Raw genomic sequence first — 62270 nt, 5'->3', positions numbered from 1 at the left:
ATCTATCAACATACAACTCAGTGTTTTACCTTTTAGCCACTAGAGGGGGTCACAGATCCACCCATCCGGTTTTTTTTTTTTTTTTTTTTTTTTTAAACTAAAAAGCCAGTACTAGGGTTGAACTCCAGGGTGATTTATATTTTTCCATGGAAGCGTCTGTGTGACTTAAATCTCATAATTGGATTTAAAGGAAAGCTTCTCGTTCTTACATTCCGGTTATACCTTTACACGTCAGTGGCTTCTAGAGTTTAGACCTACCTTTTAGGAGTCATATAGGGTCTCTGTTGGTCACAATTTCAACAGCAAATGTGTTTCCTATTGGATGCTAGATTTTTATTTTGTTACCAAAATAATTTTTTTTGTTTTTATTTTTACATTGTTAAAAATAAAAATAGTGTACAGACAGTGTTAAGCATGCGCCTTAGAAAGTTAATTTTGCAAACTATTGTTGCAACTTGTGCCCTCAAAAGCACCATTTTATCCTTCAGACAATAGACATTGCTAAACCCCAGTGCAAAACCAGGCTTAAATTACAGTTCAGTGATCTAAATGAGCAGGAGTCAGTTTATAACACTGACAGAATGACTTGCATGACTGCGTTTAGGTCTAGCCTGGATCTCTGCCATAAACTTGAAGTACCAGTTCAGCAGCTATTCACTCAAACAGAAAGAGAATGTGACATTCTTTTTAACCTAGCATAACGTATAATATAATCATAATATAAACCTAATAATCTCATACTTTTACTCAAATTTAAGATGTTTTTAACACCGTGTAACTTTATGTGCCTCAAGGAAATTATGGCAAGTAGATTATTTTATCTAAATTTGCAGGAACAAATATTATTTAGATTACACAGTTTTACTTACACACCAACGTGCACTTAATGCATAATTATGTTGATGATAATATCATACTAGTGTAAAATACAGGTGATAAATTTAATTGCAAAATCAAATCAAATAAACTATCCATTTAACAGAACAAGATGGATATAATTAACTTTTAAGGAATCATTTCTTTAGCATTTTCAATGCTGTTTAAAATCATTTAGAGATAAAGATCAATAATATTAGTTATGCTACATATAAACAGTGATATAATTATTTTAGGATCAGGGTCACAGCGGTTCCAAAGTCCATTACAACGTTCCATGCCAGAGGTCAGAGGAACCCAAAGGAGGAAACCAGAGCACCCAAAAGACACTCAAGCAGGGGATATGGGGAAAACATCTGAAACTTAGTATAGACAGTAGTTCTTTATATGCATTTAACCAGAGAGCCTGAATCTTTGAGCTAATAATGAAAACATCAATTTACTAATTAAAAAAAAGTAAATATAGATTACATTTTCTGTTTCCTCCAATGGGTGTCAGGCTGCTTCCATTGTGTTGGACTTTTTATTGTCTGTATACTGCCTGAGTTTTTACTATCATCTGGAAATATTACTTATGGATGGATCATAAACTGTGATGGTGTTAATGGAACAAAAATGCAAGTGTCTGACAGTCACTAAAAATGGAGGTTTTAAACAGTTTAAATAGTATAGGCTAATCTAATAATTTACTCTAATCTGATGTCTTAGAGTACACTGATATAAACCACAAACCATCAGCTTGCTGATACCCATGAGGCAGCCATTAAACAGAAAGCCTGTCTAATCGCCATCTCAGAGCATTCCGCAGAAGTGTGGTACGTTAGTCACGTGGTGTAACTGGAGTTTAAAGCTGTGAGTGATGCGGTGGAAACCACAAGGTTCTATAAATGGTACAGCATAGGGAGACACACCCTTGGCACACTTCTTCTCCAAATCTCCACTGGAAAGGCACAAGGCTGTAATCCTCTTTCATGCTCCCACAGTGGAGCATAACTTTATTTTTCTCTAATTCGTAAACCATCTCGGGGCTAAATAGGTTCAGCAGAGCTGGGTGTTTTCTCCAGGAGTGCTCTTTTTCAAAAATGTAAACATACCATAAAGTTAAAAATGATAGCCTGAAATGGTTCGAATTGTATTCCAAGACTCTAATGGCGTTTCTGACTTCATGAACCACATAGCAGATGTAAATGTAAATCAAGACATCTTTTTATATATAATATATATTCAAGCATTTTAAAAACAAGCAATATTTATTTTACATGTACATTTTACATAGAATAAAAAAAGAACATAAATATCACAAATAAACAACGTTTCTTTCATATCAATAATGCTGATGTAACACTGTTCCTCTGGCACTGAGAAAAAAATACTAATAAATGAATCACATAATGCTCATTAATGTCTGCTGTGAAACAGACAAGACTGGTTCTTGGAAAAGGGATCCATGGCTTTAAGCAAATTCAATAGAAATACTTTGCTCTGACCAGAACAATTTAAAAGCAGCACTTGGTACAAGCCAGACTTTGGCTTACATATACTAAACATAACATTCTTTTTCATTGATTTCATTATCATTTCATTACTATAATATTGTGTATATTTGTCTGCATAGGTAGGATACGTGTTTTGGTAACTGATATTAAAATTTTTTTTAAAAAAAGCATGCAAACATCAGGATAAAATCTCAGCATACAGAACCATTTCCAGGCCAAACTGAAACTTGCTGCATTTAATGGAGAAACTCACTACACTGGTTTTAAATTATTTGGTATACAGATGCATCTACACAAATCAGGCATAACATGTGGCCACCTGCCTAATATTGTGTTGGACCATTTTTGCTGCCAAAACAGTCCTGACCCATCAAGCATTAACAACCTTAACATTTTGAACAATGTGAGCTACAGGAGCTCGTCTGTTGGATCTGACCCACACTGGCCAGCCTTCACTCCCCACGTGCATTGGCCGCCCATGACCATGTCACCGGTTCACCACTGTTCCTTCCTCTGACCACTTTTTAAAGATTTTGACCACTGCAGCCCGGGAACACAGCACAACTCCTTACGCTTGCCCATTTTCCTTGCTTCTAACACATCATCTTTGAGGACAAAATGACTAATGATGAAGAGATGATCAGCATTATTCACTTCACCTGTCAGTGGTCATAAAGTTATGCCTGATTGGTGTAAATAGAAATGGTCAAAAATACAAATGACGTCCAAATAAAAAAACTGTCTTATAAATATTGTACTTACTATGCCTGTATTTACTATGACTGTATTACCATACTCCCAGTAAAACTGGTTTAAAAACAAAAGCAGCTTGGAAAAAAAATTGTGTGTGATTTTGGTGCTAGAAGAAACAAAAGTCCAAGAATTTGTTCTGAAAACCATCAGTGGAAACAGGATTTTCTCCCACTGATTTAGCATCTGGTGCTGGCAATTCTGCCACTGCTGCTGACTTCACTTTTGGCTACTAGCAACCGGAGAGAATCTCCTGAATTTCTGATGATCTCCCTGCCACTAGGGGAAAAAAAAACAGATACAGAGGATGAGTGTTATTTTACTGCATGGAAACTAGGCATTAGGAACTGCTTCATAAAATGGTGAAACCTCAAACTGAAATCTTTGTAGCTTCTTTTTTTGATTCATTTTAATTTGACAAGAATGGCTGAAATTCTTGCTTGTTATATTGATATTATTATGGAATTTTTTTAATCACTTTTGGTGACCTGCTTTCTGCAACTTACTTTGTGTTTCCTGTCTATTACCTGGTGTCTTGCTTTCCAGGCTTATTATCTTCCTGATTAAACATACCAATGCAAAAATGACATTCGATGTAACAACTTTTGTGAAGATGCTTCCAATAAACAGTGTTGGCTGCGTAAGTAAGTGCGAGAAAATACTTACACCCGGTAGTCCATGCCTACAAGACTGACTCCGTTCACAGCCAGGATACGATCACCAAGCCTGAGCTTCTGGCACTGATCAGCTGGCGAGCCTGGCACCACTGACTTTATGTAGATCCCATTTATTCCCAGTGGAGATTTCTAAAGTTAGATGACACACAACATAGGCGCAAACAAATTAAACAAGAGTCATCAGCAGGTCATATCGTTGTCTCCAATATATTGCATGTGTCACCAAATGACTAGACATTCTGCGAACAGCAGGGGACCCCCTCACTAAATCAAGATCGAACATTAGTAATTTCAAAAGATTCTTGGCAAGGCCGAAACAAAGCCATTTACCTTCTGTTGAGCAATTTCCTCTAAAGCCTGGGCCCCACCACACACCTCTAAGCAATACTCCTGCATGAGCTATTTCAAACAGAGTGAGTAACCTAAACAATGTATCCCTATAGATTCATTCATATGAGACCATTATAGCAACCGAATGGAGACAGCAATGAATTTTAAGCAAAACACCTGCTGAACAGCCAAGATTTACACAGAGTTGCACAGAGTTCAAAGACTCAGATATTTAATTATTGTGAAAAAGTGTGTTGCCAGGGGGTCTCCATCATCAAATTACTTATCCTTTATTTAAAAAAAATAAAAAATAAAAACAAAAACATAACTTAGGTGATCAAAGCTCAGCAAAGTTAGTTATAAAGTATTAATGACATGAACGTAATTAGATAATAGGATAATTATGTTTTCAGGGCTCCACATGGTAGCAAGCCATAAAAAGATCTTATTACAGTAAGATTATGCTGCTAGGATATCAAATCTGTTTTTGAAAAATGAATAAAAGTTTCAGCTATAAGCAATGATTTATAACCACATTCCCAATGCCAAAATTTTAAATTATAAAAGGAAATCAGACAATTTAGATTAAGACAAACCAGAATCCAGACTTCAGCATACAGAAGGTAGGCTTCAGTGCAGGAAAATTCAGTAGAAATCTGTAATGCAGTCATTTTCATGCACATTTTTAAGGATTTCTTTTTTATTTTAGTTGTCCCTATTGTGTCTTTGCTCCTTCTCATAGCAACCGAACTTATAGAGTAAAAGATATAACAATTGCCAAATAGGATGGGTTTTAAGAAGACAGAACAGGGAAATGTTTTTTTTTCCTCACCAGTCCATCCACCATTGCTAGGCCAAGGCCACGAGGTCCTCTTGACACTTCTACTGTGAACACTTCATCTCGGTTGTCCTCGTCCTCTTCTATTTCTTTCATTCCATCTCCATTTCTTCTAAGAACATCCTCTACAAAATAGCACAATCACAAATAGGTACATTACAGGTCTTTCATGTGTTTTAATGTTTAACTAGCAATGCATCAGCTGTAATTTGTTTCAGCTGTCTTGATGTAAACCCTTTGATTAAAAAAAGACGGCCTTTAATTTTCTGTCAAGAGACTGGAATGAGTTGACGTCAGTACATTAAGCTCATAGCTTCATTTTCATTTTATTGGAAGTATTCTTTGTTAAATTTGTTAATTTGTGTTAAAAGTTGCTAATATACAAAATGTTAGATTGGTTCAAAAGTCATAAAAAAATTCAGATCAATGATCACATGCTCACAACATAAGAGCATGAAACTGCTCCTTCTCTGGATGCTCTCCTGTGCATCTGACGTACCTCCCCCATCACAGCACAACCACAGCAGCAACAGTAACACCCCACCTCCTAAAACCTTTCAGACCCCGGACCAGGACCCCAAACAATGGCTGTCCCGATTAAGATTCCACCCAGCAACTCGACTGTAAATTCCCATGACGCTTCATCCACTGCTCTTTTCTCTCCTGACATCACCACCTCTCTGTAGATCTTACTTCAGATTATAAGATTAACCCAACTACCAAAATAGCTTTAACGTGTTAAGAAATCACTGGTGCTAAACAGGTACCTATGTTTAGTTTAAGGAATCCAGAGTCAGTCTACAAAGATAAGACAAAAGATGAAGTAAATAGATGATTAACTTGTTTATTCATATCTATATATTTGAGGTAACTAGCACAATAAATAATAAACCTAATTAGTGCTGATAAAGTCTGAACAATAATTATTTTTGAAAGTTTACAGACACATACTTCCTCCATCAGACTTTAGAGCTTAAACATCAGAGCTTAAACTGCTCATGAGAATGCACCACAGACATGAAATGCTTAAATGTGTGTTGTGGAAATGGCCTATAATTTTCAGGTTTTTATGACATACTGAAAAAACCTGAGTTTTACTGAAACGCCAAGCACACAGAAAGGAACAATTCTGACTTATCTATTAAATATATCACCTCTTTTAAAAAATTTTATTACAAGAACACCTGTGCCACATGTACCGATTCCATATGCCAATGCTTGTTGTGCACACTATTGGTCCTAATGTGATGGAATGCACTAAATCAAAGAGGTGGAGAAGCCCAACCCATGATGACAGGAGCTAATTAGGCTCATTCCTCATGCCTTCCTCTTTGCCTTTTCAAAAATAACACCAATCAGAGCCAGTTCATACAAAACTCCACATTTGCATCCACCCCCACATCTCTGCGTGACCTCACCACTCTGGCTGCCAAAATCAATAGACCTAGGGAGGAGATGGCCCATCCTTTGAACTTGAAGCACACCCCACAGAGAGAACATGCCTCACGCATTCTCTTTCCAGTCCAGCTAGTTATCCATAGAGAAGTGTGCCGAGAGGAATGTTGAAGAAACCATTCCTTAAGTCGTTTATATAAATTGTTCACCCAGCAGAGGGCTGAGGTCAAGTGCTTGCTCATGGTTTCTTGCAATAGTATTCCTATCCTCATTCTGTAGATCATAGATTTGAGAAATTGCTATAACTACTTGTCTTCTAACACACATTAAATTTTTCAGAGCTCTATGTATTGTATAAGTTGTGTACAGTTGCTATGAAATTGGTTACCTTTGGCATAGTTTGTTGCTTCTTCTTGTAGACTCGCCTCAAGTTCAGAGAGCTCCAGTGCTTGGGGTGTGTTGGGTGGGGTAAGTAAGCAGGACGGGTCCAAGGCCAGACTCTTGTGTGAGCGCAGGTCTGTTTCCCCAGGCAGGCTGTTCTGGAGCTCCAGGCTCTTTAGCTTTTGAGATAAGTGTGCTTCATAAGAACCTAGAGCATTGTGTAAGCCCCTGAGCTGAGAAGGCGAGGCAGACTCTGATATAAAACCACATTGAGTAATTGGACTGGTGGATTTGGTAGACCCGTGGCACTCCACTTCTGAGCTAGATGGGGAATTTATCTGTGTAGCTTTCATTGGGTCATTGCTGTTGTCCTAGTTTAATGGAGTAAATGTAAAAAGCACATTAATTACAGGCCACATCCCAGCGTGAAATTTATAAAAAGCTTGAAGAGTAGGCGGTACCTGCACTGAATGTAGTTCATTTGGTGTTTGGTTAATAGATTGGCTGTGGATAAACTCCTGCAGGCTATTAAGATGAGACAAGAAAGCAAGCTCTTTGATAGTCTTCCCCAGTTCCAAGTGAAAGTTGCTGTTGGGCAGGATGAGTGGAGGATGATTGTCAAAGCACTCCAGAATTTCAGCTAGAAATGAAGATTATAAATAATAAAGGATCAGGATAAGTGCTAACAATAATCAATTATGTATTAACTTATAATGATTGCATTACACAATAAAATATGTAATTGGCATAAGCTATTGAGTCTTAGCTAAACTGGAGTTTTTGTTGCTTCCTAGGCTTTTATGACATTTTTCTGAAGATGATTACATGTTCGTACACAAGGGACAAGAAAAACAAATATGGAAAATGAGCAGTTTCTATAATATACATAAATACCAGTGGAGTACTGCTCTGAGAGGTACTCTGGGACATCAGCAATGTGCCACCCCAAAAGACAATGACAGAGTTAGCTTATCAGGCACCCAATTGAAAAAAAAATCACATAGTACAAATAGTGACTGAGTAAAACACAAGAGAAACAGGACCTTGTCCGTTGGCACTTAGCATTCTAGACCACATTGGCACAGGTGTGTGTGTTTGCATGTGCCAAGTCAATAAACTTTTATTGTCATTTCAACCATATAGCTGACGCAGCAACGTTTCTCCAGAACCCTGGTGCTACATAAAACAGCATAGAGCTACATCACACAACACAGAGCTGCATAACAGAACACAGAGCTAAGGACTAAAATAAGTTGTCCTAGCCAAATAAAGTGCATCATATGCAACCTAGTGCAAACATTGCAAGACAAAAGGCAGTGCAAACAGACAATACGAGACAGTGTAGGACAGATACACTAAACACAAAACATATGTTATACAGTACAATGGACAAAAAGAGAACTATAAACGTATAAAACGTATAAAAGTGTGTACTTGTAAACCTAAGCACAATATTGTGCAAAACAGCAAGAGCAGCAATCGAGGGGTGTGAAAAATAGCATGTAAACAGATATAATATAATTGTATGATAATATGGGTGGTGCTGTAGACATTAATGTGTATGAATTGAAATGAGTATTGAGTGTGTGTTGGAGACTGTGTGTTGTAACAGTTCAGTAACACACAGTTAAGTGAGTTTGTATGAGTTTCAGTTCAGTTTAGTTCTTTGTGTGTGTGTGTGTGTGTGTGTGTGTGTGTGTGTGTGTGTGTGTGTTGTTGGACTCACAGGTTTGGAGTGCAGATTCTGCTTCCTCTGGGGAGGGGGACCAGCTTAAGGGGCAGGCCTTGCTGGAGTTGTACTCTCTCAGCATATGGTGAAGTTGCGCTGGATTAAGGTGAGGGAACTCAGTTCTAAGAGACACCCAAGAGGTCTACATACAGACATACATGAAGATGAAGAATGTTAAATTAAAAGCAATGCTTAAGAAAGCATTCAACCCATTTTATTTACCACCCTCTCCTTCTACCAATGTTCTATTGCTTATCTGCAATCACCCAAACATTTTTCTTTGCCATATACAACTCGCACAAAGACACAAAACAAATTGAGGTCACAATGTTTTAGGGAGTGTTCAAAGGTCTGTGCTGAATAAAAACAGACAGGGTGATGACTGGGGCACAATTCTGTGAGGAGAAGTTGCCTCAACATGCCAACTCATCAGAGGTCTCTTGAGGAAAAAAACTCCCTTTCACTAATGCCAGTCAGCAGACAGAAGGGAGACTGTTGTGAAGAAGCTTTAATCATGTGCTCTAATTGTAGATAAATAATTGAGTACCTACATTTTCAGATGAATGTAAATGGTAAGTACTTATACCTGACAGCCTAAGTAACTAATAAATGCATAGATAGTATTTTCCTTTGTCTGTTTTAGGAGCAACTATGTGTTTACTTTTATATGCTGTTTAGGGTCCGTTTAGGACTGAGATTTGTGTAGAGAATGTTGTACTTTCTAATATATAAAACATTATTAAACAGCAAAAGAACGGAGAGGAGCTTTGTCTAAATCTCAGCAAATCATTGCTAAAGAGTGGCAACGGATGGCAGGTTTAAAAAAGCAGATGGGAAAATGGTGAAGTGTAAGTGGTTGAGCAGATTGCTGGATTATAGGCAAACCACAAAATGCCCAAGCTACATGGGTGGAACACTTAAAGTCAGCCTCCTAGCAACTGACCCACTCAACTGTTTTCTTTTTCTGAGCTCAGCAAGTCAGCTTCTGCTGATATGCAATACTGGGTTATGTTCAGTGACATGTGAGATGGCATAGATCAACCTGCAAATGTAGTCTTGCGCTAAACATTAACAGGTTATGTCAGGTGTTAAATGAGTACAAAAGGTTCAGGCCAGCATCATTCATGAATTTGTAACATAATTGTTTTTTAGACATTCCACCTAGATTCATGCCCTAAGGCCGTAAAACAAAATCTAAAGAGCTTAAATGTCAGGACACGATTAGTCATTTGTTTTTTTTACATACAGTACACAAGAGTCGAGGTCAATCACATTATGAGCTCATTTCTTTCCCCACCCTGGCACCTCAATGCCATCACTTCCTTATAGAAAATAAAGCAATCTGACAACCCCTGTAAATCTGTTATAGCACGGATGTGTCCTGGTGACACACTGTAACTTTTGTGTGGTCCTTTAAAACATGATCACTTCCTATAATTCTTGAACACACTTACAAAGGAAACAGGTTTAAACTAAATCATGTCACTGTTACATGTTAGTGTCTGTAAAGTATTTAATTCAGGTGTTGTTCCACCACGTCAGTGTTCTTTCCGATCTGTTTTCACAACAGAGAAACGAATTAATTAGCTGCATGAGCAATATTTAATTGCATCACTCGCATCAAATTTTCCCAAGCCTTTATGAGAAACTACACAAACAACATGCCACGGCACGCCTTCTAGAGTATCAGTCAGATGACATCAATACATTCTCGTCTTAGCTTTGCCATTTTTATTGTCATATGAGTAGTGTTCAGAGTGTGTTTAGTCATAAGAAAATAAGTATGTATAAACTTTGTTATCAGATTTAACCACACCATTATGTCATACTATGACTCAAACCATAAATAAGTCACTTCGTTGGTGCTACATGGTCAGTGAAGCATGTGACTATCTTTGTATATACAAGACACAAGTCTCAAGAGGTTTGTACAAGTGATTATAAAGTCTACTTGAAGTAGGGTTCCTAAAATATGATTAGTGGCCAACTACTAACAAGCAGACATTTTAAGTAAATTTTCATATTATTTATAAATTTAAATCACATGGACTAGAGCATTTATGGTTTATTTAGGTGAAACAATATTTTTACCCAAAGTGCATGAGTTCTGACCTGTAGTAAATTCTCCTTAGGGGTGGCCAGCAGGTTAACTGCTGAGGACAGCTTTTGGAAGAACTCTGCTGCCAGGTCGCCCAATCCAATACTTTGGGTCCAGTCCAACAACAAATCTAGGTTGGCTCGGATCTGTACTCCTCTGGACCACTGGTAAAATCCACCTCCTGAACCTTTAAAAATATCCAAATTCACATATAAATACTTTTTACTTTATCACTGTTCATTTTGACACTAGTCAGTTGGTTACATCTCTTCATTCACTTCCACTTTTCAACTATTATCATTTTACTTTGTCATTACTTATTGTTTTTTCTTATTAATTTCTCTAATTATTTACATGTTGTATGATTATATGTGTCCTTGTAAATGCATGTGCCTGATACTGCTATGAAAAGAATTGTCACCTCAGGGATCAGTAAAGCATGCTTGCACAAACACTCACACTAGCATTAATAAACCCTAAAATACACAGTCAAAACTAAAAATGTATCATTTGCCTCAATGTTGTACCTAAAATCTTAAAATACCTAGCTATTACCGATTAGTCTTGTGACAGTCTATAACAGACTATAACAATGTTGTGCACTAGACAGAGCTCACCTCTTTCCATTAAAATGTTGAAGAGTGAGGCATTGGTGAAGAAGAACAGATAGGCCATGAGTTGTGAGGATATCTCTGAGTGCACCTCAAAGGTGTTGAGCAGCTGTAAAGCCTCCTTAAGGACATCCAGGACATTGCTGACACCGACAGGCATGTGCAACTGTGCATTCTCAGAGAAAGGGTTACTGTCGAGCAATCCAGGTAACACTGAATACAATCTCTGCAAAAATACAAGAGAACAGAGGATACAGTTTCATGCTGTATAACATCTGGTATATTATCTAGTAATGTGGAGCATCGGCCATGTAAGTCCCTGTGTACATTGTAACTAAAGAAATGAATTTATTTGCCCTGTACCTGACATTCAGTCAGAGCTGCTGCCAGAGAAAATGAAAGGATTGGGAATTTAACTAAAGAACTCCAATGTTACAGTCAAACAACAGCATACAAACAATCGAAAAAAATAACTGTACTAAAACTGAATGTACCAGATAATTCTATATCACAATTCTCAGCGGTGCAATATGATGCAAAATCTACTCCAGGCATTGTATATTCTATCTTAGCCCACAGGAAACACGGCACAAGCAAGCTTCCTTTCAGAGTACAGATTGGGGCGGCTCAGGGAAATGTCTCAGCCACGACAGCCCATTGTTAGCACCACTAAAAGTCTTGGGAGTTGACAAGATAAGATGCTACTCCCAGACTCTTGTACATACCCCACTGACCTAATGATTACATTCACAGATAAAAGATAACAGTCATTGTAGCAAACAAAGCATACAAAGTTAATGGCAGACAAACAAATGAAACCCTAGAGGTATTTTGTTCATGCAGCAGCAAAAGTGATTGAAACTAAGTAGAATTCATATAGTTCCCATGGGAGGAAAATCTCAAAGTATACAGGAAACATGAAGGGAAGTTCTGTGTTTAAACACAGGGGGTATCGCACATAGTGGTTTGGCTTGGCCTATAACAAAACCCTTGAGTAAAAGTCTGTTTTTGAGACTTTTTTTAACTCTGATCCCATTAATTTCTGAAAGTAGTGTTTTGACCTGCTGCAAAGAACACTGAAGATAGAGAGGGAAACTTAGCCTGTCTGTGACAATAACGCAATAAAGCATAGTTGACAGTGTCCTAATTATCCTTTTTTTTATTTTTTTTTTATACATGGCTCTGTATAAACCATCACTTCCATTTTGATGGCAAATTTCTTTGTCTTTGTCTAAGAGCACTACAAGAGCACAACCAGTGTCTGGTTGAACGCTATCAAAATCACAATGACTCTAGATTCCTCCTGTCCCTTGAGGTATCATCCATCATAAAGCTAGACTTGACACACTACTTACATTTAATTCAAAAGAGAAGTGGCTACATTTAGGTAAATCAGCAAAAAAAAAAAAAAAAATACAAGCATGTGATATATGATGTTTTTCAACTTTTTGTAACCACTGTTACTGGTGTTATCACCAAGATGAACATCTCTGACAGAAATTACTAACACTATAATATCCTGGCAGCTGGTTTATACAATATGGCCTAAGCCCAGTTTTACTCAAATTGTCTGTACACATTAAAATTACATTGAAGCAGGCCTAATTTTCCTTAGCTATATCACTTACATTTTGTCACATTGAGGAGACCATTAACCACAGAGCACTGTAATTGTTTCCAGTTTTCTATACTGACTGTAACTCTTTTTGAGCAGGAAACAGACTCAAGCCACTGCTTTGCTTTATGTTCACAGGCCACAGCTGCTTCCCCATTAACTGAAAAGCACACGACTGATGAGCCACTCTGTCCTTCCTGTTCACTTTCACCACGTTACATGTCTCACCACTCTGGAGAGAACAGGCAGCATAGAAAAAAATGTTGCAGCCACATTTGTACTAGAGAAGGGTGCTCATGTTTTCAGCAATAAATAAAATCTTTTCCAGGAAGCATCTGTTCAGGATTGGTATTTGTGTGGCTGTATAGGCAGAACCAGACTCCATTGTCCTGTTAAAGCAAGTGTTTCTCACTACAGTGCAGGTGTGGCTGGAACATTGAACATCATGGAACTGGAGTTTGTTGTACTTTTTGTTTAGCCTGTAGGTACTGCTAAGTATGTTTAACTTTTAAACATTATAACAATATTCATTCAATACTGACAAAAGTAACCTGAGTATGAATTAATCTAATTTCTGTTTGAAATAGAATGTAATATGAAAGTGAAAGCAGAATATAGGAAATATTGTGCAATGAATTATAACCTTGAAAGTATTAAAGACAATATGCATTTGTTTTTCATTTAAAAAGAGAAAATCTCACACACTTATGCAGTGTCTTGTTATCCAATCTGGCTATATGGGACGTATTGTGGTAAATGATTTAAGGTAGAATGGCAAATAGAAAGGTCTGTATGAGCATGAAAGTGATTAAGTTTTTTGTGTATGAGTGTGCGTTTACTCTTGTAAGATGGTAGACAGTCTGCTGGAAAGTAAACATGATGACTTCTTCTAGGACAGTCATGGCCTCCTCACTGGCAGTACGTGTAGACAAGATCTGAGAATTTAACAATTCTATGAAGAGCAACATACATAGAATTAGTTTCATAGAGAACATTTCTACAGGTTCAGATTATAAAATGCAATATATTAAACACTTTTTGGTACCAGATTAGTGCAACAGTATCTTATCAAAATTACAACATGCATAATCAAACACTACAATTTCAGTAAAATTGTCAGTAAACAACAGTGCTATTTCACTGTTCCTTAATGCATGTGACACAGTGTAAGTCCCTAGTCATGCTGTTTTATTACCAAACCAGCAGAACTCATGCTCATTTCTGTTTTTATTTAACCAAGCAACTATCATGCTGGCATTCTTCTTACACCTCATATTTCTATAAAACTGCCAAAACTGAGGGCACACAATGCACATCAATAGGAAAGTATTATAAATGTTTCTACAAAATGTTTTTTAAGATAACCAGGAAGACTGTTTCAAGTAAACCATTAAAAAAAGCAAAAAAGCATAATGGTAAAAAAGAAAATAATAAAAACTTCTCAATTGCACTGTACAATTAGAATCTGAAAGGTAAGCAAAACATGTACTTTTTAAACCCTTGAATTTATTCATGTAAAATTTATATTTTTATCTTTTTATTTAAAAAAAAAAATTGGTAGAATTGGGAATAGGAGGAAAAATTACCTTTATCTCGCTCTTCGTCTTGTTGTGTCCATGGGAGGAGCAGGGGCACCCCATGCTGAATGAAATGCAACAGTTCAATGGAGTTGGTCATCCATAACGCAAGTGACTGCAGACCTGGGATCAGCTCAGCCATGCTCTGCTGACAAATTGCCTCCATCTCTTGCTGTCCAGTGCCACTGCAGCATAAACAAGAAAACTATTGTACCTTCATAAAACCAACTTACTGTAGACTACATAGTAAAAATCAAGATAAGTGAGTAGTAAAATACAGCCTTGATGGCGTGATAGAAGAGTGAGCTGTATATTGGGTTTGAATGCAGTAAAAAGAGGAAAAGGGTGAAGAAACAAACCCTGTGTTTGCATTTAAAGAGACACAGACTTTTAGTTCTTTAGTTAAAAGAAAAGACATGACCAAGAAGTCTATTTAATTTACCTGTGATGGTAAATGATTGAAACTGAAAAGTAGCTCTGTGCTAGACTGATGTATTACTGAGGCACATGCTCTAATCATATGATGAATGCAAAACAGTGGCTTAGGAAATGTGTCTCTAGCAGTGATTAAAAGCAAAAAATAAAAAAGCTCTCACTTGTCTGTCTGAAGCTCTGTAAGCTCTTTTGTCCTCTCCTGTGAGAGAAAAGAAAAACAAAGCTAAAGTTTACTGTTTTGTTATGAAACACTTACAATACAAAGCATACAAATTCCATCTACAACATATAGTGAATTTTAAAGTTTTCTTATGTTTTATAAATTCACTCACCCACATGGCAAGCTGGATCTGATTTGCAATTTTCAACAACAGTTTACGGAGGTTTGCCATTTCCCATCTAGCAGCTGAATGTTGAATGCACATACACAGCAGGAAAGCTGGAATGAGCTTGGGCTCTGGTCCTTTAGGGTTCACCATGGTGAGAATCTTTTCCAGCACCTGGTCCTCTTGGTGCAGTTCATAATTAAGAGAAAGCACCCTCTTGTCTGCATCCCTCCAGAAGGTTGGGACCCTCCTACTGGTCCTGTGCCTACTGACAGTGGAACTACTGGAATTACAAGATGAGGCTGAAGCTGGGGGAGAAAGACTGGCCATCCATGTAGGTAAGTACTGAATGTCAGATGCTGTGGGGTCCTTAAACATGAAAAGGTAATGCTGGCCCAAGCCTATTAGGTCACCTGGAAAAAGTTCAGTTTCACCCTTCAACTGCACACCGTTGTGGGTTACAGAAGCTCCATTGAGAGGCTTTAGCATGGTTGGAGTTCTCCTGCTACACTCAGTTTGGGTTCTGGAAACATCCAGGTGATGCACACAGCAGTGCTGAGGGAGCACATCAGGGGCATAAAGCACCACATCCACCTTCAGCTGTTCTCCATCTTCACCATGTCCAGGACAACAGCCAAACACAAAGCTTTTTCCACTCATCAGGTAAATCACAAAGTCCTAGAGAGAACCAGATCCAAAAGACTTTTATATAAACTTTCTGCAAAAAGCTTGAAATTATAGCCTTCTATCTATCTATCTATCTATCTATCTATCTATCTATCTATCTATCTATCTATCTATCTATCTATCTATCTATCTATCTATCTATCTATCACATCTTAACAACATAAATCACATAACACTATTCATAAATGATCTCATCGTGTATTTAGTGTCCCACACTGAACTGACCTCAGTTTAAGTACTTAAGGCTACCTGCAACAAAATTACAGGTAAGAGTGTGGCTTATCCTTCTGGAATGTTAACTCTTATTTACAGTAAGATCAGCCTTCAGACAACACACACACACACACACTAAATCAGAGTATAACAAATTCAGCAAGGTCAAACAAACACTTTATGGCAAGCATGAATACATCGCCAATAAGTTTTGTGTTAAAAAGTAACTCTGACCAGTTTCTCGGAGCAACACGCACCCATATCAACTCACACAAACCCACACACTGTTTTGCATACTCAGCAGCATTCACTATGAAGAACAAACAGTGCAGTGACTATTTCCTTCATCTGGAAGTAGGCTTGGCTTCAGTCTGGAAATTACAGCGCTTAACTTGCTATCAAACAAATTAATAGCAACCACATAGGTGGTTAAGTTTATAGTAAAAAGTTAATCCTGCTTTGTACTCTTTAAACAACAAAGAGGAAGTAATGGAGTAGTGGATATTGGCTTGTGGAGGGTAAAAATATGTTTGTGCAGGTGCTTTATTATTCATTCTTTGGGAAACCTGTAATCTGTTAGATCTTGGCATGACATCCAACACGTAGAGAACATTCCCTTCATGAGTTCTGCCAAAAAAAGTCAGCTTGGTTTGTGTGACTAAAAATTATGGTGGGAGCTATTGTGATTCAAGCTGAGCTTTCCACCCCAGAGAGATTGGTGAAACCCAGGAGCCCTCTATCACCTGCATTCCATACAGATGCCTGTTGGCCTCAGTTCATTCAGACATCACATGCAACATTCCCACCCTTGGTTCAGTCATACAATAAACTCAAGCTATTAGTCATTATGGTATTAATCTGCTAGTTTCTGCTATATTTTCATTACCCTCATTGCATAGTGGTTGTTTACAGTGGCAATTAATCAGAGAAATACATTCTGCTATTCCTGAAGTCAAAAGCGCAAGAGCTTCTTTTCATATCAACCTTTTAAAGGGTTTTCTAGTCAAAGGTTTAAGTCAAAATCTATAGATTGTTCTTGTGTTTATGCTGATAGAAAACATTTTTATTTATTTAGTGAGGTTCCTGCTATAGAAAAATTTACAACCTGATTTAACAAATGGATACCTCTGAATTCAGCCATTACACATGGTACATTGTGATTTACAAAAATGTGAAAATGAAAGCTTACTTGTCTATGGCTGTAACCTTGAAGGAGAAGAAAGTAGGGAAAATCAGATGGAGGGTGGATGGAATACTGTGTAGTGTTGTCATCACTGCTCTCTGTCTCTTCCTTCTCAGTGCTGAGGCAGTGCCTGTCAAAGTCGGCCTCCTGATCCTCCTGCAGAGCCCCTGCTTTATTAACCCTACAGGCCTCCTTTCCCATGGCAGAAATGTCCATGTCGCTCAGGCTCCTCCAGATACCGACACTGTCCATATCCCCACTGCATCCATCCACAAACAGTGATGTGACTCTTGAATGTACTTTCTGAAGGTTTCGGACTTGAGCATTGAGGCCTGAAGTAAAACATAGCAGAAAGACAGGGAAATTTTAGATCAGAGGTAGTGATTCTCCTTTCTAACACTTTAAAGCAAATCACTGAAAATATTTCAGATAAATGAGAGGTTTTGGGTAGAAACCTGTAAAATATGATCAGATCTTTAAAAATCATTTTACTCTATTATTGTTGTTTGAGGAAATCCAAACAGACATTTCATCTTGGCCAAGATTATCTGAGGAAATCAAACTAAAGCACCATTACAGCATTACTATTTTCTGAGCAGTTTTGAAGAAACTACCAACAACAATAATACCAATTTGAGTGAGAGAAGTAGAGGAAATCTATAAAAGTTCTCTTTACTTCCACCTAATATAATCCGTGTGTGAATGAGTGACTGAACAAACACAAACCCCATTCAGCTTAACCCTGGGGCCATTAAGAACCATGGAATGTTCAGAGGCTATGCTTTCACACCAAGGGTGTTATCAGCTGTGGAAGTGGGCGTCAGTACACACTGTTGTGCACAGAACCGGTGGTGACAATCTCTGTCTCCCTGGTCCCTCCTCCACCAGGGAGCCTAAGGTCTGTGCCAAAGACAACAGGGGCAAACATTCTCCAGAGTACAGGAAACAGGAATAGGAAAGCAGACAGGTTTGTGGTGCTCAGGCAAAATGAGAATACTCAGACTGAATCATATGGGCCGAAATACTTCTAAGATATACACTGTGTCCATCTTTCCTGTTACGACTGATGAAATCGCTATTCTCTGCAGTCAGCAGAATTCAGTTTGTGCATACAAAAAAAAAGAATCCATATCAAGCAATATTCACACAAATATTGCAAAGAGCATCATAATATTATCCAGATACTTTATCAAAGTCACCATTAAAACATTAAATCGTAATTAACAGAAAACAGGTACAACTGATTTGCATATAAACCTTATTTCACACCAGAGGTAATTCTGCATGTGCATGTACAGTGCAACCGTTCTGCAACACTTTTCCTTGCATTGAACAATTATTAGGTTAAAGAGTAAACCAGTATCCAAAATGCAAATGTGTGTACTGACCATCAGACTGTTATATACATTTATTATTAACATGCAAGAATATTATTATCCTATGAGAACATCTTGCCCACTTTATCCTTAGAAGCCTTTAAAACACAATGGCAGTTATAACACCATAGGCACAGTACTGTATTGCTGTTGATTTAAATACTGAGCTGACACAATTTATCATTTTTTGCTGTGTGCTGTACATCGGCCATTATTTCCCTGTCAAATAATAACGTGACAAATGTGGAGCAATGCAGTGAAAAATAAAACTAAATACTCAAAAAAAAACAAAAAAAAACTCAAGGTTAACTCAATATTCATTCATTAACTCTTACAGATATTACAATACCTAAAACAGACCGCCAGAATGGCAAGATGCATCAGTTGTTCAAACATTAACTAGCAGATGAGCAGTAGCAAAGAGTCTACAGATTTAAATCATACGATTGCAAGGGGGCAATAGTTGAAACTTAACCCAAAATTATTAAGATATGGTTCATGTTTAAATGGATGGAATATCTGTAGCAAAATCGTACCCTCTAACCGTAAGAAAAATCATGAAGTCATTTTGATGGATTACCTGCAGTGATTGTATCTCTGTCTTTGGCATTGCGGTCTTCAATATTTGTTCTTTTGTGGATCTCAAACCTTCTGCAGAATCCTTCTTTGGGTTTCCAAAGGGACTGCAGTATGAGTGGCTTCTCGTTGTCACCAATGACCCGCAAGCACTCTGTCTGCCACTGGTGGGCTATCCCAGTCTTCCCAATCACATCACAGAGGATATATGCATCTGGATCTTCCTTTTCAAGGCAGTATCTATAAAAGAAAACAATTCACTCATGCAAAAATCTAATATGACATAAAATACCCAATTTAAAAACTTGATGCATGAAATGGAAGTACAATTTTAGACAGTAAACCAGGTTAAACTAGGGGTACACGTGCAATGGCAAATCTACCCATAGTCACGACTTTTCTGTAATCAACAATGTATAAAAGGAAAGAAATACCTACCTCTCCAGGGCCTCTTTAACCAGCTCCCTGGCACTGGAGCGATTCGTGGCCAGCACGCTCTTATAATTAGCCCCTTGGCAGATATCACTACCAAATATTTTCAAGATCCCTGGGGCAGACAGTTGACTGGACAGCTCAGTAGGGTCATCTGTTAACTCCAGATTTCTCGCAAGGTGTCCAGGTCTGCTGTCCTGCAGAAGCGGACTCCGGTTAAACACTGTAGCCAACTTGTTGTTGTGGCGTCGGATCTTACTTCTGGCTGGCTGCCTGACACCAGCACTCTCAGCAGATCGGGTCGTGCATTCAGACGTGTTGGATCTAAAAACCCAAATGAGGCAGACGGTTATTCTTTAAGTCTTTCTACCACTATGTTCATTTCCACAGCTTCCAGGAAAAAAAAAGGTTCAGCATTGATTTAATAGCATTCCACAGACAGATCCCTTGAAACTATAAGCAGAACTTCTATCATTCAAAGAGCACTTTGTTTTCAAAGCCAGTAGTGAATAACCTTATTTCTCCCTAAATTATACATGTACAGTACGAAACTTGGGCAACGAGCTATATCATAAAATCTTATGTTCATGACGAGAGAAAATCAGCAGATTTGGGGGGAAAAAAACTAACAAATGGAGTGGATCATGTGATAAGGAAAATATTGTGACATTTAAAAAACCATTAGTTTGCATTATAGACACCAAAATACGCATTGTCATATCCTCTTTCGATGAAGTGTCCATCAGACAGTTAAAAACTTTACCTTGATATTATTGACTTGATACTAAAATCTAGCGAAATCAACTGAAGACCGTTTCTTATCACCTAAACACTTTCCAGAACATTGAGCACTGCTTCAATCTCATATCCAGTTGGAGTATAGTAATGAGTTACAGTCTCCCTATCTGGTACCATCCAGAAGAGGATGGGTGGCCTTTTGAGTGTCTCTCAAAGTGTCTACCTACTGCATAATCTAAGCAAAGTTTTTCTTGCCACCATTGCCTCTGCCTTGCTCCTTAAGGATTAATCTAAATCCATCTCTGGATATGATTAAAGCTGCTTGGTGATATTGTCCATGATTAAAAGGCCCATCCTGAGGTTGCTCCAGCCCTAGTCACGTCCCACCTTATGAAGATTGTTTAAAGAAGTAGATGCCGACCCCGCAAACATCCAGAACCATCTAGAGACGTCCCAGTGCCAACTGGAGTTTTGACACTGGACCTCATTGAGTGTTTAAAGGCTCTGGCATGGAGAAGCTGGTGTTGGATTTGTGATGATCGCAAATGTTGAGCTATTTAATGAGTTGCTCAGGAGCTCCTAGTTTTATAACCACAAATGACTCTATAAGACTGTAAAAAGAACATTACTCATAATCTTACATTCCAGTGCTCATGTTAGTTCTCACTCTCCAGTGTTCTGTATTGTTTAAAGACTATAATCACACTCTTGATGTCACCCAGATGAGGATGTGGTTCCCCTTTTGAGTCTGGTTCCTCTCAAGGTTTCTTCCTTATAACATCTAAGGGAGTTTTTCCTTACCACAGTCACCATGGCTGCTTATCAGGGATAAATACACACCATTTATCTTCACTGTTAAATTCTGTAAAGCTGCTTTGAGACAATGTCTGTTGTGAAAAGCGCTATAGAAATAAACTTGACATGATTCAAAGTGAAATAGTTCAGAATACAAGTACATTTCTAATTCATAAATTATTCCAGGAGGACCATGACTTCAGATTGAATTGGTTTAATTAGATGTTAAAACCTGTGTTGATGATGTGGTCTTTGCTTTATTTAGCAGTGTCTCGGTGCTTTCTATCGGTCCGGCATTAATATAAAGATTGAACACGTATTGATATAGAGGTCCACCTTTACTTTTTAAACCATGACTTACTGTAGAGAGCCATTGCTTGGTTTCCTGCCCAACGTTGCGAGACGCTTTTTCGGGGACCGGATTAATATCCCAATAGGAAACCCGAGAGCTTGTTTGTTAAACTGATTGCTTTGCTCCTCCGAGATCATTTTCCTCGCAACTGGATCCATGTCCCACAACTGGAGTAACTTCGCAAAGATTTTGAGGAGTAATAAATTATGAATTTGATATAAATACACAGTAAAATCCACTGGTTTGAAGATTCAGACCGCGGTGATCCGCTTTGATCGTGTTTTCCATTTCAATCAGTTCTCAATTCAAATCTTTGTATTCACAAAGTAATATTCCGTCCGCGAGAGAAAAACAGTGTCCAGGAAAGAAAACACGGGCTGGTTACATCCGTGGCTGCAGTAGTGGCGTTTCTGCCAGCAGTCCGCTGAAAACTGAAGTCTCTCCGCGTGAGCGCGTAAACGTGTTCGAAAAGTAGCGTGAAGAGCGCGCGCACTCCCAGCATGACGTCATGCTCAGCGGAGGGGGCGAGTACATTCCCGGTGTAAATGAGTGTGTGAGGACATAAAGAGACGGATCAATTGAAACGTCATGCGCGGTTACAGCCTAAATGAAAGATTAACATAGAAACACGACAGGATTTTTAAGAAAATGCAGTGACTATACCACGGTGCCCGTTTCCATTAGTAGAATCTGGGATGTTTAGCGGAAAAGGGAAGGGTGGGGAAAGGATATCCCTTGATCTGGGCGGGAAAGAATGCAACAAATGCAAAGAAATGGCAATTCTTCTTTTAATCACAATTAAGGACAAACCACATTCAATACCGAGACTACAAATATAAATATTTAGCGTTTTTCCTCCAACAAAATCAAACATTTGTATTTGAATGTTCAGTCACACGTAAAGTGCACCACCTATTGGCGAGATCATGCCACTTTCATCTGTGAACTTTTTTTTTCTTTTTTGTGATTTTTTTTTTTAATCCATCCATCCATCCATCCATCCATCCATCACCCAGAAAACCAGTTCATCTGTTTGAAAATGAAGAAAAATATTTCTACACTATGAAATTGCTCTTCAGTATGAAAAAGCTATAAAACAGAAGATTAGACAATATTGTACGGGTGAAATGATCCCATCTACTAAGAAACACTGAACAGTTGAGTTAGTACAAAGAAATTACATGGTGATACTTTCATTCAAGAGCTCACAATACAATCAAAACTTGACGACTTGTAGTGATTTCATTTGGACTTTTTATTGAAGACAAATACAGTTTTTTTTAAAAATTCAAACAAAAATGAAAATCCAGTCTTTCTAAACTAAAATTGATCGAACATTTGAATATAAGCTTACAGAGGGGAAAAAAGTGACAGAGAGCCCAATCAGGATCTCTGTTCAAACACTGTACATTACTCTCAAAACTGCGCTCAAATTCTAAAACGTGAAGTGAAACCCAACTGTGCAAAGCTGACATGTTATAGGTTCACTGAGTGTATATTAACAAATTAAATTGGCCCTTCTGTTTAATTAAAGCCTTTTAAGCTCAGAACATTAAAGTATGAAGAACAAACAAATGGGAGTAAAAACAAGGTCTTGTGAAATGACTGCAAAAGGGCAACAGAACCATTTTTACATGTTTTCCTTATATTTTATTCTAATTAGGCCACTACATCTGGTTCACCTTGTTTAAAGCAGCGAAGTATGCATGGCAAAGTTTGGAGGTCTTCAGGTCTTCATCACTCAGCAGTCCCAGCATTGCCTGATGTGCACAAATAGTCAGAAAGAGTCAATTAGTAGCTGAAATCCAATTTGCTCAAAGAAAAAAAATAGGCTTTTAATAGACAAAAAAAAAAAAAAAAAAATCTAGTCAACTTTTGCATCATCATGGTCACTTAGCTATGTTTTTTGTATTATTACAGCATTAACTACAAACAGTGATTTATGACACTTGCTCAGAACAGTGTAGTGAAGACAGTTTAGACGGATTTCAGACAGTTGAGTATTTCCTCCCTTCCTGACTAATTGCTTTGCACCTTTTTGTTCTGACCACCATGAAAAAAATGACTGACCCTTTGGTTGAACAATTAAAAAAAACTATTAAGAGAAAAAGCAAACCCAAAAAAAAAAAAAATCTGGAACCATGAACATTTTTGAACTTGTGGTTCTCTTTCTTTCTTTTTGCCATGGAAGAGTAACCCGCTTGATATCCCCTCGTCCACATATAGACTCTCTGCACTGAAAACAAGGCACAGGAAAACTGAAAGAAAAATAATAATAATGCACACCCCACCCCCCAAAAAAAACAAAAACAGAAAGAAAAAAAAAAATGCCTGTTGATGAAACTGTTTGGATCAAATTTGGAATGAAAAGATGCAAAAATCAAACTTAAAACATAAGTAGCAAAAAGTCCAAAACACGAAGGAAAACCTCATTTATTTCAGAAGCGAGCAAGGGTGATTAAGCTCTAATTACGTTGACTCTGGGATATCAACCGGGTTCATCTGTAAATCACAACATTTTACTCCCTTTTCACATGTAATTAGCATTTAAAAAACAAGAGATAAAAAAAAGGTCAATCTTAACCATAGTTAATAATGAAAGAAATAAAAATTATCAATAGAAACCAAGAACATCAAGCTTTGAAACACTTTCACAGGTAACAGCATTCAAATGGATGTGGGTAGAGAAAGGAGTACCTTGGGTGAGTACCTGCACAGTTTGACAGTATCCTTGATTTTTAATTTGGCTTTTCATGGGGGGGTCGCTCACAACACCAACGCTGTGTGAGGTATGGAAGTCAGCTGCAATAATTCATTAACCCTACACTTCCATCATCCCAATGCTATCGGCTCTCGACTTTAAGAACAGACTGCATTAAAGTGCAAGGCAAGGAAGCACACATCCATGAAACTGAAGAACAAAATCAACACTGACGGCAGTTTTAATGGATTAAAGAAAAAAGCTCCTTCTGTGAACACCTCAAAGACATTACAGATAGAGCTAAAACTGCTGCGTGCTTATATATGTTGCATACATAGGCACATTGTTGTATGTATGTTTAGTCAACGAATTAATAAAATACCACAGTATACGTTTACTGTGAGCAAGGAGTTAACAGGTGAGGTAGTATAGGTAGAGGAAATAATAATAATAATAAAAAAAAAACGTAAATTTGGAAGAGAACTTGTCTAAAAGACAAATATGTATGACCGATACAAAACAAGGTACCTCCAGGCATGTTTTTCAGGACTACACTGGCTTTTCCCTCTGGGTATGTTTCATTCTACCTTCTTCTGTTTCAGCCTCTAGTTCCATCTTCAGTGCATACTTACGATGCACTATTAAAAAACAGGAAGAAAAATCACAGACATAACTGAAAGAAAAGGGGGGGAAGGGAGGGGGAGAGCTAAGCTGTTCGGGGAAAGTGCACTTACCTGGAGCTGATCTGAGGTCCTATCAGATCAGTTTTAATTGGACTGAGTGTCACCTTCAGAATGGAGGTCTTCATTGGTGCCATTCAGCTCAGCTTTAGGAGGCTCTACCTCCATGGGCTCGGACTTTGAGGGCTCACTGGACCGTTCATCACTTGAGCCCTTTCCACTGCCCCTTTTCTCTTCTGTGTCCTTGCGCTCTGAGGAAACGGCAGAACAGCAGAAATGCAACATGTATTTAACAGAGCAGCAACATTACATTTACATAATAGAAATTGAAAATTAAAAAAAGGATTGCAATAGAATGAAACAATATTGCAGAAGCAATAGTGCTAAATATTATAAATAAAGTAGAATAATATTACAGTTTAAACAACTTATTAGAACACCACACTATTAGTTTAGAAATGGTTTTGAAAGAAACAAATGTCTTTTAGAATCGTAATTTTATGTAGCGCACACAGACAAGCAGATTGATGAAGAACTGACTGAAATGTTTAAATGCTGTTATACTTGATATTAACACTCTTGGAATGCTGCCTATATAAGCACATTAGTACAATAATTAAAGTGTAAAATAATTAACAATACATTTTGAAATAATTTTGAAGGTAAAATAATACAACCACCTGAGCACAAGGAGCTATATCATTTACAGTGACGACACGATTCCACAAACATTAGCAGCAAACTAATCAACAAAATTAAGGAAAAATTAAACCGACAATATAAAGAAAAATTAGTTGGTGAATAATGAACATAAAATTTTGTAAACAATTGCATTTGCATTTACACACCCAGGTCTATTCAAGGTATACTTTTTCTCATAATTTCTATTCATCCCCAATATTTCAAAAGCCTTATCTGAATAAACAACAAAACACTATTTGTTAAAGTTGTTCTGTCTAAAAAAATTTTTTATAGATAAGCAGAATGAGACATAATACCACACACACAAGACAAAACGGTCTTAAAATTCATTTACGAAATTTTTATTTAAGTTAAATTTGCAACTTTTTTAATTAAGAATGACATAACTAAATTGTATTATAACTAAATGCTTCAAAAAAATGCAAAATATAGTGGACATGTCAGTTTCTTTTTCTCACATACAATCACTATTAATGTATTTATTGCCAACACCATAAAATACTTTGAGGATTTGTAATTTTTTGTAACATAAGCAAACTGTAAAAGCTTGCATAACATTAGTCTACTTTAAAAAAAATTATCTAGTAGTACTGTTTAAGAAGTATACTGCATAAATTGCTAAGTATTATTGTTGAGATATAAAAGGAAAACATTTTTAGAACTTTAGGTATAGATCATAAAACATACTGAATGGTTACAGGTCTAAATACTGAATGCAAGTTTGCATTATTTGAAATAAACATTACTAAATGCAGAGATTCAGATATCAGGCAATTTAATAAGAACTATTGCCAACTAAGATTGGAAAAATACAACCTAAAGATTATGTGTCATCAACATTCTTTATATCCTAAAGAATCCCACTCCCACTGTGTAACATGGACCGAATCGTCCCAGATTCAACAATACACAGAAAACTTTAGCAGTCTTATGACAAAGACAAAAATTGGGTCGCTTCTCACCTTTGTCTCTGGCAGTTCTATCCTTCTCTCTGTCTTTGTCTCTGTCCCTATCTCGACTGCGGCTGCGGTGCCGGTGGCTCTTGCGTTCAGAGCTGCGAGACCTCTTTCGTTCCTTGCTGCGTGAACGTCTCTTCCTGTCCGGGCGCTCCCTGCTGCGTCTCCTCTCACGGTCACGGCTCCTGATTAACAAATCACAGTGTCAGTGCAACCAAAGGTATGCTGATATGGAAAAAAGAAATAAGGTACCAACATCTGTGTGTACCTGCTGCGCTTCCTGTCCCTGTCCCTCTCCTTGCTTCTGCTCCTCCTTCTGTCCCGTGATCGACTCCTGCGGCGGTCAGAGGCCCGACTCGAGTGGCGGCTGCGCGAGTGACTCCGTTTACTGCGCCGTTCACGCTCGCGCTCTCTCTCCCTCTCGCGTTCTCGTTCCCTTTCGCGCTCCCGCTCACGCTCCTTCTCTCGCTCTTTCTCCCTCTCCTTCTCTCGCATCTCCTCTTCCTCCTTGCGTCTCTTCTCACGCTCCTCCCTTTCACGCTCCCTGTCTTCCCTCTCTCTTTCCCTCTTTGCCCGGTCGTCTTTTTCTGGGTCCTCTGAGCGCCGACGCAGTTTTTCCTGCAGCGTCAATGACCGTGAAACAAATGAATAAAGGCTCATTATGAGTGAAAAAAAAAATAATCACAAAGAAAAAGGCAAACAGGATTGAATTAAGTGCAAAACTATAGATTTTTACATCAGGACATCAGTTTTGGAGTTTCCCTGTACAGCTCACTTATTTTAGGCTCTAAAATGGCTGTCAGCTGAATAATCATAAACCTAAACACCTGTTATAACTTTATCAGCCGGGAAAATTATAGCCCATCATAAATACTAGGAATCTCATTTTATTTGGGTATAAAACTAATGGAACTGCACAACAGTAGCAACAATGAAAATTATCAAGCTAACTTAAATATTTGAATATATTACATTTGAATGTGCAAAAATCAATAAATAGTATCAGAGGAATTTTTCAATTGAAAAGTCAACAAAAGTAAATTAAGTCAACATCAAATACGAATTTAACAAAGAAAATAAAAATCACGATAATACAAACAAAAAACAGCAGGTTTTCTAAATTGGCTGCAAATCAAAACTTTTACAATTTACAGAATTAAAATGTTTTTATTTTCATATTTTTACTTTAAATTCTACAATAAAAATAACTCCTATTCCTACTGTAAAAAGGCCTATAGACTCACCTTTAGTTCCTCCACAGTAGATTTGATTTTAGCATATCCCATATGCTGTTTGCCCATTAGATGGTCGTCTACTCTGGACTGAGCATCACCAACGATGAGGAAAGCACCACACACCTCACAAACCTCCATCTGTTTCTCCTGAGCAGCAAAGCTCTCAATTGTCTGCAAGTTAAAAATTAAAATAAAAATAAAAAAAAGCATGACTGTTCTGAAACCAAAACTTGTTTATGACTTGACTAAAAATGTGAGACTGAACCATGGACTCTCATGCCAAAACAAAAAAAAAAAAAAGGCTGTGAATTTACAAATGTAGAACTCACTGATGGTGTTGAGCTGAGTTGCTCTCTTTCCTCCTTCAGCTGTTCCACCAGCTTCATCATGCCCTGAGCTTCTTCTACACGGCCTTCCGATCCAAGCTCTTCAATCTGAACACAAGTCAAATTAATACCATACACTGGAAATGCACACATGTAACAATAATTAGTTTTTCCATCAAGAATATAAATACATTAATAGCATTTGTAAAGTACTGTGATACCATGACTATGTAAAGAAAGACATGAAAAACAAACAATATCTTGCACACTGACAGGAAACCAGTGTCCATTTACACCAGCTTACAACGTGCATGAAAATGAATCAAAATAATTCAAATGATCAATAAAGAACACTCATGACAAGCGTCAGAAAATATTTGCTATCACAAAATATCTACAGATGGTCTTCAAGTTACGATGGTTCGACGTACAATGACGATAGCAATGACAAAATTGTACAAATGTTTTAAGTTTTGCACAGAAGGCAAACGTAGCAGCGTATGCTCCGCCCTCCTATTGCAAACTGCCGCCTTAACTATGTGCCTAATGCCAAGAAAAAAATATAGTCTATAGTTTTTACAATACGGTACTGCAAATTGCTCTTTTTTTGCTAAATTACTTTAATGTAATTTGTTAAATTATTAACAAATGACAGTTTACTACCCCATACTGAGCACCATTCTTTAAGACTCCTGGGTAAGCTAGACCATGTCTCAAAATTTTCAAGTTACACTGGGATCATCCCATGGAAGTCCATCGGAAGTCTGGGACTACCTCTATTATATAACGTGCAATGCGGGTATCACCACTGGTATTACATCCTGTTACAGGATTATGTACATGATTTTATTAACTTGTGCAGTAAACTTCAAATTCCTGGCATCACACAGTGTAAAGCAGCCTTTACATAGCAGCTCAAACACTGTAAGTGAAGCAATCATACCTGGACGACGAGTGCCTCAATCTTCTCTGTGAGCACCTGAGCTTTTTCCTCATTCTTTCCAGACAGAGTAGGACCCTGTGAAGCCAAGGCAAAAGTGAGTATACAACTATACAGCACTATTTCAAAATGATTAAACATGCTGCTGTTGAAAAAACTTTTGTAAAGAGTTTGATGACACCACTGATCAAAAGCAATCTATCATCTGCATTAGGTCACACAATGAAATGGACAATAATAATACAAAATAAGTAAAAACAACAACACCACACACAGAAGCATAGATGTGTATTTCAAGATGCAACTCTGTATTTTAGATATGTGTTTTTGAATTTAGGATGTAGCATTCCTAGGTGCAGGTGAAAAACAATTAGTCCACATACTCCGGAGTTCTGTTGGGCCTGTGACAGTGCCAATCTGGCATGGCCTCTCCGGATCCGGCGCTCCACCTCAGCCAACAAACTCTGCAGGTACCTCAGGAAGTCTCTCTCATAGCCTTCCTTCATGAATCGGGAGCTCTTCTCATACCTAGAACATTACTGGGTTATTTTAAGCTTTCACATAAAGTCTGTTAATCCATTAAATAAAAGTGAAATCCCACTTACATTTTTCGCAAGTTTTCATCGTGAATCTTTTCACATGGCCCTAAAAAGAAGTCACCTAGTTAGATACAGCTTTCACAAAAGAATAGACAGAACATCGCTGCTTCATCATAACTCTAAACTGTTGCGTGTAATGCTTTATTACCCAAATCAGAACGTGTGTTGGTGAACAGTTCAGCTGGGCAAAAGCCACACAGATAATATTTGCAGACCTGAAAGATAAAGAAGCCCAAAATGAACACTAAAGCATGACAAGCAACAAGCACACAAACGCAGTTTTAATCCATAATAGAGACATTGCTGCTACATTAAGTTAAAGGCAAATAATGTAATCATCACAGTGGCCAAAACACCACGGTCTGATTATTTGCAAGCCAATTAAAACAAATGCAGAACATAAAAACAGCTACAATCTTTCTTATTTATTATAAATACCAGCATGACAGAAGCACACAGTGTTCTGGCAATTAATCACAGAATAAATATACCAGTGTCCCTGAATCTGATTAGAAGGAAAGTCATTTTCCCAGCAGAGCGCTGACAGTTTTTCCAGCTGCATTCATGTCAATGCGCTCATTCTAATGTATTACTGTTTCTATAGTAACAGGAAACTGTACAGTGGACAGTTGACTTAATTATCTTCTTCCGGCTGCTTCCATTAGGGGTCGCCACAGCAGATCATCCAGACAGTTGACTTAATCTAGGCCTAATAATCAATTCAACCAAAGTATTATCTTTAAGAATAAAAAATATCCTTCTTATTGTTAAATAAGAAAAACACAGCTGATAAGGCAAAGTCTTTTTTTTAAGGAACGTCTGTTCAACTGTCACATTTCTCTCATTGGGTGGCAACCATTTGTAACAGACAGTAAAATTTTCCAACAAGCAAAGATTTCAGGACAGAGGAATGTGTGCTTTCTGGGCACTTGGCAACATGTCACACTAATGTGTTTGTCTCAACAATGTAGACAATACAACGAGGGTAGAGAGGGAGTGACTTCATATACACCATTCTATTATAAACTGCACATTGTTAGACTTGACTGGATTCTGTATGTGTATGTATATAAAAAAAAAAAAGGTGAACATGCTTTTAAGACCTGTTGGTAAGACCTAATTGCTCCTGGTCACATCACACCACCCCGTTAATGTTGCTCTAAAAGCATGCCTTAACTATTTCATTTTTTACACCTGGTACATCAGAAGTCCAAGCCCCAGGCCCAAATACAGTGGAGAGCTGCGACCTAGTCCATTGCTTCTATTACAAATTGGCAACACTATGAATTTTTTTCCCTTTGCCAGACTGGATCATCATGCTGTGCTAACACATCAGAAGCATTTCCCCTCTGACTACAAATGCAGAGCATTCACATGAAGAATGATCTTTTGTCATGGCCAAACCAAACACCCAAAGTTAAGTTAGAAAGGTTGATTTTAATCAAACTGAATAGACTAAACTGAAAAGATCAAATAACTTAGATTTCCATTTAAGTATTTACAATGACATTTAATTTGGAAATATGTGTGTTATCCAACGACTTTTGGTTCCTGAAACACACAAGAATCACACGATTGAAGAATATTATTCCTGCATGGCTCACTGGAGTTTAGGTGTAAATCTATTTAAAGTAGTGTCTGCACTCAGATAATGCTCCTTATTACATTTCATATAAAGTCATTTACACAAGTACTGCAGCAGAGAGTGTAACAGATACGGCTTATAAACCGGCCGAGGGAGAGGGATATAATCTACACTGACTGTAAAGCTGATGAGGATTTAAGGGCAGACTGAACAGGGCATTCAAAATACCGTATTCATTTCAGATCAGCTGTTGCTACACGTTGCACGATCGGCAGGCACGTTAATACTTAACTATCCAGTAGTAACCAAGATCTGTTCACATACGGTCCGGAAAAAAGTTAATTATTTATAACTTCAACCAGCTAAACAAGAGCCAACATTAAGGACTCGGAAAGCGCGGGATGGACTCACAGTACTAGCGATGCTAGCTAACAACGTTAGCACAGTTTTTCTGCGTAAGAGGCCTGAGCAAGCTAACAAAGCTAACAAACCATCGGTGTAAGAAAAACTGCAATAACGTTGAGAAACATCATTACATGCTCAATATGCTATATATATATATATATATATATATATATATATATATATATATATATATATATATATATATATCTCAAACCAACGCGTTAACTAATAAGCAGAGGTTAACTAGCTGCACGAGCTAAGCTGAGCTAAGCTAAGCTAGTTGATAAGCGGCTCCTTGACTACTCACAGTCTCGTGGTCCCAGCGAACATTACAGCGCTTCTCATCCGGGGCCAAGTTTCTGTCTCGGCCCATTAACTCATCGAGTAACTGGGCTGCGGAAAGCATTTTGCTTCGATTTTAATCAACAGCAACCAGCAAAATCGCTCCACTATTATCCGTTTACATGCAGAGACGTTTCCACCAGACGTTCTTGAGATTTTACTCGTCCTAACAAAATGGCTCCACACAACAGATTTTCTCGTTTTTCCTCAAGTCACTCGAGAGACTACTCCGAGGATAAACAGGGTTTATGTGCGCCACCTGCCGGTGCGGAGGACAAAACAGGTGTCGCTGAGGTGCCCCAATTTTAGTTCAGTTACAGATGCATTATTTGCTTTGTGAATGTTGATGGAGAAATATAGAGAAGGTCAAAAGGAGTTGCATTGTGTGTTTGTGGATTTAGAGAAAGCGTACGACAGAGTGCCAAGAGAGGAGTTGGGGTATTGTATGAGGAAGTCAGGTGTGTCAGAGAAGTATGTGAGGGTGGTACAGGACATGTATGAGGACAGTGTGACGGCAGTGAAGTGTGCAGTAGGTACGACAGACTGGTTCAGGGTGAAGGTTGGACTGCATCAAGGATCGGCCCTGACCCCATTCCTGTTTGCAGTGGTGATGGACAGGTTGACGGACGAGGTCAGACAGGAGTCTCCCTGGACTATGATGTTTGCGGATGATATTGTGATTTGTGGTGAGAGTAGTGAGCAGGTTGAGAAGAGCCTGGAGAGGTGGAGATATGCGCTGGAGAGAAGGGGAATGAAACTCAGTAGGAGTAAGACAGAATACATGTGTGTGAATGAGAGGGAGGGCAGTGGAGTGATGCGGTTGCAGGGAGAAGAGCTGGAGAAGGTGGAGGAGTTCAGGTACCTGGGGTCAACAGTGCAAAGTAATGGAGAGTGTGTTAGAGAAGTAAAGAAAAGAGTGCAGGCAGGGTGGAGTGGGTGGAGAAGAGTGACAGGAGTGATTTGTGATAGAAGGGTATCTGCAAGAATGAAAGGGAAAGTTTATAGGACTGTGGTGAGACCTGCAATGTTGTATGGATTAGAGACAGTGGCATTGAGTAAAAGACAGGAGGCGGAGCTGGAGGTAGCAGAGCTGAAGATGTTAAGGTTTTCGTTGGGAGTGACGAGGATGGACAAGATTAGAAATGAGTTTATTAGAGAGACAGCGCATGTAGGATGTTTTAGTGACAAGGTGAGGAAGGCGAGATTGAGATGGTTTGGACATGTGCAGAGGAGGGACATGAATTATATTGGTAGAAGAATGCTGAGGATGGAGCCACCAGTTAGGAGGAAAAGAGGAAGGCCAAGGAGGAAGTTCATGGATGTGGTGAAGGAAGACATGCAGGTAGTTGGTGTGAAAGAGGCAGATGTAGAGGACAGGGTGGTATGGAGACTGATGATCCTCTGTGGCGACCCCTAATAGGAGCAACCGAAAGAAGAAGAAGAAGACATTAAGAAACAATCCAATTTAATGTACAATAGAGTTAAGTGCTCGAAAAAACAGCTATTCAGTAACCTCAAATGAAAGACATGTAGATGGTCAAAAAATCTTTTATCCAAGTGCCATTTTATTTTTCCTTTTATGCATTTTTTTTTGTGTGTATTGCATTGCATGGCATGGCAAGTCAAAGATCTCCATCTATTCTTTTCAATTATATTATATATTACATTTCTTATATTTTATCATAAAATACAGTTATATTTATAAATGTAATATATTTAATCATAATCTAAACTACTCTACCTGTAGGCCACACGCTGCTAAAGTGCGCTACCTGCTGGTGAAGAATCAAATAACAGCATAGGCAATGAGAAAGCTCAAGTGTTCGTCCGCTTTAAAAGATACATACAGTGATCTCTTATTATAATAAAATATAATAATAAATAATAATTATATTATATACAAATTCATTTTTCACTATGACAATTATTTTGAGTAAAATTATTATAAATTGATTAATAATTTTACTCAAAATAATTGACAATGAAAAATTAATTTGTATCTAATCTAGTTTACTATTTATTATTATATTTTATTATATTATATTAATATAAATATTATATTTATTATTATTATTTATTTTCAAAAAATGCAGATTTACTTTATGAATACATTTTTTACTTTTATAGCACATTGATTCGTTACATTTTTAAATGGGGATGTTTTTGGATTTATTAATTGGTTCCAGATTTGTTATTTTGTTTTTGTATTTGTTTATTTGTTTATGGATTTGGTAATTTGTTTTCAGATTTGTTAATGTGTTTTCTAATTTGTTAATTTGTTTTCTGATTTGTTAATGTGTTTTGCACTTCTCTGCCACCGTAGAGACAGCCTGGGAATTTTACTGATCCTATAGCAAAACATTTTTGTCCTGATAAGACTAGCCTCTTCCAAAACCCCTTTAACAGGACTGATGAATATAACAATTATGTCAAAGTTTATGCAAAGGTCTTCACAGAAACCATAACTCAACCCAACTGAACACCCATGAGAAATTTTGGACCAACATGTAAAATGTGCTGTCCATTTTTTAGCATTTCATTTAGATGGCAAAGCACATGCTGATCTCTTTCGCTGGATAAGAGATACAAATGTGTATTGCTATTAAGCGCTACATTTGCTTAGTATATCAGTTTACTCCCACTATGCTTTACATAAAAAAATATATAATAAGCTTTGTAGTCTACTATAGCAGCATTGCTGTCACTTTGACCTATAGCTCAGCATAACATCGATAGTCTCAGAATAAATCCTCTTTCAGTGTACAGTACAGTGGTGCACAGTGCATCTGGATGGGTGGGTTCTGCCTCTCTTTGGGGTTAGATGTGAACAGCACATCATGTTCATATATAGCAGTGGATGTTTGGCATAGAACATTTGATGTGCTTCACGCTTGTGTTTGATTATTTTCAGCCTTGCTCTCATAATGTGTGAACGTGGGAGATTTGCAAGATATGTAAGCTCAGTTTGTAAAATGATATATCTTTGCCAAGTCGTGCTGCAGGACAAGATGCAGAACTGACCCATGGTATGGGTGGGTATCAAGAGCATAATCCATTTTTAAGGGTGAGAAGCATGCAACTATATATTGAAAAAAGGAACACAATGTTGCCGAAAAAAGTGCCTGTATGCCTATCATAAAATAATGACAGCAATTTGCAAGCTTATCTGACAAGCATGCTGTCAGTAATTTACTGTTAATTTGACAGTGCATTTGTGGAACATTCACTTCCTTAAAAAGATCTGGGTGTCATTAGAACAAGTCTATGGCAGATCAGTTTTTTTTTTGTTTTTTTTTTTGGGGGGGGGGCATTACTCAGTCATTTTTAAAAACACATCAAATATAGGGCACAAAAACCACATACAACACAGACAAAAAGAAGGGAAAGATGCCACGCATGTACACAGCTAATTTAATATGCAGAAATGGTTGCATCATTGTATTAGTAATATCAGTTTCAGCCTTTCAGTCTCTAAAAATAAAGTGATCTTAGAAACATAAAGTATATAAAAGAAATGGTGAATAGACCTACAGTGTCTTTGCAGTGAAATCAGGGTAAAATGGCACTCTTGTTCTCATGTCATTAGAAAGAAAATTCTCACAGCAAATCTTTATGAAGATAATAAGCGTATACTCTCAAGAATATATGGTATAAGAATATAACCTTGTGCAGTCTTGTGAAAATGTATTCCTAACCCTCCTCCTTCATTACTGCACGTTTCTACTCTGCTAAATGATGCTCAGGCAAAATATCTCGTTGCCAGAGCAACAAGACACACATAAGTGAACATGGAAACCTTTTTAGAGTGAGCTCTAATGAGAACAACAATCAGCAAGCCATACCCCGTGCTGTTGAATGAAGTACTTTTAATCAAACTAACCATGTGCAAATGGATTACTGTACATCAATGTATCATGATGAACATCGCTCACAGCATTTGTAGCAAATATTCAAAATGGGCCTGCTAAAAATACCAAAGGAACTTGTCATTGAGTTGTCTCACGCTGGAGTCTATTGTAGTCTAAGAGCAGATGGCTCCTTTTGGATGTAGAGTTGGCCCAGGGAGCTTGGTGTCCTAATGCTAAGTCTGTCACACATTTGGTCTGAATCGTGTGCACTTTCTGTACTCGGCCACATAACAAAATAACAGTTCCAATTCTTGGAAAGCTTTCAGATCTTGAATAACACTCACAATGTGGTTGAAAATAATCTTCCCAAAGACTATTTTAAAATACTAGCATTCAGAATGACAAAAAACTGAGGTGTTATGAAATAAAACACTACATCTTATTGATACGCTTAGGAGGAGATCTTAAAGATTCTTTAACATAGGGTTGATGATTAAAAACGGCCAGTCCAGGATGCTTTTCTGCACACAATTAAGAATTTAAACTCTTAAATGATCTTACTATGTTGTAAATACACACTGATTCTATTACAAGCCATTTTTAAGCATTTTAAGTCGCTTCTATTTGCTTGCTTCCATTTTATTTTATTTGTTTCAAAGTTTGTCTATTATCCTAAATTACTTAATTACAGAGTGGCAAATGGGACCCAAATTTAATCCTTAATGTCACTTCTGATTTATGTTACTTTGAACATAGCTTTGCTTCTTCTTTTATGTCCATTATTACATAACCCTCTATTGTGAACAAGGGTTAGGAACTGAATGGTAGCGAAACATACACACTTCCAAATCTAACTCAAGACAGAACACACAGTTCTGGTTCTGTGCTTGTCTTTTTTTATACTGTCTACTCTTCTCTTTCCAGCCCTCACAACAAAGACTAGGTCATTTATGATTCAGACAAAGCATTTTGGAGTAAAAGCAAAATACAGTGCATGTTCAATAGACATGTCCAAGAATATAAAATTAAACACTGATGTTATCGAACAAATACATATGAGCGGATCGCTATCTCACCATAAAATAGCTGTAAAGGAAAAAAGAGCTCCAGTTAATGTTCATACCAAACATCAGAATGAAGAAAATGTGTGATCTCTTTGACTTGACTGTGGCATGGATGACTAAATGAGGCTCCATCGATAGATCACATTGGGTTTCACTCCTGTCAGTTGAAAACAGGAATCTGAGACATCCTCCATAAGCTTTGATGTGTTGTGAATTTTAAGATGCTTGTCTGCTCACCAAGACTATAAAGAGAGATTATAAGAGTTACTATAAACGTCTTGTTAACTCAAATCAGTCAGGTAATTCTACTCTGATCGCACTCATCAGCATGGTGTTTCAGACTGCAAACACTCCTCTCACTGGATGTTTTTAGCACTTTTCTGGGTAAACTCTAGATGTTGTTATTTGTGAAATCTCAGGATATCAGCAATTCCTTAAATACTCAAACTAGCTCCATGCAATCTATGCTCACAGAAATTACACTTTTAATTCCTATGTGAACATTGCCTGTGGTTCATGATCTGTTTCTGAAGGATTTGGTTTGCATTGCATTGCTGTCACATGATTGGGTGACTGGGTAGCTGCATTAATGTGCAGATCTGGAGGTGAAGTGTTGTTAGAATAATTGATGTCTGGTGTTGAAATTCTGGCAATACTTTTACTATCCAATATCCAACACTAAATTATGTGGATGGAAAGAAAGCCTACCATATTTTCCGGACTATAAGCCGCTACTTTTTTCCCCATAACATAAGCCTCATTACATTAGACCAATGAAATTGCCGAACAGGTTCAGGTGAACCAATGAAACTCTTTATATTAAATCAGATGCGCTCCCACTGAATTGGGCCGCACCTCATCATAAATATGGATGAAGGTACTCTGACGCTTGACCTGCCGCTCACTCGGACTGTAACCAGGAAATGCGATCATTCGTCACGCTGAAAACAACCGGGCATGAAAAAACACACTTCACCTGTGTTCTGAGCTGCACGGCATCGGGAGAAAAGCTTTACCGATGGTGATTTTTAAACGCACGACAATGCCAAATGATAAACTCTCGAGAGAAATTGTTGTGAAAGGAAGGAGGAAGACAGTGAACAATGACTTTCTTGGTAGGCTACTGTTTAGATACAAGCCGTGTAACAGACACTGTCTTTCGATAAAGCCTGGGAAAAGTTCATTAGTTTCAATTTAGACTGGTAGACGGGTGCAGCTTATTTATGTTCAAAATAAAAATCTTTTTCATATTCATCGGGTGCGGCTTATATTTGGGTGCGCTTAATAGTCCGTAAATTACGGTATTTTAGTGACTTGCAGGATAATTTTCCCATGATTACAAGATTCCCAACCAAATATTCAATATATTTTTCTAGTTTGCTATAGATAGCTATCTTTATTTTTACATTTACTAGTTATATAATAGTTGTATATTCAATCATCTTCAGTAACCACTTTATCTTGGTCAGGGTTATGGTAGATATAGAGCCTATTCTGGCAGAATAATTCATCAGGGCTCTGAGGCCAGTTGACCACAGGGTGTCAAGTACACACATTCTCAGTCCTTCACACCATAGCAATTAGCAGAGCCAATTAGTCTACCTGCATGTTCCTGGACAGTGGGTGGAAATCAGAGAACCTGGAGGAAACAGGGAGTTATGCAGATTTAAACATGCAGCTCAGTATTAAACTTGAAACTGTGAGGCAACTGTGCTGCCACTACAGTTATACATTTTTTAAGCAGGTCATAACTAATATACTGGCCAATGGTGAACAAAACTGATAAATGCTAGATTTCATCTGTTATACAGAGAATTTGTTTTCATGTCCAGTTCAATGAAAAACATTTCAGATTTTATTCCCACAATTACATTTTGGGTTTTATTATTTGTTTAATAATTTAAATCCCCCTATCCAAAGAGCACCAGTGGAGAAAATGGACATACAACCAAGGAGTGTTGTTGCATTTTCCACTTTTAAACATTAACAGATTAAATACACAATATAGGAAAGTTGTCTGACATATCAGGCTTTTATGAAGAAAATCTCTCCTTCCACTTAGCTCCTGCCTACTATAAATTTCCATTCAAATTCCATTGATGATTAAACCAATGCTTAATTAAACTGGAACATACATTTAAATACAAGTAGAAAGTCTTCTTTTGGTTTATGTTAGTGTGTGAGAGACAAATTATATTTGAATATGTCAGTAAAGATGACAAAACTGTCCTTCAGACTTCTGCATCAAGGATATGTATTTATTTCAACATAATCTCTCCAGAACAATATTGATGCATGCAAATATCAACAGACAATTCAGAAAAAAATGTGTCTGTGAATAGTAATGTCTGGTCATGTTGTCTTTTTTCAAAAAAAAAAAGAAACTTTTCATTTCTTATCTGTTGACAGGCATTAATGGAATCCAAAAAAGTTCAATATATCCAAGAAAAGGTTGTCTGACAGACTGCACTAATGCTCTAAACCACCTAATTAGAACGTAAGTAGGCCTACAGCACAGAGAGAATAAATGAAGCCCTACATTTGTTTTCCTTTTTCTTTTCATTTTTATAAATTCCATTACGATAGCAATTTATGCAAATTTGTGCTACAGAAAAATAACCACAACACATTGAATTTCACAAATCTAAAAGGTAGCACAGATAAAAAGACCCGTTTATATAGGTTTTATATCCATGCAATTTCAGAAACACTTTCAAAAAAGCCACATTAGTTATTCGTTTGTTCTATTTTGTATTTAACAATTTTTTTGAAACACTTCTGCTACCATGCCTTTATCAAAATTGGTATTTAAAAAAAATTCCCACCCAAGTACATGAATAAAATAATAAAAACCATGCTATAAAATTCTTTCAAAATTTTGACAAAGGAGATATGTCGGTTAGATCTTTATGAAAACCCCATTACCAAGGAGTTTTTGGTTTTAAAATAATTAATAGTTTTAAAAACCTTTCATTTAAGGTTGAAGTGAGAGCTTAAACAAAACATCGAATGTGACATCCACGTCGTTTTTTATAACTAGCTCTGGAAACAAATGAGTCACATACGGCAAGTGATAACAGTCTTGATCAAATCAAGTTCCATATTTTATATGATTCAGAGTTTGTTGTGTTATGCAGCATGGCTTATCTGCGGTCAGTTTCTCTGTCACACATTCCAGCTGCACTGACACAATGTTCTTCCTTTTCCTTTAAATAACATGACTTGACCTTGGCTAGTGTGATATATTACACAGTATAGCCATATATACCTGAGAAATTCTAAAAAAAATTTAAATAAAATGAAGACCTTAAAGTTGGAAGAATTCTTTAAATAAAAATCTCTACTCATAAAACAGCGACAATAACATCTACAGCAGTGATTTTTTCTCAAGCCATGTAATAATAATAATTCTGTATTACCACATTGGAATTTCTGCCATGCTCGGTGTTTGAGCACAGCCCCATTTCTCTTTTTAGCACAAATCAAACCTTCTCGGTGATTGGAATAGTGACAGACAATTGGATGTACTGTAATCACGTTGATGACATCATCTGAACGATCTGGCCTCGCTCATTATGAGAAGACCCATTGAAGCTCTCAAATATGCACCATACTAAGAAACAAGAGAAAATGGCATGCATGTACTGTTCAAACTAAGATAACGTCCTAGGGAGGTTCTGATACCATTTGAATTTAAAGGAACTTGATTTTTTTTTTTTTTTCCACAATGCAACACACTATAATGGCAACTGGGCATAATTACGTATATACTGCTACAGTATAAAATAAATAGGAAAATATCAGAAGTACAAGACCAAAATAAATAATGCAAAAAAACCCTATCATTTTATTGAAGTTACCCACTAACCAAATGGACATTCAAGCACAAATAAGTACCACTTCCAAAAATCACATTATGAACATTTTCACATTATGTGTTTTTGCAGTTAGTCTCAGACAACTTTGACCGTTGTTACATTTGATTTTTAATTTAGCAAAACATTGAACATATTGCTATATGATGGTACATGATGTTTCATGCCTGCTAGTTTTTTTTTTTCCATGTGTGCACTGTTGCTAATGGTGGACTGATTACAATTGGACTAACAGAGTTAAAATGCTGATATACACAATCAGTTTAATTTTACTGTTTTCAACTTGTAGCATTCCCTCAGAGACACTCATCATAAGGAACAATGAACTAGTCTGCCTCCATAGAACATTTTTACCATGTTCTACACTCAGCATAAAAGACGGAGCATTTCCTTCTTGTTTTTGGATTTGAGTCCTCGCTGATGTCAACTGGTTTCCAGTGATTTGAGTATGTGTAAAGTCTGTTACCTTATAAAGTCTCACTACACACAGATCTCAATGGGTGTGGTCACAAGGATGCGGCCTCCATTTCCATTGTTGTCACGGGAGACACGCTCGTAGCTGTTATTAGTGGAAGGAGAGTTGATTGTAGACCCGGTGGAGTAGGGCGGTGTCACTGGCTCAATGTCTATGCCTGCTTTGGCCACGGCGCACATGGGTGAGAGACTCTGCTGCTTCAGACGCTCCACCAGATCACCTTCCTCTGAGGAAGAAGAGCTAAGCTCAGCCACGTGCCCATTGAGCACGGTGCCAGTGGGGGAGGTAGCAGTGTTGCCATTTTCTGTGTCTAGCATCCAGCAGTAGCAGAGGAAGTTAAGCACCTCACTGACAGAGCAGCGTTGCTCCTTCTCGATAGCCAGGAGGTGCCGGAACATGCGCAATGCTTCACTGGTAAAACGGCGCCACTGTGATGGAACTGCACCTGCCCTCCTCCTTGGCTGCTGCTGCCAGCGTGCAAACTCCTCGTAAAAGGCGTCACATGGTAGCGCCTTCTCCCACGGAAAGTTGCCTGTGAGCATACAGAAAAGGAGCACTCCAAAGGCCCACACATCTGTGCTGTAGTCCACACAGAAACCATCATGGCGGCCTGGCACACATAGCTCAGGTGCCGTGTAGGGGATGGTACCGCTCACACGCTTTACTGGTGAACCAGCTCGACGCGTCATGCCGAAGTCAGACAGCTTGACCTTACGGCACTCCTGGTCGAATATGAGTACGTTCTCGGGCTTGATGTCACGATGCACCAGCTTCTTAGAATGAATGTAGTCCAGTGCCAAGGCAACCTGGTGTACACAGCGTTTGGCCACGGTTTCTGGCAGCCCCACCTATGCATGATGATGGAAAACAGAGGATTTGTTTAATTCCCACATTTTTAAAAGGCTAGTTATAAATACCTCAAAAGAGTTAGAAAATAATGAAATGGCAGGAAATAGAATTAGAAGTTGCAGGGATATAGAAATGTAAAAATTCTAAATGTACAGTCATGGTATACACCGATCAGGCATAATATTATGACATTATAACATTATGACCAGTGAAGTGAATAACACTGATACTGTCTTCATCATGGCACCTGTTAGTGGGCGAGATATATTAAGCAGCAAGTGAACATTTTGTCCTCAAAGCTGATGTGTTGGAAACAGGAAAAATGGGCAAGTGTAAGGATTTGAGAGAGTTTGACAAGGGCCAAATTGTGATGGCTAGACAACTCGGACAGGGTATCTCCAAAACTGCAGCTCTTGTGGTGTTCCTGGTCTGCAGTGGTCAGTATCTATCAAAAGTGGGCCAAGGAAGAAACAGTGGTGAACCAGCGACAGGGTCATGGGCCAAGGCCCGTTGATGAACGTGAGGAGCAAAGGCTGGCCCATGTGGTCTGATCAAAAAGACGGGCTACTCTAGTTCAAACTGCTAAAAAAGGTAATGTTGTTAATGCTTGGTGGGTCAGGACTGTTTTGGCAGCATAAGGAGGACCAATAGAATATAAGGCAGGTGGTCAAAATATAATGCCTGATCGGTGGCCATCAATTTATGCCAGGTCGGTGTAAATAAGTATAGAAACTGTTAGGTGGCAAAGGTACAGGGGATTTTGTATATCTGCCACAAGCAAACATGGACAAAAGAAAATACATAATTGTCATAATCCATTTCTAAAGCAGACCCTCTTTCACTAGTGGATTTTTATGCAACAATTAAATAGGAGGTTAAGTGCAAAGCAAACCAGAGTCAACAGCAAGTACAATTACTGAGTAATCAGCATATAAATGGGGACGTTGTCAAGAAAGTATCACAAGTGCAAATTAAACTAAAGGTATAACATTTTATAATGCCAAATGAAAAAAATGGAAATATTAACAATACTCCCATCAGTATCCCCACCCAAATCAAATCAAATTTCATTTGTCACATACACAAACATACAGAGTATGACATGCAGTGAAATGCTTTGTACAACTGTCCAACATTTTAGCATAAAAAAGGAATAGAATTTAAGGATAAAAAATAAAGTATATAAATAAAAGTATCAACTGTAGAAGATTTATGAAAAATATAAAATAATGAGTATGACAGTCAGTGAGGGAACACCTGACTTAACTTTTATAATATAATGTAATATAATGATAATTTTTATAATTTGTCATTTTGAAATCACTTGTATTTTAATAAAACTGTACCTTTATTACTTTTATAAAAGATAGCAGTATCATGCTATAGCTCCACAGATATGAGAACATGCAGTTTTAACTCCCTCTTTGCATTTGCATTTGGTATTTATACCTGAATTCAGGGGAATTGCTAACCCATTCCTTTACCCCTTTTAACCTTCTCCATACAATTCAAGAGAATATGCCAGATTGCTTATTGATCAAGCCTCAGTTTTGCTCACCTGAGGGGGAATGATGTCAAAGAGGTCCCCAGCTAATGCATACTCTTGAGCAAAGATGTAATACTCGTCTGTCTCAAAGAGGATGCCATACATGCTGATGATGTATGGGCACGGTGAAACGTAGAGTGAGATGCTATACTCCCTCAGAAAGCTCTTCAGCTTGGTGGTTTTCTTCCGCAAGAACTTCAGAGCCATCTTTGTCCCTGTGGAAACAGAAAGGATTTGCATTCAGCAAATGCTGCTGTGACACTGAGTGAAATATAAATGCTAAGTAATTATTTTAATATGAATATTATACACAATGCCAAAAAAGCTTTTAGGAGATTTATGAACATTATGTGGGCAATTCTGAAAGGTCCAGGATAAAGCATAGGCAGGTTCTACCGAAATGATAAAAAAAGATTTTTCACCAATGTTTAAATAATATTCAACACAGCCTCTAGCATGTACTGTGCTGTACTGTTCACTCTTAAATAGGTATGAAAAGAAAATTTGTAAATTTTCCTCAAGATCATTTATTAAAATAGATTTTTTCATTGTGTATGTGATTTATTAAAACAAAAACCACAGTCTATTGTAATCATTTTCTCTGCTGGTGATGCACTATAAATTCAAGACAATGATCAAGATCTTGTTTTTATCATGTTTACATAATGCTAAGAGAAGTAGATTTATAAATGTTGAAGAATTGATGCTGTTGAATTGATTCTTTCTCTCTTCCAGTAAATCCTTTGCCTTCATTCATTATGTAAAGATGCTGGGAGTCTGGCTGGATCACAGCTCTTCGGGGAATTACAGCAATGTTGCTGATGGAGATGAATTTAATGTTTTGTCTTGTCTAGCATGTCCTTCTCACCCTCAATTAGGCCAATGTTGCCCGAGAAGTTGCAAATCACCAGTGCCATTTTCTTTCAGCTTAATTAAAATCACTAGACTTCCATGTGAAAGGAGCACCTGACGGAATTTCTTTAGAGGACACTCGTCAATATAAGTCATTGTTATGTAAAGCTTGAGTAGAGAACTGAATGCCCTACCACAACCTCTAGCTTTGTTATATAGATCAGCCAATCTATAAGGCTAAAGAACCAAAGAAAGTCAAACAAAGGCTTAGAATAAACAACACATTCACAAAGTACTTGACATCTGTCGTAGCAGATGTGTCCATGTGTCTGAAACGCTGAGAGGAAAAACACGCCATCAATACTAGTAAAGAAAACTTATAAAGGGAAAGACAAGGTATTGGGCATGTGAGATTTATTTTGATCAAAATAGCATAACGCATAATCTCACAGAACATGCATTATGCTATTTTGATCAAAATAAATCTCACATGCCCAATACCTTGTCTTTCCCTTTATAAGTTTTCTTTACTAGTATTGATTCTGACTTAATGGGGGAAAAACCTTATTGATTCCCACTGATATTCAAAGTTTTAATATTTTAGAATAACTTCATTAACCTCCAACTTTATTACTGATGATAGTCCCTGTTATATATTTGGGTTATATATTTTTTCAGGATATGAGCTATATTCTTTTACAAAAAGTCAGAATAGTTGCATATTTATATTGTGATGACAAAAAATCTTTGTTGTTTCATTTTACTTCTACATTACAAAGTGGTTTAGAGTGTGTCTGGGCTATATTTCAGAACAACATACAGTACAACCTACATATCAGTTGGCATGCTGTAGCCACTGTACTGCAGTCCACTGTAATTCTGTATGAACAATTCTTAAGGCAGGAATCCAGAGCCAGAGGCACTGATATAACCGAGGAAGTCAACTATGACGTTATAATAATTGGCTGTTGATTTGAAAACTGGGAATATGGATTTCTAGGACCATCTGCACAGTTTTTCACAGTCAAGCCCCTTTTATAGAGTGCTTTACGCACAACATGAACCAAACATGAGTTTTAGGGTGCCAACAGATCTGTTTATCTGTGGCTCATTAAAAACTATCAGAACCCAGTGATTAACAGGGGGAGCTGTAGGATGGAGTGCATGTAAGGTTTCCCATCCAGCAAAGACAAACATGGCATTTGACCTCAACTTCTCTTGCTTTTGCTTCGTATGAAGAAACATTAATAGTCCAGCATAGTCTTCTATTTCATTCCCACCGACTGCCAGAGGATAGGTTTGCCTCTGATGTTGCTCAAAGTGTGCACTGAAACGTGAAAATGTTGAGTGCCATGTTACTTAAGGCCCTGCCAATGTAGCCTCTTATTATTCCTCTGGTAATTATTATTTTAGAAGATAATATACAGTAGAAGATATAATGTTCTCAGAGAGATCTAATATTCCAGCATTATGCTAAACCCTTACTATTCTCCAAGCGTATTCAGAGCAATTGCACTCTGGTTCTGTGTTATACTCTGCTCACAGCCTTGACATTTATGCTGAAACTTTATGCAGAAATCTCTGTAGGCGTTTTCCTTGCTGGTGCTGGGCAACAGAGTATCTTCTAAACTAAGCAAATGTTTCAGCAATTGAGGTGATTCTACCATTAACAAAATCATTATTGTACACTTTGGTTTTGTATTAAATATATCCACAATGCAATTGACACACTCACGCATGTAATGCATGCCTAGAGAATCATAAATCTTGTTCATATCCATAATGAATTTTCAGACGGTCTCTGAGAAGTTGATCCCTAAATTAAATGCTGCATTATCTATGATAAGTCAGCTTAAATTTAAAATCAGGGTTAAAATTAATTATAATCATTAAAAATAAAAATTAATGATTTCACCACTGGAGCGACTTGACTGGAAGCCTGATTCAGTTTTTTTCTCATCGCCTGATAAATAAATAGTTTACCTCTAAACACAACAAATTACCTGGGGTCTCTCCCATACATTTATCCTCATACTCACTTGAGGACACACAGTCCTAAATTAATTAGGTTGTGACAACCTTGATTTGAATTGATGGTGCATGTGGTTGTTCATTATGTCATAAACTAAAGCCATATTTTCAGGATGTATCTCAGTTTGCTTTAAATGGTTGCCACCTGTGTTCTTGTACTATCTATCTGGTAATTTCCCAAAGGTCAGGTGTCCAAGTGAGACCTACAGAGATACTGCCTGAACGGATAAAATGTTGCTCAAACCAGATGCAAAGAGAACACAAGTTCCCACTTGCTTCTGGTGGCAGAATCTTTACAGCTTCGAAAAAAATGCTGTGAAGGATACCACCTTGGGAAAAATCCATGATCAGTAATAAACAATCTATTACCTACCCAAGACAACAAATTTTTGTGTGCGTGCTACATTTGATGCAGTATTTGACCTCTGCCACAGGAAGGTTAAACCTATTTTTCCAGAATTGCTTATTTTGATAGATTGTCTGCATTCCAATTTGCACCATCTAAAATACCCTATCTGCTATCCAGGCAAAGCATAAAGGTCTAGGGAGGAGTTGAAAGCTTGGTAGGTAGGTGATCTAAAAAGCAAAGCAAATCTGATCGAATGTAAATGGTGGCAGTCAGGGCCCGATTAAGTTAATGCATGGCCTGGGGTTATGAAAAATACGAGCCATGATGGCACCACAAGAAAATGACTGCATAAAATCACTTTAAAATGTAGACATCCAACCCATAGATAAAGTTATGCAGCAAGAGTAAAACCCTGCAATGCAATTTGGCCCATCACCACAATCAAAAGAGATGTCTCAGCTTCCTTCATTCCAATCTCACTTAATCGTTTAGATTTATGAAATATGCAAGACAGTGCGTCCTTCTGCTTTTTAATGCACTATTAATGTTTCTATTAATTTTTTTAACTTGCAAGTGTATGTCAAATGTAACGTCCACAGAAATTCATTAAAATCTTACAAAGTCACTTTCTATATACTGCTAATCTTTGCAATGAATAAGGTCTTGAACCTGAAGTTGCACAGCAAAGTAGGTGTACAGCATGGTATGATCAAATATCATGGCATAATCAAATAATACGATAAATGTCTCACAGTCTCATGCTATCAAATGTGACCAGGGATACTGTTATACTGTTCTATACTTATTACTTCTCAGCAAACTCCTCCATCAGATCACTGAAGTCACATCTCGTTTCATCATATTCCATCAACAGCAGACAAATATCGCACATCGTTTAGCTTTGATGTTTAAGACGTCTACAGAGACAGCATGGAAAGGAGAAGTGTAGGAAAGTGGAGTTTAGGGTTGGTACTTTAAATGTTGGTACTGTGACTGGTAAAGGGAGAGAGGTAGCTGATATGATGGAGTGGAGAAAGGTAGATATGTTGTGTGTTCAGGAGACCAAGTGGAAAGGGAGTAAGGCCAGGAACATTGGGGGTGGGTTTAAACTGTTCTATCATGGTATGGATGGAAAGAGAAATGGTGTAGGGGTGATTCTGAGGGAAAAGTACAGTAAAAGTGTAGTGGAGGTGAAGAGAGTTTCTGATAGGGTGATGAACGTGAAGCTGGAAGAGGTGATGATAAATGTCATCAGTGCCTATGCTCCACAAGTGGGTTGTGAGTTGGAGGATAAGAAAAAATTTCTGGAGTGAGTTAGATGAAGTGGTAGATGGTGTACCTAGGAATGAAAGATTGGTGATTGGGGCAGACTTTAATGGGCATGTAGGTGAAGGGAACAGAGGTGATGAGGAGGTGATGAGGAGGTGATGGGTAGGTATGGCATTTTGCTAAAAGGATGGAAATGACAGTGGTGAATACTTATTTTAAGAAGAAGGAGGAGCATAGGGTGATGTATAAGAGTGAGGGAGGCAAGATTGAAATGGTTTGGGCATGTGCAGAGCAGAGACATGGGGTATATCGGTAGGAGACTGTTGAGGATGGCGCCACCAGGAAGGAGAAAAAGAGGAAGGCCAAGGAGGAGGTTCATGGATGTGGTGAGGGAAGACAAGCAGGTAGTTGGTTTGAAAGAGGCAGATGTAGAGGACAGGGGGGTATGGAGACGGAAGATCTGCTGTGGTGACCCCTAATGGGAGAAGCCGGAAGAAGAAGAAGAAGAAGTAGTTTAGCGTTGATGTTTATGCCCGATTCTCCAACCTCATTCCTGACTTTTAAACCACATGAAAATTGCCAAATTACAAAATAACAATACATTATGTCAAAAGAACCAACATTATTATAATGGTGTTGCAGGTGAGCCATGATCATCACTGTGGGTGAGAATAGACTATAGATTGTTAGGGTTTTTTTATATGTTGTATGTTAAGTGCAATGAACCTAGTGTGACCAGGGGTGTGGTTTTGGACTATAGTCATGGCTAGCTGTTGGCCCCAACATTTACTAAAATGTAAAACTAGAAAAAAATGTAAACAGCAGCTGAAAATGCTCTAGTACTTACCTCTAAATTTGTGGACAACCAGATCCACCTTGCCATAGGTGCCCTTGCCCAGCTCCCTAATAACTTCATAGTACTTATTGATGTCTAGCTTCTCAAGGTTGTCTGCCGCAATAATCTGCAGCTCCTCCAAGAGATCGATGGAGGCACGAGATCCGTTTGGGGAGGTGCTCATTCTTCCAGTGATATGAGGCAGCTACCACAATGAATAAGTTCACTGAAGGTTCTGGAAAAAAACAAAGTTAATGTGAGGTTTTCACCTTAAACATCACAGCATGACTTATTTTATTCAAAACACAAAAAGATAAAAGTTCAGAGAACTTTGTTAAAGCTAAATTACTTTTTATGTAACTTTCTGTGTTCTGCAGTAAACAATCTAGTTTCTGTTCTTCGAGTCCATTTTCAAAACCTCAAGATTACAAGCTTTGCTTCACACCACCAGAACATCAGTGAACAGTGAATAGAGCAAAGCCAAGAGAACCCTCTCATGCATCACTAAATTACATTGCTGCACCCTGCTTGACATTTAATTCTGCATTGCAAAAAAGTTGACAGACAATTTTATTACACATTGCATAATGATAACATTTGGCTTCCACAAAACAGCACAGTTGGCATATTAAAAGGAATGGGCATAGACTTTTTCTGCAACTAGTGGCAGAAAAAACAAAGCATGGTGGTCTCTACTATGCAAGCTGGTGAATACAGCTGTACACAGAAGACCCAGTAAAATTAACCATACCACAGTAAGCACAAAAACCTTAGGGGAAAAAGGTCCCCAAACTAGTTTGTTAAGGGCTCAGAGCAGCCTAAAGGAAAACACTTAGAACATTTAAGAATTCCCCTAAAGGAAACATTTTGGGGTCTAGAGTTTTCTAAAAGTGTATATATGTTTTTTTTCTTATATTGTACTATTACTCCCAGATTAATTTTTTTATTAGCATGTGTATGGCCAAGGCATATAATTTGTATTATTTTCATATGCCATTTAGTGAACTGTTATATTCCGTGTACAAGGATGGTTATCCTGGATGAGACCCCATCCATCAGGATATAAATATTTCTTTATAGGATAAAGATGAAAATTAAAAATGGTTTTAGAGTTAGGATTAGTCCAAAACAAGGGGACAAATGGTCACAAACCTTGCCAGCAAAATAACACCCACAGCATAAGAGAACCACTGTCTCCTGTCTGGATGTAGGTACAAATGTCATATTTAAATAAACCTTCTAGCATAATGTTACACTAACATGAGCTGATGGATGATTGAGCTATTTTATCCTTCAGCATACTGCATGTTGTGATTTCTCAATGACTTAATAGACTTCACACTTTCGACAGGCTGCCAGTGCTCGTTAATGGAGATGAATGTGGTGAATGAGAAGGGATGCATAGCACATCCTTTCCATAGATGCCATCCGTGGAGATTTGATACCCTGTATTTGTAAAAGAGCGTGTTATACGTAAGAGATATGCATGCTTGTTGATCAGAATATTTAATTCTTTAACAATTTACCCTCAAAAAAATGAAAGAAAAAAACACCACTTAATTTGAAATGAATAACTATTTGAATTTGACATTTTCTGCCTGAACAGCATTGGCCTAAAGGCATGACTTTTGTTTTTGTGAATGCCACCTCACCTGGTGGCTCTGTAGTTAAACTCACAAAGGACATAATTAATTGACTTGGTAAACTGAGCATCATTATTTCAGCAGTGTTTCAATAATAGAACCGGAAGCCTGGGACATCTGTGAATGAGAATTGGAAAATCCATTGCAATTTGATTTGCCAAGTCAATTAGATTATTATAACCAAAGTAATTACTGGTTGGCTACCCAGATTGTATGTGGAACCATGGACAGCAACCTCTGACTATAATTATGTTGAGACCTTAAATTTCCATTTAGTGTTGAAACTACATGCTGTTTTAGTTCAACCTGCACTTACACCTACACATACATGGAACATTAGACCACTAAGAGTTTGAAGGAATCAGTTTGGTCAGTTAAATGAAACTGGCCCTCACTATTGTATTAATGTAAATCTCATCATGTCCTCCAAATGAGATTTAAATGCAGATGTGCAGAACAATTTCAAAGCTTCTGATGATAAAAATAAATAGACTACGTTTTCAAGGTGAATAAGAATCAACTTAAAGTTTTTTTTTTGTTATTAATATTATTTGTTTGATCAGAATCAAACTTTATTTGATTGAGCTTGATGAATTTGTATATGTTTATCAAATCAAGCTATCAGTTAAAATAGTAACATTAAACTGCATAAAAACTAAACTACACATACACACCAGTTTCAACCTGATTAACTAAATTAAATAACACAAGTGTAGATCACTATTTTGTTTACACACATCACACATCTGCAAGATGTTAAGGCATTCAACAATCTGTGAATACAGAAGTTGAACACTGCAGCTTCATTTTATACATCTCCTCGATGGTCCAGATAGCACTACACAAGAAAGTACTCACAAACTAAGGCATTGTGCAATGATGTACTCATGCTTCATGCAACTCTGCTTGCAGAATTGGTCAAGCATGGCTAACCCCCTCCACCTATATCCACATTTGCTTATTATCACAGACCACTGGTTTGCTGCTCCTCTATTCCTTGCTCACCACACAATCAACATCACTGCAAGAATCTCTTAGCCAACAAATCAATGCCAAATACTCTTAGTCTTTTGCAGTTAATAATTATTTTTAATGACTTAATCGATGTTGCAAAGGTAGTTAAAAAGGCTGTCCAGCTTTAAGCTATAGGATGTCAATATGTAGAAGTGTATATACATAAAAACTGGACAAAATATGGCCTGTGTTGTATTTATTTTCTTTAAATAGCCTGAATTTAATACATACTATAAAATCAAAGTATAGTTCAGGACTGCACCAAAACATGATGATGCACAGCGGATCATGCACAGTGTTTAAATTTCTAAATTCTGATCTGAAATAAAATAAGTGTATTTTAGGGTGTTCTCTTTCGTTGTTCTTCTAACACTCAGCCAAACATGGATGATGCTGCAGCTACAACGAGTATGCAATTCAGTTAATATTCCTGCAACATGTCTAATTTTGAGCTTTGTCAAGCCTCCTTGTTTATATGTATGAGGATTGCTTATTGCTTAGTGAGACGTGGCATATTCAGTATGAGTGTGTGTCTGTGTGTGTGTGTGTGTGTGTGTGTGTGTTCGCATGTGTGAGCGTAAGTGAGAGAGTGAGAGAGATAGCAGACATAGAAAGACAATTCCCTTTCCACTATTAAACAGCAGAACCAGTAACAAGAAGAAATCTTTAGTGAGGCATGCTGACTCAAACCGAGGTTATTGTCTCTCTCTCGCTGATTGTGCCACTCTTTCAATAACAAGACTATAAATGTCAGCTCATATTACAATCTCCTGGAAGAAACAAAGTGCACTTGTAAGATCCATTGTGTTTTCAGAAAATCTTTTGCAACCTTGCAATTGGATAAAAAATTAGGTCTTTTAGTCCTTGATAATGCAGTAATTGTCATCTTGAATTATGTGTATTCAAGTTAAACATAAAACTGCAGATGGTGCTTAGACTACACTGTACAGAAAATCCACAGTCATGTAGTATAGATTATACACTGCTTCTAGCAAAGATTTATAGCAATTACTGGTTGGCTTCCCAGCATGAACATGCAACCATGGACAGCAACCTCTGTCTGTAATTAGGTTCAAGCAGACCTTGGAGGCCGTTAGTGCTGGTCTATTGCTGTCTTTGTTCAACCTGTGCGTGCACACACACACACACACACACACACACACACACACACACACACACACAGTGTTCGTGGAGACTTGGAGCACATCAAAGGCAGCAGTGTCTCCAGTCAGCATGTCCACTGTATGCCTGCCTGGAATCACTAAGCTCATTTCAGTATTGGCTCTGTGCAAATAGCAAAGGCAACTCTATGTAATGGCTCGTTGTGCAAACTCAAACTAATGAGTGCACACTACAAGGACAACACCTCCCTCTCAGCCAACTGCTTGGCGAATGTCAGCCTGCAATAATGACAAGGTGTGAAGTCAAACACGGCTTGCACACAAAACGCTCTCTTCCCCAGAGGAACAGAAAGAACAGGATGTGGATATTTCTAACTGATTATCTCAACACTAGTGTGCACTATCAGAGAAAGAAGAAAAAAATATTCTGATCTTTCGTCGTCTTTTTTTTTTTCCTTCTTGAAAATAATACAATGAACTAATAATAATAAATATAATACATGAACTTGATCAGTAAAGGTGCCTGAACTAGTAGGCATCTCGAAAACTCACTCTATGACCCTTCTGTATGTGTGTGTGAATGCATGGAGAATTAAATATGTGCTCCTGTGTACCAAGGGTGAATCATCTCTACAAAAGCAAACAAAGAAACAGAAAATATGACACATTGAATGAATGAATGCGATATGCAATGCACACCTATTGTTCATGTCAGAAGACTACTTCCTTTAAAAACAAGGCATCCTAAAAAAATTAATAAATTCATGTCTACATTATGAAAGGAAGAACACAGCATTTGGGTGTCGTGTATTTGGAAGAATTCTGCAACATAAATACGATTTAATGGACACAAAAACATGGCTTCGTGTTGCTGAAACCAGGAACCCAGATGGGAACTGAATGTGCCGTTCAATTCCACGCATCCAAATAAAATGTCTCCATACCTTTCTTTTTCCTTTTTTCAGAGCGCACTTCGTCCACCAGCTCCCGCCGTCATTGCATCCCGAGGACAGCTCTGGTTATATCATTAGGGTAGATCTGGCCAATGTTTTGCCGTATTCTTGCACCGATTCAAACGCGGACACGCCTGGCAAACCGCACGCTTCTGGATCCTGAGAAACGCGCTGGTGTATTTACTGCTTTGGCTGGGACCGAGGTGAAATAGGGAGATTAGACCACGCCCATTACACGACGCAGCCAATCAAACATCACTTCAAAAGCAGCGCTGGAGCCATACCGCGTTTCCTGCCTCATGCTACATTACTAGGTTGTATGCTACTATAATATCAATCATGACCATTTGCCTACTATTTCTTATGGTGGCACGAAGTTTGGAACGTGTTAGTCAGCTTGACGTAAACCTGCTCCATAAACCTGCTCTGCCCATGTTCAAACGAGCACATGCCCTGACCTGTGATCACAATTGATCCTACAATAACACACTGGATTTGGCTTGGCAGGCAATCATCAAGCTTTCATGAATTATATGAAGAGCTAACACTAATCTGTGCAGTCTGGTGCAGTTTTCAGAATGATCACAACCCATAACAAAAGGTTAAAGGCTCAATCTATTGAGACACTAAATTAGATTTATAATGCATTTATAGCTAGCAGTAAATATATCCTAACGCTTCCATGGGAATTTGTAAGCAGAGTCTTTTTAAATTACCGACTATAAAATTGGTGTGCTTTCTGGGGACAATGAATTCATTTTATATTTGCTTTGAGCAGCACAATGCTTGGCACTTGGATACAACTGTGGATCATTTTGATCTTTATCAGCTACTGTCAAAGCTCACATTGTCATTCAGGGGCATGTTCGAGTACTAGGCCTACCTGATGCTTAATTTTGCTCTTCTGTTGTCTACAATGTATTGCTTTATTTAAGATGTCTTTCTTGTCCAATATTCCAGGAAATTCTTCTCCAAAATAGTGCCAACTGGTTTGTGAAAAACACATGCACAGTGGGTCTTAATTAGATTGCTACAGACACGTGTATATGCATGCTTGTTTGATAAGTTCCCTTGAAATTTGAATAATGAGGTCCCTTGGTGATGTTTTTCAGGATTTGTATTGATGTACATCTGTCACCATGGCAAAAGTACAAGAAATTCACAACACACGCAATGTTGCTGCCCCAGAGCAGCTTTTGCACACTTTCAAACAGAGCAGCACAGCTTTATTTATCTCACTGGGGAAAGACAGTGAATATAATAGTGTAGGTAAAATGACTCCAGCAGTTTTTATTTCTCTCCATATTCATTTGAAAGATTATTTGTAATTATTCTCTCACTCTCTCTCTCTCTCTCTCTCTCTCTCTCTGTCTCTCTTCTTTCTCTGCATATCACTGTCTTACTCAACTAATTAAGTTGTCTATGTTTTTAGGCAATCATTCCTTTTTTTCACATTCCTCTTATACTGAGAGGCTTATTAAGCCATATAAATATCTTAAGTATTTAAAACATGGGCTTTTATGGTAAAAAGCATAGAAATTACCAGACTGACTGCACTAGAATCAAAGTACTTCAGAATAATGAAATCAAGTCAAAAGTATACTTTTCTATCTGATTACAATGTTGGTGAAACATTAGGAATAGTTGCAGATAGAGTTCCACTATCAATAAAGTTTTACTGATGCAATGCATGTCAGATATTTTATGGCAACCAATACTTTGAAAGGTAAAAGTGCTTTATGGCTTTAGTTATGTTTATATTACAAATCAAGTAAAAATGTAGATGAATACTACTACTTATCTACTATCACCTTGCTACAGACAAACCAATGACACTCATTCACTTCAATTTTGCAGTGAAACTGGAACAGAGACAGACTTTACTGCATAATACAAGCTGCACTGAGAGATTATTACCATGCAGGCAAATATTGCCTGGGAAAATGATAGTGATTTGTGTGGTTAAGATCATTATTGTCACTGGCAGACCTGGTTTCTCATGCCACTATTAATTTACAATCCACAGGCTGTTGGCCAGTGTCCTAAAACAAATGTTCACTACGCTGCCATGCACTATTGCTTTTCAGTCCATTGAGCACTTTCCCTCCCTCCATCCACTTCTCTACTTATTGCCTTCCCTGTTGAACAAAAGAGAAATGTGTGTTGACACAGAGCCATACTAGAATCCAGTGCACTTTGATTATATTTGACATGATACTCGTGAATTTGTGTGGGTTATAAAACGAGGAATGACCTTGAAGACAGAATTGTGGACATTATCTGCTAAAACGTAAAAGCTGAAGGTCTGAGAAAAAAAAAAAAAAAACTGCAGCACAACTTTGACCCTGGACCCTTTTACTAGCCAGAGAATACAGAGGAAAATTTTAGAATCTGAAGTGGTAGTGTTATATAACTGAAAGGGTACATTCAGAGCTCAGGTTGGGTATTGTTAAACCACACATTGAGTGTGTGTGGGTTCACGTGGTAGATGGAGTAGACAGTAAGACAGGATGAATCAGCCCCCTGTCTGGTCCAAAACCTGGCAAACCTGGCATTTTTTTTTTTAAATTAAGTGACATGACCCATGAGCAGTACAGAGAAAAAAAGAGAGTATGCTTAGCACATGCTACATCACACATGATTGAGTATCCAACCTAGATAAACAGTCTTTATTCTGCAGTAACCTTTCAGACTGGCAGGTGGCCATTCTGAAGGGTTGCTTTGGTAAAATTGCAGTACCTTATACAGAATGAAGATAAGGTACTCTATAGAAAAGAGCATACGCTTTTAGTTTAGTGCATGTGTTCAGTTTCATTTGCCAAATGTAACTGAGCATTATTGAGAGTGTGGGTGGGCATGCTCTTGTAAATGTGAGTGAGCAAAAAGAAAGAACTGTATGTGTGCACGTGTCTGTCTGCAGGTGCCTGGTCACTGAAGGACACAAGTAAGTATACATTCTTCTGTTCCTAAAAGTGAAAGTCTAGCACTTTTACATATTGGGTTAAGCAGACAGAATACTAATATTATCTTATTAATGCAGTGCAACAACTCTCCTTCTACCCAATATGAACCCGGGCGATTACGGATGCACAGCCTGTGATACGTTTCTAAACTATGAAGGGAACCGGAATAAATACACTGCAAGGCCACGCCTTGATTCTTCCTTTCATTAAAAGCAAATCTCTATTTGACACCCTCTGACCTTGTGGTGCTGAGTGAGGGAGGATGACAGGAACAATAATTTCTTTCTTCTGCAGACAGAGGAGCTGCTTGTCATGTCGTTGACTGGTGGGGAGGCTAATGGGAAGCACATGACGTTGGTTTCATCATAGTCCATGTTTACTATCAGTCAGGACTGGCGTGTGGTGAACCTGTTTTGTTTAATGGTGTGAAAACAATACATAGCAATAATTTTACTGCTGAAAAAGACTGTAGCATAAACATTTTATGACTGCCAAAACCCCTTCTCAGGGACACAGTGTCCTGCCAGACTATTCCAAAGCGTGTGCGTTGGCAAAAATTCTGTAATTACACAACACACCACCAGGGGATTTTCACCCACAGAATATTTTGAAATCATTTCATTTTATTACAAATACAATAAAATATATTGGATTGCTCAGAGAAGGTGGTAATATGGCAACATAAACTCATATCTGCAATTGTAAAGCTTTCTTTACATTTCTACAAATGTATATGCTCACTTATGTACATATAACATCCATGTTTTATATTATATAAACATATAACAATTATGTTCACACAATCAAATTGATCTTCACCTAATTGTTTACAATATTGATAACAGTAAAGACTACTGTCTTATTTACTCTGTACTGGGTAAAGACTGAAGTATGCTTCCTCTGAAACAGGTGAAGATTAAATGCTGCATTTATTTAAGCTGCTGCTCATGATGCGACACAGTAAAGCATTACATACTCAGAGAAAAGTGCTATCTGCTGTTTTCCACATAAATAAGCACACAGATTCCCACAATTGTCTGGTGTCACTGTGACTGACATGTGAGAAAGAACATGCCATCCCTCCCACTCAGAGAGCATGGCCAGTTTTAATCGTGGCCATAAATAGCTGTGGCATTGTCAGGATTTGATCTGGCAGTATCTCAACAATAGGCGAAACACTTCTGTTACTATGGAAACAATAATATATTAAAACAAACATTAATATTAATATACATTTTGCTCTTAAATCAGCACTACTGTAAGAGCAATTTAATCAACACCGTCTGACCAGTCATAATAAAGAATTGAACAGTGAGGGGTTTAATGATATTTAACTATTATTAAATTAAAAACCTATATTTGACACTCAAATAGCCTGTTCTATTCTGACACTTCCCACCTGACAGTCCATGTGAGCAGCACCTCAGGCAGTTCAACCCTTTCTCCTCTTCTATCAATCTGCCTTTGTTCCTTTCCAGCCACTTTACTGCCTCTGCTTTTCCCTCTACACACATCAGTGTTCACATGAAGCAGCAGGTGCTATTGTGGAAAAGGAGAATGACTGACAACATTGTCACACGTGAGACCATGTGGAAAATAAGATAAAGATTATCGGCTTTGTGCAGTAACTCGATTGTGTTTGGGTTTTGGGAAAGGAGTACTTGCATGCCATTTACAGAAAAAGATGCAAACACAATGCAGACATTATTGTCACAAACAGTACACAATCCAAGTCAAACTGTAATCTGTAATTGCCAGAACCATCATTCTATAAATGAATAAAAAGGAAAAAATAGTTTATTACCTGTATGCAGTGTTTATTATTAATACATTTTGAACAGCTGGTGTTAGATGTCAACAGCTTGAATTCTGGAGTCTAGAGATACAAGAAAATCTGTCGCTTTATTGAGAACTCCCAACACAATACAATCAGCATTCTAATCATTTTATTTCTGCAGCACAGACTGTAACTGGCCAGTGAGATGACCACTTGTACTTTTTAGGCTTTTGAAAATACTTATGCCTTTTTGGCATTCAACTATTTAGTAGTACCACCTGCTGGACAACAAAATTTTACCATAGCAGATGAGTTTTAGGTTTATCCTTTATAAGTATTTTATATATATATATATATATATATATATATATATATATATATATATATATATATATATATATATATATAAAAACCTTTAAATATTCTGCTTTTTATTACTACTTCTACTTAACCGACATCTTAAACGGACTCAACACACATCATACACTTCGCATACCCATCATTCACTACCACTCACACTAATCACAAAATGTTTACATGCCGTTTTTTGCACATATTTCGGGATTTGTTCTTTTGCACAATATTCTGTCCACATCTTTTTTGCCACTGTTGACTTTATTTTGATTGCTGCTATTGTTGAATTGCACAATTCTGTTTACATTTTTCTGTTTACATTTTCTGCTGTGCACCTTATTTTGTTACGACAGGTTTACTGGCAGATCTATTTTGTGTATTGTGTATTGTACTGCACTGTCCTGTTTTGTCTTGCACTGTCTTGTGCTGTCTTTTGAACAGTTTGCACCAGTTGCGCACATGCACTTTATGTGGTGAGGATCTTTCCACTAGTTCTTGGCACTGTGTTTTTCTGTTTCTGTGATTGTTGTTTTATGTTGTTTTATGTAGCACCTGGGTTCTGGAGGAACGTTGTTTCATTTCACTGTGTACTGCATCCGCTATATATGATTGAAATGACAATAAAAGCTTCTTGACTTGACTTGACTTGAAACAGCCTCCAAACAAAACACATCTATATTTAGCCTATATACACACAATAAAATTGTCACCTAACAACACTGTGCTTTAAATCCTATTGGCTACTATAAAGTAATGTATCAACAATTTACATTAAGTTGTTATGCAATCTCCAATGAAGGTCACACTTTCAGCAAAATGTTTAAATGTGATTAATTATAAGCTTAATTAACCATTAGATATATATTAAACTAAATAAATGTTTATAATTACAGTCTATTACCAGAATAGACAATGTAGTATGGAGAGAAACAAATGAAAAGCTTACAGCACCTGGTATTCCCAGGCGGTCTCCCATCCAGGTACTAACCAGACCCGACCCTGCTTAGCTTCCGAGATCGGGCTTTCCCAGGGTGGTATGTGCCTTAAAATAACCCTAATTAAGATTCAATCAATTTATAACCCCTTACAATATATTTGGAGGTTAATGTATTATGTAAGATGAGATTAAATGAGATTCATTGTATGAATTAAATGTGATTGGTACAAATACAGAGTATATAGGCCTGGGATCAAAACAGCTTTCAAACGTTTTTATTATTATTATTATTATTTATTTATTTATTTTTTACCGTACATTAGTTGTAATTTATATATATATATATATATATATATATATATATATATATATATATATATATACATACATACATACATACACACACACACACACACACACAAATTACATTACCTACTATAGTCACCTATATTCCTGACACACCTCATGCTGTTTTAGAAACCAGTTCATCGTTAAATAGGGATATTGCCGATTACTTTTCGTTTACGGCCATACCACCCTGAGCACGCCCGATCTCGTCTGATCTCGGAAGCTAAGCAGGGTCGGGCCTGGTTAGTACTTGGATGGGAGACCGCCTGGGAATACCAGGTGCTGTAAGCTTTTCATTTGTTTCTCTCCAGACTCAATGTTAGATACCTATCAATTTTTCACATTTTAATATGCGGTCTCCCTTTTAAAAGAAACCAAACATGGGATCTTACATAAAACTGACAGAGTGCATAAAGTGCTGCTGGTTTTAGTGAATATAGTAAAAGGTGTTAAAATGCCAGTAGCGCCCCCTTGTAGGAAATCTCAACCCTCATCAGTAAATTATAACAGTTTATTTATCTAGTAAAACTCAGAAGATTCTCTCTAAACTGGTTCACGGTCGGATTTTAATCAATACATTTTATTGATTATATTCAAACAAATAATTGTATTAAACAAAAAAATGTGATGAATGTACAGAATAGGTAAATCTAAATGAATCAGTGCACTCTCACAATCAGACTTTGCAAAAGAAGGAAAAACAAATGCAAAGCACATCAAAACTTAAACTATTTATTTAATGTGTTTAGCCAGATACAGAACAGTATTGAACCACTCACCAAACCTTTTCTTTTTTACAGATTGAACCACAATTCATTTAATTCGGTATTCAATGTTTTATTAACTTAAACAATTGATCGTTAATAAATTACAGTTCAGAAATAGGCTTGTGGGGCCAATATGGATATTTCTCTTTGTCCAGCTTGGTCTCAGGGAAAGCTTCGTTGAGGTCTTCAATGGTCATCTGGTCAAAGGGAATCATGTTCTTGAACTTATCAAGCTGTCAGTAGAGAAGGAAAGTAGATCAGTTAATCATCATATTATAAAATTAATAAAAATAATCATAAGCAGAAGAAGAATAAGTATTATTTACAGGACAACACATGATAACTGCACTGTAGTTTTGGCAACTAATCTGTTCCAGCAGTGTCAAAATTGCTAACTAGGTGCTTACTAGGAACAAGACGATACACTAAAGCCACAATATGAGACACATCCTAACACAGACTCCACAAGACAGTATTGAATCAAATGAAATAATAATACACTTATTTTGAAAACACATCAAACCACTACAATATCAACACTCAATTATCAGAATATATAAGATTTTTTTCAGTGTCAAATTATTTCATGGCAATGTTACTTATATCTACATTGTTTGATGGTAGATCATGCTCTAGTTTATTAAAATAAAGATTTGTCAACACCACTTTTACTGCTGTTAGGCATCCACCTGAAATATATATATAAAAAAAAAACTAAAACGGTTTTATTTTCTCATCCCACCTAAATGAACATTGGGTTATTTGAGATGCGAGACACAAGTTCAGCGCCTGCCATCGTCTTTATCCTGTCAAGTCAATCGAGGTAGAAACTGGAGTACAGGTACAGGGGCTTATAATTACCACCCTAAAATGGCTCTACTGTGGATCTGCTGTGAATTCTGGGTAGTGTAGAACATGTTCAGCAAAAACCTGCCACAGTATGCGTGCTGCCTTTTCAGTATTATTTTTTAATTTATATCAAGTTTATGAAGACCAAATGAAAAGGATGAGGGGTGGATTTAAACAGCATCATACATTTCTTTTATTATTTAACAATTAGTAATTTTCTTCCCCTCCCCCTATGTCGTGGCAACAGGCTGAGAAGGTAGCCCAGACTTCTCTATTCCAAAACCACAGATTTTAGCTCCTCCTTGAGGATCGACCAGATATCCACCAGCCCAATGTCTAAAATATTCAATTTCAAACAGGAAATATCTCTGTACAGTGCTCACACCACACCTTAACAGGAAAGGATGTGGTAATCCAAGACTGAGAATTGCACTGCAAATTGTCCTTCAGTCACTGACCACAGCTTATAAGGTTAGAAAAACAGCACTACTTAGGTTGTAGGTAACACACCCAATCAGACTTTACCGTGAATAAAGATGGAAAACAAAACTTTACAACCATTGTTTCCATCTTGCTTTGATTTTAATCCCAGTT

The 62270-nt window shown here is 37.5% G+C and overlaps 4 protein-coding genes, 1 non-coding gene and 1 pseudogene across 8 annotated transcripts in view; 1 reads left to right on the top strand and 5 right to left on the bottom strand.

Annotated features, from left to right (window-relative positions):
* Positions 1-2107: 2107 nt before the first annotated feature.
* Positions 2108-22134, bottom strand: si:ch73-281f12.4 (Ras-associating and dilute domain-containing protein-like). The gene is made up of 16 exons (XM_046865690.1): positions 21496-22134; positions 19608-19925; positions 19174-19409; positions 17224-17549; positions 15141-15812; positions 14970-15007; positions 14383-14558; positions 13636-13748; positions 11188-11407; positions 10585-10757; positions 8470-8614; positions 7205-7383; positions 6751-7114; positions 4962-5092; positions 3789-3928; positions 2108-3401 (listed from the first exon to the last, which is right to left on the bottom strand). The coding sequence occupies exons 1-16, from the start codon at positions 21642-21644 to the stop codon at positions 3302-3304; spliced, it is 3480 nt and encodes a 1159-aa protein (XP_046721646.1). The 5' UTR covers positions 21645-22134; the 3' UTR covers positions 2108-3301.
* A 589-nt stretch (positions 22135-22723) lies between these two features.
* On the bottom strand, positions 22724-32165 carry luc7l3 (LUC7-like 3 pre-mRNA splicing factor). Of its 3 annotated transcripts, none has more exons than XM_046865694.1 (11): positions 31923-32165; positions 29774-29840; positions 29632-29671; positions 29410-29554; positions 29030-29104; positions 28090-28194; positions 27770-27931; positions 26794-27143; positions 26532-26710; positions 24922-25118; positions 22724-24825 (listed from the first exon to the last, which is right to left on the bottom strand). In XM_046865694.1, exons 1-10 carry the CDS (start codon positions 32019-32021, stop codon positions 24955-24957), a joined length of 1386 nt encoding a protein of 461 aa, XP_046721650.1. In that variant the 5' UTR covers positions 32022-32165; the 3' UTR covers positions 22724-24825; positions 24922-24954. The 3 variants fall into 3 exon arrangements, with proteins under 3 accessions (XP_046721650.1, XP_046721649.1, XP_046721647.1); XM_046865693.1 differs by having other exon boundaries at positions 22724-23246; XM_046865691.1 differs by having other exon boundaries at positions 22724-25118.
* Positions 32166-39104: 6939 nt separating this feature from the next.
* On the bottom strand, positions 39105-53898 carry unm_sa1261 (un-named sa1261). Its single transcript, XM_046866940.1, has 4 exons — positions 53673-53898; positions 48963-49185; positions 43627-43829; positions 39105-42067 (listed from the first exon to the last, which is right to left on the bottom strand). The coding sequence occupies exons 2-4, from the start codon at positions 49132-49134 to the stop codon at positions 41225-41227; spliced, it is 1218 nt and encodes a 405-aa protein (XP_046722896.1). The 5' UTR covers positions 49135-49185; positions 53673-53898; the 3' UTR covers positions 39105-41224.
* Positions 53899-59714: 5816 nt separating this feature from the next.
* LOC124397403 lies at positions 59715-59824 on the bottom strand (annotated as a pseudogene).
* A 408-nt stretch (positions 59825-60232) lies between these two features.
* Positions 60233-60351, top strand: LOC124397393. Its single transcript, XR_006927914.1, has one exon. It is a non-coding gene; the product is annotated as a 5S ribosomal RNA (ribosomal RNA).
* A 425-nt stretch (positions 60352-60776) lies between these two features.
* Positions 60777-62270, bottom strand: part of atp5pd (ATP synthase peripheral stalk subunit d) — a 4354-nt gene continuing 2860 nt past the window's right edge. For both annotated transcript variants that reach the window (XM_046866951.1, XM_046866952.1), the window contains exon 6: positions 60777-61060. In XM_046866951.1, the coding sequence (XP_046722907.1) occupies positions 60929-61060 (132 nt within the window). In that variant the 3' untranslated portion in view covers positions 60777-60928. The remainder of the gene's footprint in view (positions 61061-62270) is intronic.

The sequence above is a fragment of the Silurus meridionalis genome, chromosome 14 (genome assembly GCF_014805685.1).
Source record: "Silurus meridionalis isolate SWU-2019-XX chromosome 14, ASM1480568v1, whole genome shotgun sequence".
Taxonomy (NCBI): Eukaryota; Metazoa; Chordata; class Actinopteri; order Siluriformes; family Siluridae; genus Silurus; species Silurus meridionalis.
This window is presented reverse-complemented; position numbering and strand designations above follow the sequence as displayed.

Coding starts and splice junctions, on each gene's coding strand:
- luc7l3 (XM_046865691.1), bottom strand. CDS start 32,021: ATGCTTTCCGCAGCCCAGTTACTCGATGAGTTAATGGGCCGAGACAGA. Junction 29,105..29,409: donor AGGCCCAACAGAACTCCGGA/GTATGTGGACTA, acceptor TTGGCTTCACAG/GGTCCTACTCTGTCTGGAAA. Junction 27,932..28,089: donor AACTCAGCTCAACACCATCA/GTGAGTTCTACA, acceptor TTTAACTTGCAG/ACAATTGAGAGCTTTGCTGC.
- unm_sa1261 (XM_046866940.1), bottom strand. CDS start 49,134: ATGAGCACCTCCCCAAACGGATCTCGTGCCTCCATCGATCTCTTGGAG. Junction 43,830..48,962: donor GGTTGTCCACAAATTTAGAG/GTAAGTACTAGA, acceptor CTGTTTCCACAG/GGACAAAGATGGCTCTGAAG. Junction 42,068..43,626: donor TTGACATCATTCCCCCTCAG/GTGAGCAAAACT, acceptor CATCATGCATAG/GTGGGGCTGCCAGAAACCGT.
- si:ch73-281f12.4 (XM_046865690.1), bottom strand. CDS start 21,644: ATGGATCCAGTTGCGAGGAAAATGATCTCGGAGGAGCAAAGCAATCAG. Junction 19,926..21,495: donor CCAAGCAATGGCTCTCTACA/GTAAGTCATGGT, acceptor TTGGGTTTTTAG/ATCCAACACGTCTGAATGCA. Junction 5,093..6,750: donor AGCAACAAACTATGCCAAAG/GTAACCAATTTC, acceptor GCTATTTTGTAG/AGGATGTTCTTAGAAGAAAT.